The sequence below is a fragment of the Microtus pennsylvanicus genome, chromosome X (assembly GCF_037038515.1).
Source record: "Microtus pennsylvanicus isolate mMicPen1 chromosome X, mMicPen1.hap1, whole genome shotgun sequence".
Classification (NCBI taxonomy): Eukaryota; Metazoa; Chordata; class Mammalia; order Rodentia; family Cricetidae; genus Microtus; species Microtus pennsylvanicus.
Window position 1 is genome coordinate 127,298,673 of NC_134601.1, and position 56,181 is coordinate 127,354,853.

The 56,181-nt window shown below is 42.7% G+C and overlaps 3 protein-coding genes across 7 annotated transcripts; 1 reads left to right on the plus strand and 2 right to left on the minus strand.

The window, feature by feature from the left end:
• Positions 1 to 277: 277 nt before the first annotated feature.
• Smc1a (structural maintenance of chromosomes 1A) lies at positions 278 to 42,179 on the minus strand. Of its 5 annotated transcripts, XM_075958674.1 has the most exons (26): positions 41,976 to 42,163; positions 34,503 to 34,587; positions 34,009 to 34,197; positions 33,791 to 33,903; positions 30,975 to 31,178; positions 30,648 to 30,886; positions 29,092 to 29,350; positions 28,860 to 29,000; positions 27,430 to 27,512; positions 27,074 to 27,281; positions 23,556 to 23,741; positions 23,229 to 23,408; positions 22,983 to 23,129; positions 22,754 to 22,891; positions 21,891 to 22,007; positions 21,690 to 21,796; positions 17,535 to 17,676; positions 12,707 to 12,852; positions 12,462 to 12,615; positions 11,509 to 11,619; positions 3,679 to 3,835; positions 3,124 to 3,278; positions 2,853 to 3,004; positions 1,219 to 1,288; positions 883 to 993; positions 278 to 540 (listed from the first exon to the last, which is right to left on the minus strand). In XM_075958674.1, the coding sequence occupies exons 1-26, from the start codon at positions 41,982 to 41,984 to the stop codon at positions 457 to 459; spliced, it is 3,687 nt and encodes a 1,228-aa protein (XP_075814789.1). In that variant the 5' UTR covers positions 41,985 to 42,163; the 3' UTR covers positions 278 to 456. The 5 variants fall into 5 exon arrangements, with proteins under 5 accessions (XP_075814789.1, XP_075814788.1, XP_075814792.1 ...); XM_075958673.1 differs by lacking the exon at positions 34,503 to 34,587 and having other exon boundaries at positions 41,976 to 42,178; XM_075958677.1 differs by lacking the exon at positions 883 to 993 and having other exon boundaries at positions 41,976 to 42,168.
• A 554-nt stretch (positions 42,180 to 42,733) lies between these two features.
• On the plus strand, positions 42,734 to 53,284 carry Ribc1 (RIB43A domain with coiled-coils 1). Its single transcript, XM_075958679.1, has 7 exons — positions 42,734 to 42,823; positions 48,386 to 48,502; positions 50,102 to 50,183; positions 50,366 to 50,707; positions 52,010 to 52,128; positions 52,529 to 52,923; positions 53,037 to 53,284. The coding sequence occupies exons 2-7, from the start codon at positions 48,386 to 48,388 to the stop codon at positions 53,116 to 53,118; spliced, it is 1,137 nt and encodes a 378-aa protein (XP_075814794.1). The 5' UTR covers positions 42,734 to 42,823; the 3' UTR covers positions 53,119 to 53,284.
• Positions 53,285 to 53,425: 141 nt separating this feature from the next.
• On the minus strand, positions 53,426 to 55,930 carry Hsd17b10 (hydroxysteroid 17-beta dehydrogenase 10). The gene is made up of 6 exons (XM_075958110.1): positions 55,848 to 55,930; positions 55,331 to 55,495; positions 54,334 to 54,498; positions 54,079 to 54,207; positions 53,892 to 54,000; positions 53,426 to 53,726 (listed from the first exon to the last, which is right to left on the minus strand). Exons 1-6 carry the CDS (start codon positions 55,872 to 55,874, stop codon positions 53,536 to 53,538), a joined length of 786 nt encoding a protein of 261 aa, XP_075814225.1. The 5' UTR covers positions 55,875 to 55,930; the 3' UTR covers positions 53,426 to 53,535.
• Between the last annotated feature and the right edge of the window lie 251 nt (positions 55,931 to 56,181).

Genomic DNA, 56,181 nt, shown 5'->3' on the forward strand with positions numbered 1-56,181 from the left:
CTCCTCTCAAGGAACTTGTGATATTTAACTAACCAGAGTAACTGGTTACCTTACCATTTCCTTACCATTAAGAGATGTTCACTGATTCGATTCAGTATTTTAAACACAGACCCAGACAAATAGAGGGTGTTCATTCTGTGTCAAATGAACAGGCACACGAAACAGTGAACGAGGGCAGTTCAGTGGCTGCCCAGGACTCCTATGAGCTCCCAGGTACTTTTGTCCACTTGGTGTGCTGCCACCTGTACTCCCTTGAAATAAAATTCAGTTATGCTCCTTTAAGTCTGGTATCCAATATTTATTTTGCAAACAAATCACATGCACACATAATGACACATGTCCACATACATAAGGGAGCATGGTGCCCAGAGAATTCATGATAATGCGTGATGAGAGAGATCCAGGAAATACACAGAAGGCCAGTTCTGAGATCCAGACAAGAGGGTAGAATTCCTGCTACTGTTCGTTGGGGTTGGGGTTGGCATCTGGGTACTTAGTGAGGTCGAAGGTCAGAACTTTGCTGATCACACAGTCCCCTTGCTGAAAGAGAAAAAAAATATCAAGAGAGAATTAAGAAAGGTATACAGCCTGGAACCAGGGGCGGAAACTGCCTCCCTATGTATCTGCTCAAAGGCCAGGCAATGGTTCTTTCTGGGTATGGAGAAAGGATTCACTCCTGTGTGCCTTCTTTCTTTGCCTACCTCTAAACTTTCCTCTGTCTTTACTGCCTGGCTAAAAATTCAGGGCAGGGCTCCAAGAAGCCTACATGGCTGCTCAGGACCTGATTACCTCCACTCCTCCACCCTCCCACTGCTGCTCTCTCTTCCTGCCTTGGAGAGTTGGGCAGGAAAAGGGCTGGCTCCTGAGCCCAGCCCACACTACCTCAGGATAGACTCCAATGAGGCTCTCAGCCTTGGTGTAGAATTCCTCCTTGAGAGAGATGACAATGGCCTGGAAGTTGCAAGTTGACTGCTCCTTGATGTAATTTGCCACCTGTGGGAGGGGTATTCAGCAGGGCTTAAGACCTAACACTCCCATTTTCCAGTCAAAGTAAGGGAGACTAAGAAAAGGCTATTGATTATCAAAACAAGGATGACCCAGTCTTCCAGGCACATAGAATAGATGAATAGCTAGAGCACAGTCAGGAATTGATCTCTGAATGAAACCCAGTCCCAATTTGGGAGCTTCCTGCCCAGACCTCACCTTCCTTGCACTCACCTTGCCAATGTTGGTATTATCCAAGGCAGCATCAATTTCATCCAGGACAAAGAAGGGGGCTGGCTTGTAGCTGAGAGGGAATGAATAGGTGAGCTAATACTACAGAAAGAGGGTAGCAACAAGAGTAGGCCAGTCCCATAGCCGGAATAGGGCAACTGCATTCAGAGACCAAATAACCCAACTCTGAAAATTACAGTGGCCTAGGCCCCCGAATTCCCTCCTCGATATCTGGTTCTGTGTGCTGTTGTCCCCCTAGGACCATGAAAAACGGCCTTTTCCAGGAACTTCCAGGTTGGCTGGGAAGACAACTGTCTCCAATGAGCAAGCTACCTGTGGGTCTCCTATATCCCAACATATCACACTCTGCCATGCCTCCTTACCTCCATACATGCAACAGCAGGTTCAGCCTAGAATATTTGCTGGGTTCCTTAGCAAACCTTTCTTTTAAAAAATTATTTTATGTGTATAAGTACTTTTCTTGAATGTATATGTGTGTACCATGTGTAAACCTAATGTCTACAAAAATCACAAGAGGGCACTGGATTCCCTGAAACTAAAGTTATGGATGGTTCTGAGTCAACAAGTGGGTGTTGGAAACCAAACCTAGCTCCCCCACAAGAGCACAAGTGCTCTTCCTAACCACTAAGCCACCTCTCCTGCCCCCAAATGTCGCGGCCACCCTCGTCCCGCAAGGATGATGTGACCACCGGAGCTCTTCTCACTGCAATTTATTCCAGGACTTTATTCATAGCAATCTATCTCCTTCTCCTTCTCTTTCTCTTCCCCTCTCTCCCTGGGCAAACCTCTCCCAGCCCTTAAGTAGGCATGGGCTGCCAACCCCGAACTGCCAGGTGGGCACTGCCCATAGGCTCATGCATATGCAGGCAGCTGATAATCATTGCGTGATCATAGCATAGGTCAGGCCTTAGCCATCTCAGGAGTTGATTATACATCTCCATCAGGTGTGATACCACGCAGCTCACTACACCCAAAGACTACTCATTTTTTTCACCTACCCTTAAAAACCTTCCTTGGCCCACACACACTACAAGTTAGGTGTCCCTCCTCTGTGTACACATGCCACCTACACTACTGTCTGCTTATGTGTCTGGCTTCCTCTAGTCTCTGAGCTCCTTAAGCCATAGATCACATCAGACTCACCTGTCCCCAAGCTCCCGATAGAGTCTGGTACAGAGTAGCATTCAAGAAATGCTCACAAAGTGATGCTGCATACTCAAACGCTAAGTTCTAGGGGGTCATGTTTAAGCACTACTGGCCTGGGATGGGGAAGTATCAAGGTATGCCAGACGTCAAAGATGGCTTCCCAGAGGAAGGGGAGGAGAATGAAGAGGTATGTCAAGCCAGATATGTACAGAAAGTGCATATTAGCTAGCAACCATGTGAGGAAAAGCCTAGAAGTGGAACTAAATACATGCAGGAACCAGGAGGCTAGGTTGAGTGGATAAGGATAGATGGGGAGGACAGGTCCAAAAAAACTAAGTGCTATAGTAAACAGACAGGGAATCCCAAAAACACCTTCACCTATGTAGACCTCTGTATATCCTTTGACCCCAGAGTCTCTGGTTGCCTCAGCTCCGCCTCTTCACCAACTGCCCTATGGGGCAGAGTCTTACCTGTGGATAGCAAAAAGCAAGGCCAGAGCTGCAACTGTCTTCTCCCCGCCTGACAAATTGTCCATAGGCCGGAAGCGTTTGCCAGGAGCTACACAATTGTAGTTGATGCCATCCAAATAGGGCTCTTCAGGATTCTCAGGGCCCAGGAATGCCTAGGGGATGACAAAGGGGATGAGGACCTGGTATGTGTACATGAGCATGGTGATGGGAAGAGGGAAGACCAACTGAAAAAGAATGGTAGGAGCTGGTTGCATAAGGGGCTCCAGTCTACCTGGGCACTGCTGTTTCGGGACAGAGCCTTATAGATCTCATCAATGTTGGTAGCCACAGATTCAAAGCAAGCATTGAATCGGTCAAAGCGCTCCTTCTTAATCTGTTCAAAAGCCTGCTTGGCCTTCTTTGCTCGCTTTCTTGCTGCCTCAAACTCTGCCAGAAAAAAGAAGATCAAATGATGATCGCTCAGGGCCCTGGATTCTGCCAGGGTTGAGAACCACACCGTGCCAAGAATCACCTGTAAATGAAAATTCTAGGGACAACCTAGAGAGAAAAATGCCTGAAGAAAGCCCCACAGGGATCAGTATCCAGTGAGTTGGCCACCGCATTATAGTCCTAGAGCCACACAAGCATGGATTCCTCCATGAGCTATACCAGCTATCTTAGCACCATCATTTGCTCCCCAGAAAGCGAGTAGATAATCCCCACTGTTCAGGGTACCCAGCAATTTTGAATATCAAAGTATGTGAAAACAGAGGCTGGTGTGTTATCACAGCACACCGTTATCAGACCTTCAGTCCTCTGCTCCCATCTAAAGCCCAGCAGGTCTTACCATCTGAGGTCTCCTGGAACTTGTCTCGGACACTCTCCAGCTTTTCCATGGCCTTCATGTTGGGGGCAGCAATCCGCTGAAGCACACTCTGCTGTTCATTCAGCTTTTGCTGCAGTGTGTTCATCTCTTGCTTGATTTCCTCCTCCGCCTGTGCATCCTGTAACCCCACAGCCAGCAAAAAGTAAGGAGCACCCGACCCAAGTCCAGACCACTTGAGAGATGACCAGAGCTTGGGGACCTGCTCCTATGTAGAAGGCAAGCTCTTCTCCAGCTCGGCGTCTTTCACAAAATCCAGCTTGAAGTAACTGTTCTGTCACTGGAAATTCTAAGTGAATGTGGCTTTCTCACCTTAGTTCTTCCTCCAGATCTTGCCAACCTATTTGTCTCTGGAGGAACAGCTGCTAGGGGCCCTCTGTGGCTTAGCCCGAGCCATGAGTCAGCACCATCCCAGGGTGACCTGAAACTCCTCACAGACTGCTCTGGCCTCCACTTACAGCTCCACGACAACTAATGCAACTCATGCTTTCCTCTTAAATCATTGTATCTGAGCAAATTCCACTCCATTTTGGTTGGGGACCCCTTACAGCTACTGTAAATGCATGTTTGAATTTGTGCCTCACTGCCACTTTTAGTTAATAACTACTTTAACTGAATAGCCACCAAGAGCTGTTCCTGTATTCACAGAATTCAAGGCGCTAACAGAGAACACAGCTAAGTAAATAATCAGAATGGTGCAGGATTAATGTAAAGACAGTGACAAGCAGTGTTGAATCAGCACACAAGAAGAGAACCCGATTCAGACTCTGCGGTCAGGGAAAGCATCTGGGCGTGTGTCTAAGTTAAAGCCTACAGGATGAACGGTAGATGAAAGAGCAGACATGGTTTTGTATACAGCTGAGAACATCACAGTCAAAAGAGAGAGAGGAGGTGCCTCATTGGTTAGTCACTGAATTAAAAGCAATTCAGGAATAATCAACTTTAGAAGTCACCCCCTTTAAAGAACCAATATGGCACTATTAACAACTTGTGTGCAGACATAATCACGCTTGTGCACTAACAGAAGCATGCTGGGGAGGCACAAAGAAAGAGAAGCTAGATAGACAAGCAAAGGACAGATTATAAAAGGCTGTACAAAACATACATTTTTATCTCAAAGGAGACCAATGTGATTTAGAGAGCAAGAAGGACATGAATTTATTTACATTTTAGAAAACTCTTTTGAAAACAGAGAAGAGCTCTGGTATACTTGAAGGCTAGAAGACAGCATTAACTCTCCTAGAACTAAAGTTGCAGATAGCTGTGAGCCATCACATGGGTGTGAGGAACTGAACTTGGATCTACTGCAAGTATGGTAAATGCTCTTAACTTTTAAGCTATGTCTCTAGCTCCAAAACTTATATTCTAGTAAGCTATTAAACCTAAAAAACCAAAAATCTAAATGAAGTTAATTTCTAAATGCACATGATTCATCACATACAGTGAGGCTGACACCGTAATTAACCACGGAGACAAGCCCAGGACCAGTGGACTCAACAATAAGTTTAATTAAACTTATTATTATTTGGGGGGGGGAGGACAGGGTCTCATTATATAGTCCTGGCTGTCCTGGAACTCACTGTGTAGACTACACTGTCCTCAAACTCACAGAGATACACCAGCCTCTGCCTCCCAAGAGCTGGGATTAAAGGCGTGAGTCACCATACCTGGCAAACTTTAAAGGAAAATCTAATGTCAATACTTGTTAAACTGTTCCATGAACTAGAAAGGGAAGGAACATTAGCAATTTCATCCTTTGAAGCCAACCAGCACTACCATAATGCCAAAATCAGGTAAAGATGATGACAAAAGAAAACTATAGCTCCAATGTCCCCAGTGAACACAGACACAGAAATTTTCAGGAAAATACTTACAAACTGAATTCAAGAACACATCAATATCATACATCGTGACTGAGTAGGTTTCATCCCAAGGATGCAAGGCTAGTTCAACATATACAATCATGAACTCACAATAACTATGGCTACCTGTACAGAGGCACATGAGACAGTCCTCGACAATAATCAGTGATAGTGGTTGCTCATGGGGCCATGACCCTTACTGCTTACTGAGCTTCTGAAAGAGGTGAAATCATTTTCTCCAGCTATGTACCCAGTGCTGAGACTACCAAGCTCCAGCAAGTAGCTCCAATCTGTTCATTTGAACAGCCCCAGTTACTCACTAAGTCACAAAACAAGTAGACATGAACACAAGAAAAAGACTTATAAAGCTGAAGTGGGGTATGTGTGGTAAGTATGAATTATATACATGTGTGAAATTGTCAAATAATATTTAATTATTTTAAATGTTAAAATGAAAAACTGAAATACTAATAATTAAAACACACAATAAATGTAACAATGTAATCTTTTTAGATTTACTTTTAAGGTATTTTATTAATTCTTTGAGAATTTCATGCATGCATACAATGTATTTTGATCATATTGACCCCATTCTTCCCCTTACTCCTTCTAGATCAATGGTTCTCAACTTAAGACTATCAGAAACACAGATATTTACACTACAGTTCATAATAGTAGCGAAATTACAGTTAGGAAATAGCAATGAAAATAATTTTATGGTTGGGCGACACCATAACGACAAACTAGCTGGGTCGAAGTATTAGGAAGGTTGAGAACCACTATCCTAGATCCACTCCACTCCTTCAGCCCTCAACTTCCTGTCATTTTTCATAAATTTATTCAAAATTTTTCTTACAATATATTTTGTTCATATTCTTTCCCCTCCCCAACTTCTTCTTACCTAGCCAACTTCATGTTCTTTCTCTCTCCAAAATAAATAAGCAAATCTTTTAAAAAAAAGAAACATCAGCAAATCCCACTGAGTCCAGTATGTTCTGTCCATATACTAATGAGTGTGAGACCATCCACTGGAACATGGTCCACCTTTCAAATTTATGTTTCCTTAAAGAAAACTAACTTTCTCCCTCAGAATTTACCAACCACTAACAGGTAGGTCTTTAGCTAGATGTGGGGACTCCTGCGCCTTTTATACTGGAATGTATTTTTTGCTTTTTAATTATGTGTATGAACTTGTGTATGGGTTTGTACACATGAATGCTGGTACCCAGTGGAGGAAAGAGCTGTCAGATCCACTGAAGCTGGCATTACAGGTGTCCCATTGAGCTGCCTGAAATGGGTGCTAGGACTTAAACTCGGGCCCTCCGCAAGAGTGATGCAGGCTCATAGCCGCTGTGCCATCTCTCTAGCTGACCATGCTAGAATGCTGACTGCCTTGCTCTTATACAGAAGAACCACAGCTGCTGGGTATGTCTGTGAACATGTGAGTGCAGGTACCCAAGGAAGCCAATAGTGTCAGATCCCCTCCAGCTGAAATTATGGGCTTCTGAGCCACTCGACATAGGTACTGGAAACCAAACTTTGGTCCTCTGCAAGAACAGTAAGAATTCTTAATTGCTAAGCCATCCTTCTAGTCATGCATATAAATAATCTTAAGGACAAATACATGATTATTTCTATATAGATACAGAAAAGACATTTAACACAGTTCAATATGCCTTTAAGATAAAAGTCTTAAAGAAATTAGAAAAAAAATGGAACATACCGTAAAACAATAAATGTTGTATGTGACAAACCTATGGCCAACATTATAAAACAGAGACAAACTGAAAATATTTCTTCTAAATTTTGGAATGAGATAAAGAACTCAACTGTACACTCTTATTCAATACAGTGCTCAAAGTCTTGCTAGAACAATAAGGTGAGAGGAAGCCATAAAAAAAGCATAAAAATAGGAAACAAGTGAAAATACTCATATTCACAGACATGATTTTGTTCTTGACCATATACATTCTACCAGAAAACTCTTACATTAAATAAACACTTTTAGTAAAATTGTAACATACAAAATCAATATACAAAAGTTAATAGCTCTCATATATATCAACAACAAACTTCCCGAGAGAGAAATTAGGAAAAACAACCCATACATAATAGCTTCCCCAAAAATAAAGTACCTAGGGATAAGGATGTAATGAAAACTTTAAGGCACGTAAAAAAACAAAAGAAGATACCAAATGACAGAGAGACCTTCCATCCTCCTGGACTAGCAGAATTTATGCTGTAAAAATGGCTTTTATTACCAAAAGTAATACACATATTCAATGCAATTCCCATTAAAATTCCAACAACATTCTTCACAGAACTAGAAAAAAAAATCTAAAAATTAATGCAAAAACACAAAAGACCACATACAGTCAAAGCAATCCCAAGTGGAAAGAACATTGTTGAGGGTATTATAATATCTGACTTAAAACTGTATCACACCCCTAGCTAGGAGCTATTGGCAGTTGATAGCTGCTAGGAGAGGAAGAGCCAGTTTTCTCCTAGCAGCCTGATCATACTGTAGCAAAAGGCCACAGCTCCAAGAATACTGAGGTAGCACTGACTTTATTTTATGGGTTTATAAAAAAGGAGGAGGAAGAAGAAGATGACATCAAGTTGGCTGAGTAGGAAAGGATGGCTGGATCTGAAAAGACTGAGAAGAGAGGGTGAATATGATCAAAATACACGGCATGGAATTTTCAAACAAGGAAAAAAAATGATCACAGAGTGATGAAAACAACTTAGTGATGGCACAAAAACAAGCAAGTAGACCAAAAGAGTAAGACAAGAGACCCAGAAACAAACTCACAGCTATAGCCACCTATATTCTGACAAAAGCATCAAGAATATATCTTTTACCCTAAACAAAAAAAACAAATCAAAATGGATGAAAGACTTACTTTCAAACCTCCAACTCTGAAAGTGTTACAAGAATACACTTGAAGTTACAGGTATAAATAAGAACTTTCTGAATAGGACTGAAACAGCACCGAAAATAGTCCCAAGAACCAATAAATGGGACATGAAATTAAAAAAACAGATTCTGCTTAACAAGAGAAAGCATCAGAACACACAGCCTATACACTGGGAGAAAACCTTTGCCAGTTAAGCCTCAGACAGGGGACAGATATCTAGAATATATAAAGAATTACAAAGAGTAAAACACCCAAGCCACAAAACTGCCAATCATAAAAGGGTTAATGTAATAAGCAGACAGTTCTCAAAAGAAGAAACACAAATGACCAATAAATATTTCAAAAGGCCCAGCAAGACGGCTCAGTGAATAGGGTACTTGTCACCAAGCCTGAGTTCAAACTCCAAAATACACAAGGTAAAAGGAGAGAACTGACCTTAGGAGGTTGTCCTTTGACCACCATGTGTGTCATGTGCCATGTAAGTATATATCTATATTACATGTTCATTACTGTTAGTCAGCAGGAATGCAAATTAAAACTACTTTGAGATTCCATCTCACCCTTAGTCAAAATGATTATGATCAAGAAAGCAATAAATGTTGGTGAGGCTATGAGAAAAGAACAAATTTTACTCAGTGCTACCAGGAGTATAAATATTGCCATTAAAGAAATCAATATGGTCCCTCAAAAAATTAAAGATAGCTGGGCATGGTGGGGTACACTTTTAATTCCAGGACTTGGACAGCAGAGGATCTCTGTGAGTTCGAGACCAGCCTGGTCTACAAGAGCTAGTTCTAGGACAGGCTCCAAAGCTACAGAGAAACCCTGTTTTGAAAAACCAAAACAACAACAACAAAAAGGTAACAGAAAGGAAGCGTGGGGGAAGGTAACAACATGTGACATGAGAGTGGAAAGAAGGCTACTGAGGGGGAGAGAGCAGAAATGGGGAGAAAGAATGGGAAAACAAAAACAAACTTTGTAGAAAAATGCCATAATGGTTAAAAAAAAAAAGCCCTACACTGAAAAGTTACAGCCATGTTGAACAAAAATTTATGGAAAGAAAGAAAATAGAATCCCATTTGAAGATCTCTACATACTGCTGAGGAATAATCTGTACAATAGGCTCTTAAGCGAAAATTAAAAGTATATAAGAGTTTACTATTATCTAAGAGAAGCTCAGACTATGAATGCAATGGCATGCAAACATATCTGCATTTTAAAACCACAACAAAGAGGCAATAAAAAACCAATTAAAAAGTGACCTAGTGATGAAGAGAAGGGAACAAAAATAGAAGCCAGAATTTTCTTCACGTACCCAGTTTTATTCTTTTCATTTTAGAACCGTGTGATCCTGCATAGTTATGTTAGGTAAAAAAATTATTGGGGTACAAGATGTTCAGAAGATGATAAAGCACCACTCTAATGATTAGTTGCTAATTAATGACAAAGACAAAAGTGTATGCTCAGCAATGAGTAACCTGGCAACGGACACTTTTAACTATGGGACTAAACTCAGCATCACTAGTTAGTATTGGACAAATCCTGATAGGATGTACCTCATGGTGAAATACAATATAAAACACAATACCTCTGCATCCTAACTGCAAGGATTACGGTGTAAGCCCTCACATGTAGCCCTAGAGCTGAACTATCTTACCATCTGTATTTTCTTCACAAGGCTCAGGAAAAAAAGAAAATAAGTGTGCATGTGGAGTGAAAGTCAAGGAGAGAAGCAAAATGAGAAACCAAGTATGATAAATTGGATCAGTGAGTTGGCTCAGATTGACAACCTAAGTTTGATCCCTGGAACTTACATGGGGGCAGGAGAGAATGGACTCCATAAAGCTGTGCTTTGACTTCACACTCGTGATGTGATATTCACACAGACATTATATACATACAAAGGCACAATTTTTTAAAAAGGGGGCTAGGAAACAAGATATTTCAGTGAGAATTAGAGACACAGACTTAAGGACAATGATGTTAAACTGAAAATTTCAATCTTAATTAGAAGTACCAATGTGAATCCTGCAATAATTTTATTTTTTCTTCAAATCTACTTAAGAGTTATAGAAACACTAAGCTGTCAGCTGTCTTGAGCACTCCAGTGTCCAGACGGTAGTTACTAAATAGTAGCATTTCCCACTGAATAAAAGAGTCAAGAACTTCTCAGGGAAATAGCTCATTCCTGGTCTGGGGTAAGATGTATAGAGGTTGAGCCTAGACATATCAGGAACTAAGGAAGATGAACAAAGACTACAAAGGGTTAATGCCAAGATGATGCAGAAGCCAACCTAAACGCATTCCCACTGGCTGCAGACAGAGCACCAAGCATAAGCACAACAGACTAAACAAACCATATGTACTTACACTCACACTCACAATGATAGAAGACAGCTGGGTGGACAAGTGCTGAGAATGCAAGGAGGCGATTCCTAACTATGTGGCCTGCACTGGAGAGATGATGCAGCAACAATAAGCAAGCAAATAATACAGAATGCTCACCGTCTTTAGAAGGCTAAATTGATAGAACTTGGTAAATTAGTCAATCATGCAGAGTAAGTGCATGTCAAGAATGAAGCTCAGATTTTTGTTTCTGAGCATGTGAGAGTTACTGAAGGGGAAGTCTGGGAAGAAAGCTGGAGTTTGAGGTAAGCTGTGGGACTAAGTGTAGAGATGCCAGCAGAGGTGAAGACAGTGAAGGAGATAATCACAATGCTAAGGGAGAGCAGTACCTGAAGCAGAGCCCCAAGGAGCACCTAAGGTCTACCTGTTTGCTGCAGTTTTCTTCTAGTTCTGTGTGCACCTGGTCTTAGCTAGTACATACATACACACATATACACATACATGCATACAAGTAGGGATACGGGCAACTGAGGGTGCAAGAGACTCCCAACTCAGTCATCCTTAACCAGATCTTTCCTTTTTAGCCACAGATTTCATTGGCCCCAGATAGGTAAACATTTCTTGGGACAGCTGAGAAAATGCCAATGCCTCTCAGTCAGAGCTCTTACCTTCAGATCCTCACACAGGTCACCGTAGTCAATTTCGATGAGGGCCTCTCGAGCATAGATGCTGGACGTTCTCTGGGAACCACTCACTGACTCCTCTCCCTGAGAGCTACCCTGCAATGTTGAGACGGAAGGAGAGGCAGATGAAGCAGACTGACCATCTGCATCCCTTTCGAGAATAGGGGTTCCTTTGAAGCTTTCAATATCTTTGAGAAAGCACCTTGCTAGATGACAGAGGCAGGGGCCAACAGGAAGGTCCAAATTGAAAACTGGGCTCTATAGCTCAGCAAGTTTCTTCATTTCTAATGTGAGGACAATGGCCAGCTAACAGAGCTATAGTTATGATTAGGAATGATTGTCATGGCCTATCAGTGTCTGCAATACCAGTGTTCAAAACTTCTACTGAATTAAACTGAAAGGCTATCTGGGAAGAGCTCCTCACAACCATCTTTCGCTTCCAATTGATAAAATGCCACAGTTCCTCTGATTTTTTTTCCCTACACCTAAACTTCCTTACCTCTGCATTGCTGATGTCCCCTCTCCAACCCTCTTCTGGCCAACCTCCCTCACTGCAGCTAAGCTAAGTCTCCTCAGGTTCTCCAGTTTCCTGAATCTTCCTCTGCTCTTGACTTATGTTCCTTAGTTCTCACTCCAACCAATGTTCAGTATTTGATAAAGCTATGAGCTTAAGACCTTAAGATTACTCAATCACTTCATTATCTTTCTGACCAATCACTAGCTTGAAGCTCTCCTCTCAAGTCAATGTTCCTCTCATAACAAAGCCTGACTTCACTACCTCCACCTTAAGACATCTCTTTTGCACCCATCTTTACTTACATCCCTGCCAACTCTTTGCCTGTGCTTCTATCTGATGCCTACCCTTCGCAGCCATTTTTCCTTTTCTATCACTGGTAAGCTGCTCACAGATCACTCCCACCACCCACCATAATACTCACTTCTTCCTGACTAATATCATCCATGGTGCCCTTTGACAGTGGCAATTTGATGTCCTGCATCTTACAGGCCTGTAGCAAGTTGTGGCGGTCACTGCGTTTCTGTTCAAGCTTGGTCTCAATGGCTGTCACCTCCTTCTGTAAATGAGTCATTTCCCTAAAAAGGTCCAAGTAGCGATGTTAAGATCCAAATCTGAAGGCTGCCTGCTTTACCTACTTTCACCCCGCCCAGGCTGCAATCCACTCACTTATTGGCTCCCCCAAGTTTCTTGCGAATCTCTTCCATCTCATGGTTCTTGTCATTCACTTCTGATTTTTTGGCCAGGTGCTGATTCTTAAGGTCCTGTAGCTGAGCCATGGTCTCATCTATTATCTTCATGTGTCTTTGCTCCTCCTGGTCTCGTCAGGGGAATAAGGCAAGAAGTGAAGATTCACCTTGAACTTTTTCCTTTTGTGTCGCCCTTCCCAATAGGCAGTTTCTTGGAATTGTGTGTCAATGATCTCTGCTTTCACACAACCCCTCAGACTTCTTTTATCCTTTCCTACATCATCTGGTGGCCTTGCCCAACTACAATTATGTAAATTGTCTACTATAGAGAGTTCAAACTATGGAAAAATAAAGGGGAAAGAATGGAGGATTCACTCATAATCCCGCCAGCCAGAAAGAAACAGCTAACATTCTAGCATATTGCCTCCCTTTACAAACAACTTTAGGGTTGAAATTACATTTTATCTTTGTATCATAATCAATGATTTTCTTCTTCTTTTTTGTTTTGGTTTTGAGACAGGGTTTCTCTGTGTATCCCTGGCTGTCCTGGAACTCACTCTGTAGGTCAGGCTGGCCTTATATGCTACAAGTTTATATCAAGTGTCTTCCACAATCTATTTTTTTAAAGATTTGCTTTATTTTTAATTATGTTTATGTGTGTTGAGCATGTACATGTGAGTTCAGGTGTTCAAGGAGGCCAAAGTAACTGAATGTCTTGTAGCTTAAGTTACAGACATTGGGGGGGGGGGTCATGTAACCTGGGTGCTGATAACCAAACTCAGGTCCTATAAAAGAGCAGTATGCACTTTTTTAAGGTCTTTCCAGAAAGGGTTTCTCTGTGTACCCTTTGCTGTCCTAGAACTCACTTTGTAGATCAGGCTGGTCTCAAACTCAGAGATCCATTTGTCTTTGCCTGCTGAGGGCTATGAATAAAGGCATGTGCCACCACACCAGGCCAGTATTCACTCTTAACTGCCAAACCATCTCTCAAGCCCTTCTACCTTATTTTTTAAGACAAAGTCTCTCACCGAACCTGGCACTCATTCTGCTAAATTAGCTATCTAGCAAATCCAGGGATCCTCTTGTCTCTGCCTCCCCAACACCGGGATTACAGAAGTGGAGCACCATACTCAGGTTTTTATGTAAGTGCTGGGGAGCTCAACTCATGCATGTGGAGCCAGCTTTTTATCAAATGGATCATCTCCCCAGTCCTCAACATTTGTAGATTTAAATTTATACAAGCAATATAGTGTATTTTCTGAATAGATACTAACCTGGGATTACCACTAGAAAGCAGAAGAGGACTGGGGTTGAGAGTAATCAATAAAACAAGAATTACAGTCTTACGTAAAATGTTCTGATTTAAAATGTTTAAAATTTTTTTTCCTTGTCTGTATGATTGTATGTATCACATGTGTACCCTCAGAGGTCACAAGAGAGTATCAGACCTCCCTAGAGCTGAAGCTAGACAGTTGTAAGACACCTGATGTAGGTGCGAACACAGAACCTAGGTCAAGTGGGAGAGTAGTACTCATTCGTAACTGCTGGGCCATCTCTCCAACCTACATTTTAATTTTTTTCAAAGAAAATTCTTTTTCTTTCTTTCTTTTCTTCTCCCCTTTAATCTTTATAAGAATCATATAAAGGGAAACATGTTGGGCTGGTAACATGGCTCAGTTGGTCGAGTGTTTGCCTCATAGGCACAAAGCCAAGGATTTGATCCCTAGCACTGCACAAAACGGAGTGATGCTACATGCCTATAATCCCAACATGTGAAGGATATGTATTGAGTTTGAGGTCAGTATAGGACATGAGACCTTGTCACAAAAAAAGAAAAAGAAAATACAACTAGAATTTAATCCTCAAATAACTTCTAAAAATAAACACACAGAACACTAAAGCAAATTATGGCAACACAATAACTAATCAATTTTGTGGATGAGAGCTCTTTGACAGTCTTCTACATACAGATTTTTATATTCATGGATTCAATGGGATATCAGCATTTGGCAAAAAGCTGTACTATGCTATGTGTGCAGGTGCATACCTTTAGTCTCAGCACTCAGGAAGCAAAGACAATTGGATATCTGTGAGTTTGAGGCCAGCATGGTCTACATAGAGTTCCAACCATCCAGGGATACATAGTGAGACTGGGTTTTTTTTGTTTGTTTTTTTAAAATGTATTGAATGTTTAGATATTTTTGTCATTCCTAGATCATAAAGTATAGCAACTACTTAGACTGCATTAGATATAATACAGAGATGATTTAAAGCATTCAAGAGGATGTGTATATTTTACAGACAAACAATGCAGCTGGCATTCTAGTGCTGGGGGTGGGGTAGAGGTTCCTAGTAACAATCTCCTGTGAGTATCAAGCGAAGGCTGTACTATTCTAACATCTTTCTGCTAACCAACAATTATTCAAAATGAAGTAAAAAGTCACATATCTTGGAGCATCTAAATGCAAATTTAGTCCTGTCCATTATTTTACTACCTAATCTGCAAGTGTATGTAAGATTGCAGTAACACTATTCTAGATCGCCAAGGGTTAATGAAGAAGATACACAAGCAACAAATACAGGCAGATACAGAAGTCAAGTGGTAGTTCAAACCAAGAAAACCAAATCACCTCAGGAAGAAATGCTATAAGGAACAAGGGTTTCGCAATAATTTAAAGAGAAAGAATATAAGGAAAGTCATCACAAAAACCACAGTGATACAGGCATGCCAAACAGCACGATTGCGACAGACACTAGCATAGTCATACCATGAGATGGCTGTGTGTCAGTAAAACATCATCTGTTGCACTCAGTTTATGTGGCTAATCTGAATTTAGGGTCAGAACACTTGGAGCTATGCCTCTAATGGTACTTGCCAGCCTGTTCTTTCACTGCTGCTTCCTGCTCGTCACCTTCTTTGTGGGCTCCCGGAAATCCTTAAACCCCCACCAGCATGTTCCAGGCTAAATCTGAGAAAGCTGTTGAGGGCATTTATTATAAATCTCAAGAGGAAGCGAGCAGATGATGAAATGCTGTTCACCTGCAGCCACTAGAAACAAGTGGCTGTGGGCAACAGAAATACAGAACAACTCAGGTCCATTAGACCTCAAAAGCAAGGCTAAGTGGAATCAGTAGAACTGCTAAGGAAAATGCATAAAAGCTTCTGTTGACAAAGTAGAAGACTTAAAAAAAATGAATATTAAGAGATTAATTTGGTTGCCAGCCAGGCATTTAACCTAGACTAATCCAATTTCTTGTTTTTATCAAATACAGGATGTCTGAAATAATGAAAATATCTTATGGCTCACTCAGCTGGTTGGTGAGGCCATATACTGATCAAAAATACAAAAACAATCAGGTTTTTAGGACAGTGTTCTAACAGATTAAAGACTGAAACGATTACTGACCTTCTCTAAGTCATTTTCCTCTAACATTTATTAAAAGTACAAGTTATCCTTTTCAAAATACAAATTTTATTCATTTTGCTAGTATTTAATTTGTAAGTTTGTCTTGGCTTTTGGTTAGGCATTACAAACACATACTTTTTTGAGATAGGGTCTCTCTACGTGGCCCTGATGGTCCTGGAACTTACTAGTTAGACCAGGCTGGCCTTGAACTCAGAGTCCTCCCACTTCTGCCTAGGGTTAAAGGCGTGTGCCACTACACAAACACTCATTTTTATATTTAAATAATAACAGGATTTAAGCAGCTCTGGCTATCTTGAAAAACACTTTAGCTTTAAATGAGATCTGTATGTTACTAAAGTTTAAAGACCACTAAATTATGTAAGTACATAATGCCACATAATTTTCTAAATTCCTACTTTTCAAGGGGCACTGGGTAGTCTCCAACTTGGAACTATGAATAATGTTTATAATAAACATCAATGTGTTTGCACAAAGCTTTCTCAGCACTCTGGATTACCTCCTCGGGTATTACTGAGAGGCCATAAACACATTGTGAAACTTTTTGATAGATGGCAAAATGTTATATAAGAATACTGGTCTCGGGCTGGAGAGATGGCTCAGAGGTTAAGAGCACTGACTGCTCTTCCAGAGGTCCTGAGTTCTTTGAAGAAAAAAAAAAAAAGAATACTGGTCTCCTGCGCCATATGAGGTACTGAGAAGTGTTTTTGGTTTGTTTTTAATTTTTGGACAGTGTGAGGCTAGAGAGATGACTCAGTAGTTAAGAGAATGTACTGCTCTTCAGTTCTCAGCACCGACATCAGACAACTCAAAACACTACCTGTAATTCCAACTCCAAGGGGATCCAACATCTCTGACCTCTGGGGGAACCAACACACACATGTGCACATAACCACATAGAGGCATATACATGCAATGTAAAATAAAAACTTTTAGATAATGCAGAGCAGGAGAGAGGTGGCTAAGCAGTTAAGAGGGCATACTGCTGTTAGAGAAGACCCAAGTTTAATTCCCAGCACCCACAATAGGCAGCTCACAACTGCTTGTAATTCCAGTTCTAGGGTACCCAAGGCCTCTAGCCTCCATGAGCACCTCATATACATATATCCAACACGGACAAAAAAACCCCACAAACCTTTAAATGACAGAATATAAAGTATACCCAATGCTGCTTTAATTTGTATTTCTTTGATTCCCGGAAAAAAAATACATTATTCTTGTGAGCTACTATCCTTTGGAATGTTTGTTTCACATACTCATTTCTCCCCATTAAGGTCTTGGTGTTCGTCATTAAATGAACAATGTATAAATTATAGGTATATACTTGTGTGCATCATATCTACTCCAATTTTCGCCTTGTCTTTTTTCTTTCTCCTTCCTCACCTTCTTAAGCTTCTCTATCTCATTCTCATCCTTTTTCACCGTCTGCTCCCACATGTGTACTTTATCCTGGTCTTCCTTGAGCTGGTTCTTCTCAAAATCCAACTGGATGCCCAAGCGAGTCTTCTGATTCTCAAATTCCAAGCTAGAGAAAGAAAAAGGAACTAAACTCAGCACTCAGGGCCTCTCAGTTACTACCAAAGTCTCAGTTGCCATGGCTCCATCCACTCACAAGTACACCAAATTGTGTCCAGAAGCTGGAACTCTATTATAAGACAGAGAAATCTAAGCCAAAGTCCATCTATCCCCCTTTAAACACAGGAGAATCCACCGCCTTCCCAATTTACTAGAAGACATGAAAAAGAAAAAAAAACAAGGTTCATCTAAAACCATCAGTTATGAGTTTGATTTGTCAAGCTTCTATGTACTTTATGTAGATTATCTCTATTTCTCTACTCAACAACTCCCATAACTAGGAATTAATGCCCTTACTTTTACATAGAAAACAGGCTAAAGGGAGGGGAAAAAACTGTGCCTAAGGCCGCAAAGCTAACAGCTAAGCAAATATTACAAATGGACTGGGATCCAAGTCTAACATCAGAACCTATGGTCTTTCCTCTACATCATTATTATAATCCTTCCACCTGGACGGAGTGCAATCTCAGTTATATTCTCTATATTTCTCATCTGTAGATTTTCTTATTGAGTTAATTATGTATAAAGGAACCACTCAGTATACTTTAGCTACCATCATCAATGTGAGGAATATTGGCTATAATCAGCTCATTTTTACCCAACAGTTCCTATTCTTTCTAGCATCCTAAGCTCTGCTGCAAGATTTTAGAAGCTCCTAAGGGGCAGAGCTTTGGTAGTATAAGACAAAGAAAACACGGAATTCCTGCTATTTTGCTAGTGTTCTTTCCCTTACCTCTTCAGAAACTCAAAGTACATTAATAGCATATAGACACTAGCAGTCAAGCAGGGCTAGCTTTCAACTGCCCCACCAATCTTCAATATAGTGTGATAGATGCTGCCAGATGTCATGCTAGCAACTAAACCTATTAGTCACTATAATCCAAATGGAATGTAATTAACTCTACAGTTTCGAGGTATGTAATTTTTAGGCCAATCTCCTAAGTATAACTTATAAAGCCCTTGGTGATCTGGCCCCTACTGACCTTTTCACCTCCCCTGCCTTCCTCCTGATCCGGTTTTTATGTTCCAGGCATTCAAAGCTACTTAGTATTCAGAACAAGGCAAGGCATGCAGGCATGCTCTGTCACATCTCTAGACACGTTGTTCTCACTGGCTGAAACTCCTTTTTGTCCCTGCTTGGCTGGCTAAATCCTACTCACTTCTCAGATCTCTAATTCATCACTCCTTGTTCTTTTATAATGGCTTTCCTCATAGCTCAGGGCAGGGTCTAAGTTTCTGTAACATTCCTTTTTGAATTTCAGATGAGCTGCATTGGTCAAATGTCACAGCTGATAACAGCTCTGTCACTACTCTCTATACAAGACCCTTTCCTCATCTCCTTTATTCAACCTTTGATTTCTACTCCCATTATGTCCCCTTACTGTGACTACATATCTCAAAGTGAGCTAGGGAGACAGCTCAGTGGTTAAAAGCAATGTGCTCTTTCAGAAGACCTGAGTTTGGTTCCCAGAACCCAAACCAAGAGACCCACAACCACTGGTAATGTCAATTCCAGGGAATCTGACACCATCTTCTGGCTTTTGTGGGCATTAGCACCCACATAGTATATTCTCATGGCAATGGCATATTCTCATTTTCTCTCTCTCTGGCACTAATACACACATGGTATTCTCTCTCTCTCTCTCTCTCTCTCTCTCTCTCTCTCTCTCTCTCTCTCTCTCTCACACACACACACACACACACACACACACACACAAATAAAAACAAGTCTTTAAAATGCACATCTTTACAAAACGTCACTATTTTAAATGCACATTATCTATCTCATTCATTTTTCCAATCTATAACAGTTTTGTAAGTTATCCATGTTACTGCCTATTGATCTATTCTTTTTTATTTGGTTTTTCGAGACAGGGTTTCTCTGTAGCTTTGGAGCCTGTCCTGGAACTAGCTCTGTAGACCAGGCTGGTCTCAAACTCACAGAGATCCGCCTGCCTCTGCCTCCCGAGTGCTGGGATTAAAGGCATGCGCCACCATCGCCCGGCTAGATCTATTCTTGTTTGAATTGCTCCACAGTACTTCAGAGTCTATGTTTACCACATTTAATTTAAACTTTCACCCCAATGGTGGCCATCTATATTGCCATCAACAACTCAATAATACAGATTATGCCTAAATGAACAGTCCTTAAAGGTGTCTCTTTTGATCCTGTAACAAGATTCTCTGGGACATACACCCACAGAGCTAGTAAGTGTATATGTGTACCTCCATATACTAAAGAAGACATCTTATTTTCAGCAAATACAACTACTATGTTATTTTAACTGGCATTTCTCTGATGTAGAAACCAAACAATTCCTACAGTTTGCAGAGATTCAAACTCTTCTTTCTTTGACCATTTTTTTAAACTAGGTTTCTTGTTTGCCTTCTTAAAAATCTCCTCTTTATTTACCAACCATACTGTCCTGAAATTTATCATCTATTTTTTTCCTCAAGAACTCTGTAAGTTCCCTGAGGGAAAAATACAGCACCAGATTCAATTTTATATCTTTTGAACCTAGCTTGCCATAGGAAAGCAAAGGATATTTACCATAGAAACAGTGGTACTAAGAGTTGAACTCCAGGGCCTCACACCTGCTATTCTAAAGGCAAGTGCTCTACCACTGAATAACACTTTCAGCACTCTTTCTTTTTTACTGTATTTGGAGGCAGGGTTTTATTAAATTCAAGGCTGACCTTGAATTTGGAATCCTGAGTAGCTGGGATTGCAGGCATATGCCTGTAGAATCTGCCTCTAGATGAACTCTTAAGTGAGACCCAGGGTCTAGGACGTGATCTCCTTCCATGGTGACTATATCATGCTCATCTGCCTCATCTCCATCTCCCTTACATCTTTCAATATCTAGCACAAGAAAGCCCAGTACAAAGCAGATATTCAAAAAGACTTATTAAAGTGAGGTATAATGATGCATGCCTATGATCCCAATACTGGGGAGGTTGAGGCAGGAGGATTGCTGAGTTTTTTGCTGGGCTACATAGTAAGTACCAGACAAATCAGGGTTCCAAGCAAGACTCTATCTGAAAAAAAATAAAAGCAAAAAGATTTATTGACGCCTTTAATCCCAGCACTCGGGAGGCAGAGGCAGGCGGATCTCTGTGAGTTCGAGGCCAGCCTGGTCTACAAGAGCTAGTTCCAGGACAGGAACCAAAAAGCTACGGAGAAACCCTGTCTCGAAAAATCAAAAAAAAAAAAAGATTTATTGAATGAATGATTAAGTGCACATATGCCATGAATAAACTAAAATGAGCAGGCCTGTGCTGCAAGGGGAAACCGAACCTTAAAAACAAAACAAAACAAAGTTAAATACAGTATAATATAATATATAATAAAAAGAGAGAAGCTTGCTTCTTTTCTGGTTATTCTTCCAGACTAGAACTTCTTTTCATTCCTAACCTCCAACACACAAGAATAATGGCAAAACAAAAGGTAGTGTTTAGCCTGGTAGTGGTGGCGCACGCCTTTGATATCAGCACTTGGGAGGCAGAGACAGGCGGATCTCTGGGAGTTTGAGGCCAGCCTGGTCTATAGAGTGAGTTCCAGGATAGGCTCCAAAGCTACAGAGAAACCCAGTCTTGAAAGCGCCCCCCCCAAAAAGGTAGTGTTCATTCTTCTTTGTAGGTGCTATTTATGCTTAATAATTTACAAACATTATTTCATCTAATCCTCCCCACAATGCCAAAAGATAGGCATAACTGCCTCATTTTATAAAAACTATTGTTCAAGGTAATGATTTGAATCCAGGTAAACCAGATTTAAAGCTGGCACTTTCAACCACTGTCCTGTCATAATATCTATCTGATTTTTGCTGTTCTTTCAGGCCTCCCTACAATAAGTTTGTATGGTCCTAAGAATTGGCCACTGTCCTAAGACACACATAACTCTCAAGGATGTCAGGCTGTAGGCAGGCATCCTAATATCTTATAACAATATTTTTCACTTACCGTTTCTTGGCAATTTCATTCTGTCGCTTCACTTTTTCTTCCTCAAATTCTCTGATGTTACGCACACCAATCTCCCGACAAAACTCTTCAAACACCTCATCTTCCACCTGAGGGAAGAGTCAGGGAGGGCAGTGACATTATTGATTATAGTCCTACTTCCAAACCTGATAAACATGCTGCTGTGGCCCACTGTCTACCAACCTGGTTCATCTTCTCCTTTAAGTCTTTCATTTCCCTTTCTCGGCTCTGAATGATTCTCTTGATATCATTAATGCGAGGCCCGAAGTTGGCTAGCTCACTCTCCAGCTTGGACTTTTCCTACAGACAATAGGTTGGAAGACAAGAGACTAGAATCTATGGAGGAAAAGAACTTCCTTGCCAGTACCAGTCCCATGGTCAGCAAACACTGAGAAAACTTGACTTAGCACCAATATCCCAGTCAAGTTCCAAAACCTTTATTTCATATGGCTGGGCGCACCGTAAACATCATTAGTTATAGGTCCACAATCCCTTATTGATAAGCCCTGAGTCAAAGATATTTTAGAATTTAGACTGTTTTTCACAAGAAGGTGAATCTAAGCATTATGTAACACTTCTAATTTGGGTAAACTGGGAAAAGGTAGAATTACCAACCACACTTACATATCTAGAACCCCAACCTAAAGACACTGAAATTCTTATAACTCATTCTCAATTGGTTTTTAGTAGTTCCAATACTTATTGAATGAAATGCATTAATAACAGCACCTAACATTTACTGAGTGCCTAATGTTCTAAGAATTTTACAGATATTAACTCGCTCCATCTTTGCAATAATCATACAAAACAGACAGTAATTTCCATTTGGTAGATGAAGATAGGAAAACTGACAAAAAGAAGTAAGTTGCTTAATGGAATAAATACAGCTGACAGATGATCTGGAGCCCCAATCCCCACCACATCCCAGTGTCTGATTCTCTGTTATGCTATCCTGAACAGAACAGAAGGAAAGTGGATAGATAGTTCTTCACCCTCAGTGCAACCTAGGATGGCCTTGGAGAACAGGGCTGAAGGCCAGGCCCTACCTGTAGATTCAGGGCAAGATGCCTTGTTTTGGTCTGTTCTAGGTCACTCTGTGAGTACTTCAGCCTCATTTGTAGTCCATGGGCCTGAGACTGCACCTGACGCAGTTCTGCCTCTTTCCGTTTCGCCTTCATCTGCTCCTAAAGAGGACAAGAAAAAGAGCCATGTGATAAGTGGCCAACCTGAGCTTAGCAACCCTACTCCTAAGGATCAGCGTTACTTGTCGCTTACTTTCAGCTCCTCTGTCAAGCGTTCTTTTTTTTCTTTCAGCTTGTCTACTGCTTTCTCATCCCAGCGCCGTGCCTTTGCCTTGAGATCACTGGCTCCACCAGAGATAACTCCTGACTTCTGGAAAAGGGTTCCATCCAGGGCCACTGTCTATAAACAACAGGGAGAGAAGAGGTAGAGGAGATGGTGAAAACAGCAATTTCCAGTACTGCGCCTGCTCAACTCCAACCTGGGAAAAAGGGGTCATACCTTGTGGCGTTGGTGACCTCCAAAGGCAATGCGTCGGGCATCCTCCACATTGTCACAAACAAGGGCATTGCCACAAGCATACTGCAAAGCTTTTTTGATGTGAGGTGGTTCATAACGAATCACATCAATCACTAGCTTGGCCCCCTTCAGCTCCCGGAGTTTCTCATCTGTAGGTTTCACCTGTGTGAAGAATCTTATGAAGCAATAGAATACATAAAACCAAGGTGAAGGGACCCAACACTGCCTTGACTCTCTCTCTCTCTCTCTCTCTCTCTCTCTCTCTCTCTCTCTCACACACACACACACACACACACACACAAGCCTTACTTCCAGGTAGTCAAGAGGCAAGAAGGTCTCAGGCTCTCCACGTTGTTCCTTGATATATTGAATACAATCCCGACCAGTCTTCTCTGAGTCTACAATAATAGCATCCATGTTCTTTCCTAAAACCTTAGTCACAGCAATCTGGTATTTCTTTTGTGTAGGCTGGCAGAGGTCAATGAGGCGGCCATACTGAGTAAAAGAAGAAGGGGAAAATGAAGCATAAGGCTTGAGAATCCCAATTACTAGTTCACAAAGAATGGCAAGATAAAAATCTGTATAAAGAACAATGACTGCATGTATACTGCTTATTTGTGAAGTCAGTCCTCTATTTTGCACCTGTATAATACCATGAAAATGGGAATGGATTGAGGGGAGGCACTTGTTAAGACTTGTATGGCTATAAGCTATTTAGACCAGCACAGCAGGCAATGCTAACGTCCCTTCCAAAAACAGAAATTTGGTTAAAGGAGGATTAAAGACTGAATAAGCATGTTACATGATGGAAGACACAATTAACAACCCAAAAGCAACTCAGAGAAAGAAATCACATTGTCTCTAGGATCAATTACATCAGAGGCTTAAGAGATGAAGCTACAGGTTTTCTAGGCCTGCTTTTGGAACCAGACAAGATTGACTGAAATGCCACTAGCCTTTACAGCCTCACCCTAGAAGACATTATTTAATATGATACTAGCTAATTTTTCTGTTGTTGAAACATGGTCTCATTATTTATCTGGGACTAACCTGAATGTCCCTATGTAGCCCAGGTTGAAGCCAAACTCATGACCCTCCTATCTCTGCCTCCCAACTGCTGATATTAAAGATATGCAACATGGCACCTAGCTTTACACTGGTTACTTATTAACTGATAACTGCATGAGATTGTAACAATATGCCAGTATATCTTTAAAAGTTTTTAATAATTCCTTTTCATTTTTAATGTGCATTGGTGTTTTGCCTGTATGTATGCCTATGTGAGGGTGTCAGATCCCCTAGAACTGGAGTTACTAACAGTTGTGAGCTGCCATGTGGGCACTGAAAATTGAATCAGGGTCCTCTGGAAGAACAGTCAGTGATCTTAACTGCAGAGCCATCTCTCCAGCCCTGCCAGTATATCTTTTGACTTACGGTTGTTTTGATGTAAAAGATTTGTGTTAAAAGACCAAGGGAGGACTATAACATTATGAAATATACATTTAGCCATAGACTGAGGTTCCTGATACAGTTCCAAAAACTAAAATCATAATGAGTTGACGGATCACTGATTACTCCTAGGTAACTTTCCCATGAGAGCTAGTCATTACAGAAACCAAAGCAGGCTTAGATGACTGGGCCTTCTAGTCCCCTGTCCCACACCTAATAGGAAAAGATGATTAAAAGTTGGGTTGATCGTCAACAGCCAAGGATTTAATTTATTGTGTCTATGAACCAAACTCCCCATAAAAACTCAAAAGCACTGGGAAGTGGTGGCACACGCCTTTAATCCCGGCAGAGGCAGGCAGATCTCTGTGAGTTCAAGGCCAGTCTGGTCTATAAGTTCTAGTTCCAGGACAAGCTCCAAAGCTACAGAGAAACCCTGTCTTGAAAAACAAAACAAAACAAAACAAACCAAAAAAGAAACTCATAAGCTCAGGACTGGAGAAATGCATCAGCTATTAGAGTGCTTGCTGCTCTTGCAGAGAACCTGAGCTCAGTTCCTAGTATTCATGTCAGATGGCTCACAACTACCTGTAACTCCAGCTCCAAAGGATCTTATGGCCTCCTTGGGCACCCTCACTCACAAGTATATACCCACAAATGCAAACAAAGACACAGACACCTCCACACACCAATAGACTAGCTGTGTGTCCTATAATCCAGTTCTGACGCATATCTTGAGGCAGCATCAGAGAGATATCACATGTTAAGACTCAGTCCCATAAGATGACCTTTCACTTCGGATTACAATTATAAGCCTAGACTGTGACCTATGGTTTTGACCATCCAACTGAAAATTAAGTTTCTATGTACTACTCCATTGGTTAATTTGCTAGAGTTTCTTGTGGTTTTCAAGGAAACACAATTACTCTTTGTCTGTGCATGTAGTGTACATACATACATGAAGACAAAACAATCATACACAGAAATCTTTTTTTTTTTTAAAAGGCAAAACCCAACACAAGACCCTGTCTCAAACAAGTTGGATCCATTCTTGCTGTGGCACATATACTCACAAATACACACACACACATTAACTTTTTTATTTTTATTATTTGCAATTATGTGTGTGTGTTTGTATGTATGTGCATATGCCCTCAAAGGCCAGAAGCACCAGATCCCCTGGAGCTGTAGTTATAAGCAGTTGTGAGCCAGCTGATATGTTAGGTCCTCTGAAAGGGCAGCAACTGCTCTTAATCATTAATCATCAAAATTTTTTTAGATTTATTTATTATGTATACAACATTCTGTCTCCATGTATGCCCACACGCCAGAGGAGGGAGCCAGATCTCATTACAGATGGTTGTGAGCCACCATGTGGTTGCTGGGAATTGAACTCAGGACCTATAGAAGAGCAGCCAGTGCTCTTAACCACTGAGCCATCTCTCCAGCCCCAATCATCAAAATTTTTAAAACTGAAAAAGTCAGGATAAATTGAGCATGAACAGCAGGTCTCTCACAAACTTTGCTTCTTTTCTTTTTTTAATTTATTTTTTATTTTATATGTATGTGTTTTATCTACACATATGTGTGTTTGTGTGACTAGTGGCCACATAGTCCAGAAGAGGGTGTTGAATTCTCTGGGACTGAAGTCACAGAGATTGTGAATTACCACGTGGGTGCTGGAAACCAAGCTCAGGTCCATGGAAAAGCAGACAATGGTCTTAACTCTGAACCACCTCTCCAGCCCAAGCTATGTTTGTTTGGATAGGATATTTTAGCTGACTTTCCATTTTCCCAGATATAAAAGTAGGACTAGCTATCCTGTCTTCATAGTGTTCAACAGCAATCTTCTTCCCACTGGCACTACCCCCAGAAGGAAGGCGGAGCCTCATGAGGTAGACACTTTAGTTTCCTTTTTGGGCAAGTGGAAGGCCTTTCTCAGCTTTATAGAAGAAGTAAACACCTGCTAAAGAAGAAGTCTCAGACAGACAACTGCAGAAATAAGAGATTCTTAACTGTTGAGCTGTCCAAAAACCGTGCCAAAAGCTCCAAGATTGTCACTTTTGTGAGTTGTCACATGCCACTGGAGTGGGCTTTTTGGTGACATGGGTGCTTTTTTTTTTTTGAGTCATTCCTGCTCTTTTAAGTTACCCTTCACTCATACTCCTGTTAGTAACCCCAGTAAAAAGTCATTAATTAGTTCACCATGTTAGACTTTAGAGCAACCATTACTTAGTTGTGTCGTGGGTTTCCTTTCTGAGGTGAGTAGATATGTGTGTATCGTGTCTCCCCAAGGAAAGTCTATCATATAACACAGGGTGACTGAGAAGGTTGACAGGAAGTCTGAATACATGCTCAGAAAGAGGACTCTCCAGTCTTACCACAGAACCAGGGTAGAGACGCTTGATGCTTTCCATTATTTCTGCTTTTCGCTGCTGGCGACTGCTCTCCTGACGGTCAATGCGCGCATCCCCCAATTGCTCCATCACCTGGTTCAGCTCCTTATTGATCTCATCAATACGACGCTTGGCCATCTCCACTTCCTCTGTCAATTCTCCTTCTAGCTTCTTCTGTTCCTCTAGGGACTGCCTGCAAAGAAAGAAAGTACAAGAGTTAGCCTGTCTGGTGAGATACTATTTGTAACCGAAGGACTCTGGTAGACCTGCTTGAAGAGGAGCAAGATAAGCAGAAAGGAGATGCGGAAGGAGAAGAGGAGAAGTATTGCACAGTCACATACTTGCTAGTGGTAATGTATTCCTCTAGCTTCTCGATCCGTTTCTGATTCTCTTCAATTTCCCGGAGTTTTTGCTTGATCTTGGCCTGGGCAATAAATACACTCCATTACTAAAGGGTGAGTCAGTTAACCCAAGCCCATGTGGTATTGGCTTACACCCTTATTGACCTCACGCATCCAAAATTCCAATAGCCCAACACAATCTGTCACTAATGCAGGAGGCCTCCCAAAACAGCAGAGGGGTTAAAGACATTAAAAGAAAATCCACAGAATCAATCTGGGTTCATAGGAGCTGACAGAATCTGAACCAACAACTAGGAAGCCTGCATGGGACTGACCTAGACCCTCTGCATATATGTTATGGTTGTATAGCTTGGTGTTCTTGTGGGACTCATAGTGGGAGCAGGGGCTGTCTCTGACTCTGACCAACTTTTGGGACCCTATTCCTCATTCTGGGCTGCCTTGCCCAGCCTTAATACATGGAGATGTATATAGTCTTATTGCAACTTGATATGCCATGCTTTGTTGACATCCATGGGAGGCCTGCTGCTTTCTGAATAGAAACAGAGAAGGAGTGTATTGGGAGGGAGGGCAGAGGGAAGGTAAGGGAGGAATGGGAGGAGAAGAGGGAAGAACTGTGGTCAGGATATAAAATAAATAAATTTATAACTTTAAAAAAAAGCAGAAACATATATAAAGTCCAGTCCACTAATAGATAAGGCTTCCAAGGGTTCCAAAACCTCTCAAAGGTATTGTATCCAGTCCAGGTTTCCTCACCAATCTAACACGCAAAGTAAAGCTTCATAGACCTCTCTGACCCTGCTGTCTCATCTGTAAGATGTAGGTAATTTCCACTTCACAGAGTACACAGTAAGTACTTAATACAGGGTGTGCATTAATATTAATGCCTACGATGTTCTCTTAAATATCTAAAATAAATGTTAGCTGAACGCCTAGATCATTATAGGCTCTTGGGATAACATAAGAACTTTCTATCATTATTACTAATATTAGAGTGGCAGTAAGCAAAGTATATTTGGTAATAGTGTGAGCTTTAGAGCCAGCCTGCCCAGGTTCATATCCTAAGCCTGTAGCTAAGTAATTATGGGATTACTATTATTATTAAGCAAATTACTCTACCACTGTGACGCAGTTTCCTCGTTTGGAAGGTGAGGATAATAATAGCAACTATCCCCTAAAGGCAATCATAAATGAAGACTATACATAAAGCATAGTGCTTAACACACAGTAGCGGCCTGACAGATAAAAACTTCTGTTGTTATTGAAACTATCATTATTTCTTTATTTAGGGATTATCACCCTTGATCTTTTTGCTTGTTGTTGATGCTGGGAACTGAATTCAGGGTAAATATGCTAAGCACACACTGCTGCAGAGTTATACCCCCATGCCTCATTCTTTAATTTTTGCCTACCTCTGTCTCTACTTTCTTCCGCTCTTCCAGATCTAGACGGTCCTGGTCAGCTTTCTGATCTCTATTAAACTTCTCCAGCTCCTGAGCCAAAGTGGCTGCTCTCTTGCTGGCTTCTTCTTTCAGTCGGTGGTATTTCTTTACCTGTGTTATGAACAGGAAAAAGAGGACAGCTTACTCAGTCAGCATATGTTAAGTTACTGAGCTTTTCACCTGCAACCCTTTCAAGACTTACCTGATTCTCCTCTAGGGTCAAGTCTCTGCCCTGACTCTGACTCTCTTCCTCCATCCGTTCTTCAAACTCCTGTCGGGCCTTCTCCACGGACAACATCTCTTTCTCCAGTTCATCCATGTCACCCTTACGTTTCTTGTAATGCTTCTGAGCATTTTGCAGAGACTTCTTGGCTGCCTCAAGCTTCTTGATTTTGTGGGAGGTATTCTCTTTGGCTTTGATGTACTGAGGACGTTTCTGATTCAACTCCGAGTCCTTTTCCCTTTTGCCAAAGGAAAAAAAGACAATCAGCCCTGCAGAAGGTAGGCTCCCAGGCTTTTCATACCAAAAGAGGGGCCTCGGTATTCCCTGCCAACCTCGTGGAAACACTGTAAAGAAAAAGGGCTTAATGCCTTAGAGATCCTCAAAAACCAACAGCTCAGAGGTGGTGGCACATGCCTTTAATCCCAGGACTCAGGAGGCAGAGGCAGGCAGATTTCTGAGTTTGAGGCCAGCATGGTCTAGAGAAAAAGTTTCAGGAAAACCAGACCTGTAACACAGAGAAACCCTGTCTGAAAAAAAAAAAAAACAACCAAACAAACAACCAAACAACAACAAAAGAGAAAACCAGAAGGATGCAGTTTGAGTACTTCTTGGAACCTACCATCATCCTGGCATTCTTGTCACGCCAAAAGACAAAATTACCACCCCTGCTTCAACCCTTGCAACTTTGGGGTTCTTCATGACAACAGATTTCACTGAATCCTGATAAATGTCAAATACTGTCCCATAAGGTCGAAGCAAACCCTAAGACAGGTCTCTCATTAAAAACTTCACAAAAAATCTACGTTTACCGAATTGCCTTCATCTGATCGAATCACTTCTCATCCGATTCCTTAAACTCCTAGATACAGTGCTTGTCTCAAAGGTCGGCCCTCTTGTTCATCCCACTTCCCACTGCTTCCTCTTATATGCTAACTTGTCAACACAGAGGCCGCTTCTTTTATTCTTTCTTAATTACTTGTATCAGACACACAAGCAAGCACACACATTCGTTAGTATATGTGAGCACATGTGTACCCACATGCAGAGATCAGAGAACAACTTGTAGAACTCAGTTCTCTCCTCCACCATATGGATCCCAGTGATTTAACCCAGGTCACTAGGCTTGGCCTCAAGCACCTTTACCCAATGAGCTATGTCAAAGCTGAGCTACCTTACTGTCCCAAGCCTGAATTCTTTTTTTTTTTTTTTTTTTTTTTTTTTTTGGTTTTTCGAGACAGGGTTTCTCTGTGGCTTTGGAGCCTGTCCTGGAACTAGCTCTTGTAGACCAGGCTGGTCTCGAACTCACAGAGATCCACCTGCCTCTGCCTCCCGAGTGCTGGGATTAAAGGCGTGCGCCACCACCGCCCGGCTGAATTCTTAATACTCTATTGTATTAACGAAAGCCAAGAAATAGGCCTGGGTCAACGGGAAAAAAAACAAATTAGTAGAAATACTAGACTCTGAGCTCAAAGGATCCCAAGAGATAGCACAATTGCTAGTTTCCCACAGGTTCCAGGCCTGGGCACGCCTCTTACTTGATCTCCTTCTCAATCTGTTGCTGCTCCCGCATCATTTTGCCCAGTTCTTTCTTCTTCTCCTTCAGCTCATCCTCTACCTTGTCCATCCGCTTCTTGTCCTTCTCAATCTCCTTGTTCTTAGAGGCCAGTTCCTTGTTGAGCTTCTCGATCTCCACTTCATTATGGTACAGCTTAAAGAGCTGCAACTGTACCTGGGCTCGTACCACCTCATCCTTCAGGCGCTGGTAGCGGTCCGCCTATGCAAAGAGGAATGGGGGCAGGGGATCAGTAAGACACTGCCTTTATCTTGGTCCCTTAGATCTAAGAGGCAGCCAGGCCACCAACCTCTTCCTTCTCTTGTTTGGCTTCCTTGCGTTCAGCTGCAATATTTTTCTTGCGATGGTAATTAAACTGCGTGTCCTCTTCAGCCTTCACCATTTCTTTCTTTCGCTTGTCATACTCCTGTGCTAGCTCCCCAGAGCGACTTATTTCTTCAAATAAAGCTGTCCTCTCCTTAGGGTTCTTCATGGCAATAGACTCCACTGCACCCTAACAAAGGTCAAAGCACACTGCCCCATTTAGACCTCTGCTGGCTCAATCTACCCTGCCCACTTCAGAAGTTTATCAACCCTCTTCTCCCCAACTAGTGCCACATTTCAAGGCTTTTTTAAGGATGGGAGACAGAATAAGTACTGAGGATTAAAGGTCAGTATGTACTCCATCAATGAGGTATATTCCCTGTCCTTTGTTTACTTTTCTTATTGTGAGACAGGGTCTCACTAAGCTGTCTAGGCTGGGTTTGAACTTCTTCTGTAGTCCAGGCAAACCTTGAACTTAAAATCCTCTTGCTTTAGGTGGTGGTATGGGCCTGTGCCACCAGATCAGCCATATTGGGATTTAATGCCACATTCTCTGCCTCTGAACATAAAGAGACAAACACAAAGGTAACACAGTGGTATATTATATGAAATGACTAAAGCAGCCCAGAAAATTCAAGCTTGAGAGGCAAAAAAACCTTAAGTAGGGAACTCTATTTGGGAAGACCTTACATAGGTGACATCTATGCTGACGTTGGAATATATGGGAAAACTAACCAAAAAGAGAGGAAAGCAGGCTGGGGAACATAACATAGTCCCAAGTAGTGCTGATACCACTGGTCTAGGAACTATAATTTAAGAACAACCATTCTAAGACAAGAAGAAAGGAATCACTGAACTGCTTTACAGAAAGACAGAGAAGAAAGACTTCTTTCCTTATCCAGCTGAGGGGAAACTGAAAGAGGTCAGAATGGAATATGGAAGCCCACTAAAGAATGTGCTATGACAAAAGAACTTGGAGATAAAGCAGGCCTAGGTGGGACAGGAAAGGTAAAAAAAAAAAAAACAGCAAATAGTCAATAATGACTTAAAAACACCAAAAGGGGGCTGACTAGGTGGCTCAACAGTTAAGAGCACTAGTGGTTCTTCCTTCCAGAGGATCCAGGTTTAATTTCCAGCACCCACATGGAGGCTCACAACTATCTGTAACTCTAGTTCCAGAGAATCCAACACACTCTTCCATGCACAGTGGACATATATAAGTGCAAGCAAAACACTCATACACATAAAACAAAAATATTTTTAAATGCCCACAGTCTGGGCATGGTGGCACATGCCTTTAATCCTGGACTTAGGAGGCCAGCCAGGGCTACACAGTGAGACCCTATCTTTAAAAAGAAAAAAGAAAAAGAAAGCCCATAGAGGAGAACTAACTACAGTCACATTACTAAAGTAATACATTTCTAGTTGCCTTCTAAATACTTTTCCATATACCCAGAGATAAGTTCAAGTTTTACATCTCATCAAAGAAGCTTCTTCTTATTTTCTAACTAAGACAATCAGAGAGATCAATAACTGGTCAAAATGCAGAAAATAAATGATCAGAGTGCCCAGCCCCAAATGTATCATCTATAAGAGAGCCCCTACATCTATGGTTCAGGGAACATTTCAGGAGAGGAGGCAGAAAGATTACAGGAGCCTGAGGGCCAGGATGACTGCTGTATAATAGTTTCTTCCTGACAGGACAAAGATGGTGTTCCCAAGAACTCTCAACAATATGGCTGTCAGCACAAGACCTGTAAAGACTACTACATCAATGGACACACCAATATGGATGGGGGTTTACTTTCAAAGGTGAACCAATTTCCACACTGCCTACCCCATCCCCATAGGAACAAGATCTCAGCCTTAAAACATACAAATAAGAGCAAATACTAATAAAACAAATATAGGGGCTAGAAAAATGGCCTAGTGGTAAAGAGTACTTGTTCTTGCAGAGGACTCTTATTTAGTTCCCACCACAACCCACAGGGTGGCTCACAAACATCTGTAACTCCATTTATAGGGGGTCTGATGCTGCCTTCTGGCCTGTGGGCATCAGGCACACCACACATGTGCACATACAAACAAAACATTCAAACATATAAAATAAAAATCTTTTTAAAAAATCTTATAGACGCTGGGCAGTGGTGGCACACGCCTTTAATCCCAGCACTCAGGAGGCAGAGGCAGGCGGATCTCTGTGAGTTCAAGGCCATTCTGGTCTACAAGAGCTAGTTCCAGGACAGGCTCCAAAGCCAGAGAAACCCTGTCTCGAAAATCCAAAAACAAACAACAACAACAAAAAAAAAAATCTATAGATAGATAGACAGACAGACAGACACAGAAGAGGTCATAAATTCCAGAGGAGGTGGTTAGAGAGATACAAGAGTTGGAGAGAGGGAACGTGGAAAGGATGCAATACAGCAATAAAATCTTCAAATAAAAATTTTTAAGGAAGCCGGGCGGTGGTGGCGCATACCTTTAATCCCAGCACTCGGGAGACAGAGGCAGGCTGCTCTCTGTGAGTTCGAGGCCAGCCTGGTCTACAAGAGCTAGTTCCAGGACAGGCACCAAAAACTACAGAGAAACCCTGTCTCGAAAATCCAAAAAAAAAAAAATTTTTTTTAAGGATAAAAAATAAAAGTAATTTGCTGAGCACAGTGGTGCACACCTTTAATCCTATTATTCAGAAAGCAGAAGCAGGCAGATATTTTTGAGTTCAAGGCCTGCTTGGTCTACATAGTGAGTTCCAGGACAGCCAGGATTATACAATGAGAACCTGTATTAAAAAAAATAGCCCACCTGGAAGACAAGGAAGTTACGAGCTTTGATGAGAATACCCAACTTCTCTAACTCTTCACTGTATTCATGTAGCTGGACAACTTTGTTGTTGATCTTGTACTCAGAAGAGCCCCCTACAAGACAATGAATGAGTTAGCAAGGGTCAGGTAGTCCTCCCATCCTAGCAAATGAGTCTATCTGCTTCCTTGGACTCGAGTCTTTTGATCAGCCTTACCCACCTACAATGACACGGGCAAAAGTGCGGTCCTCAGCACCCTCCTCAGAGTAGACCATGCTTACAAAGGCTCGGTTAGCAGCTGGCTTGCCCACAGGAGCTCCATGTATCAGGTCCCGCAGAGTCTTTACCCGCAAGTTGCTGGTTTTCTCACCAAGCACAAAGCTGATAGCATCCATGAGATTTGACTTACCTAAGAGAGAAGAGGATGAAGCAGAAGAGGGAACATTAGGAAGATGAAAAGGAGAAAAGCAATAAAGGACATTGAGAATAGAAATTGTTCTTTTCTATTCTATTTTCTAATATCAGACTAATGGAAAAGAGAAAATAAACTGTTGTCAGAAAACTGGGTCAATGACTTAGGAAAAATAGTTCCTTTGCAGTTAAATAAATTACTTGTAGGAGCCAGACACTAAAACCCCATATAAAGAAACAGGTATTCATAGAATGGATTGTTCTACAACCTTTACTATGATAACATAGAGGTATTATTTTTACCTTGTAAACCCAGTAGCTTGACCTCAACCATGCAAAAATAAAAGCAGGCTGGACTGAGGGGGCAAGACAGAAGAGTTCTAGAGATCTGTTGCACAAAAAAAGTGTGACTGTTAAAATGTAACACTGTTAAACTGTACATTAAAAGTGGTTAAATTGGCTGGTTGGTATTGTTACCTGCCTTTAAATCCCAGCACTTGGGAGGCAGAAGTAGATAGATCAAGGTGAGTTCAAGGCCAGCCGGGTCTACAAAGTGAGTTCCAGGGCAGCCAGGGCTGTTACACAGAGAACAAAAACTGTCTCCAAACAAACAAATAAACAAACAAAGAAAGGCTAATTTGGTAAATTTTTAAAAGTGCATGTTCCAGTTATAATACATTATAAAGCACCAACATTGGTTATGAAATGAAATATGTGGCCACATTCAACCTAATAAGTTATTATAATCACACTCAAATCTCTAGGAAATATAGCAAATAAAGGAACCTGGTAAACAATACAAGAAAAGCTTAAGATAAAAATAAATTGTGTAGCTAGGTGCAATGGTACATTCTTTAAACTCCATAACTTGGGAAGAAGAGGCAGGTAGATCTCTGTTGAATTCCAGGCCAGCCTTGTCTACATAGCAAATTCTAAGCCAGTCAGATCAACATAGTAAGACTTTGTCTCAAGCAATACCATCAACAAATCAAAACAACCCCCCAAAGACTAGAGAGACTAAAAGGAAAACAGGTATAGTAGCATGCTTCTAACCCTAGCCCACCTTCAGGGGACTAAAGCAGGAAAATTAAGGATTAAGAGTTCAAGGTTGGCTCAGTGCTCTTCCAGAGTACCCAGGTTTGGCTCTCAGCACCCACAAGACAGCTCACAATCATCTGAAACTCTAGGTTTCAGGGGATAAAACATCCTCTTCTGGCCTCTACTAGCACCAAGCACACGCGGTACACAGACGGACACACAAGCAAAACACACATAAGAGTTGAAGGTCAAAGCCTTTAACCCCAGCACTCAAGAGGCAGAGGAAGGCAGATCCCTGAGTTCAAGGCCAGTCTGGTCTACAAAGCAAGTTCTAGGACAGTTAGAGAAGCCTTATCTTGAAAAAAGCAAGAATTCAAGATCTCCCTTAGCTTTATGAGTTAAAACAAAACAAGATTGTGGCTATTACAAATAATGCTGCTATGAACATAGTTGAACAAATGCTTTTGTAGTATGATTGGGCATCTCTTGGGTATATTCCCAAGAGTGGTATTGCTGGATCTTGAGGTAGGTTGACTCCCAATTTTCTGAGAAACTGCCACACTGATTTCCAAAGTGGTTGCACAAGTTTGCGTTCCCACCAGCAATGGATGAGTGTTCCCGTTGTTCCATATCCTCTCCAGCATAGGTTGTCATTGGTGTTTTTGATTTTAGCCATTCTGACAGGTGTAAGATGGAAACAACCTAGATGCCCCTCAATGGAAGAATGGATGAAGAAAGTGTGGCACATCTACACATTAGAGTACTACTCAGCAGTAAAAAAACAATGGCATCTTGAATTTTGCATGCAAATGGATGGAAATAGAAAACACTATCCTGAGTGAGATAACCCAGACCCAAAAATACAAATATGAACCTTCATCCAGAGACAGATGGAGATAGAGACAGAGACCTACATCGGAACACTGGACTGAGCTCCCAAGGTCCAGTTGAAGAGCAGAAGGAGGAAGAATGAGCAAGGAAGTCAGGACCACGAGGGGTTGGTCCACCCACTGAGACAGACAGTGTGCCTGATCTAATGGGAGCTCACCAAATCCAGCTGGACTGGAACTGAACGAGCATGGGGACTGGGACTGAACGAGCATGGGATCAAACTGGACCCTCTGAATGTGGCTGACAATTGGGGCAGACTGAGTAGACAATGATAATGGCACTGGGATTTGTCTCTACTACATGTACTGACTTTTTGGGATCCTAGTCTATTTGGATGCATACCTTCCTAGGCCTGGATGGAGGGGGAAGGGCCTTGGACTTCCCACAGGGCAGGCTACCCTGCCCTTTCTTAGGACTGGAGGGGGAGGGGAGGGAGAGTGGGTGAGCGGGAGGGAAATGGGAGGAGGGGAGGAAGTGGAAATTTTGAATGGTATTATTTATAAAGCAATACAAAAAAGAATGACACTACAAAAAGAAAAAAACAAATCTTTAAAAAAAACAAATTAAAAAAAAAAACAGGACTATAGGATGTTCCACAACACAAAGGGCCTGCTCTTTTAAAAAAAAACTCGCTATCTGTACCAGGAGTGGAGGTAGGACTTTACTAGCACACACAAGACCCTGGGTTCCATCCCCATTACTAAATAAAGGCAAAATAAAACATGGATGTTACTATAGGTTAATCTTTTATTTCATTATAGGAAAAAATTTCTACACAGTCCAAGTTGGCTTTACAGTCACAAGCTTCTTGCCTCAGCCTCCCACATACTAGGATTACAAGTGTGTAAAATCCCACCCAACTTGAGAGCATGAACTATGATGGACTCATTCAAAAAAAGAAACATGAACATTTTAGGAAGGAATTAGGGAAGCTTGCATATATATTAGATAAACTGAGCAACTATAGAAGCTTGAAGCTTAAAGAAAAACTGGATAAACGATGACACACAAAAAATTTCTTTTGTTGTAATAATGAAATAGTGATAAGACAGGATAATAATTTTATATGATGCTGAAGCAATTAAAGGGGAAATGCTAAGTCTTTATTTTCAAATGTTTAAGTGGGCACATGAGAAAGAGAGAGACAGACAGACAGACAGACAGAGACAGAAAGAGACAGAGACAGGCTCTGTATATTGACCATACTGGCCTGGAACTCAGAGATCCACCTGCCTCTGCCTCCAGAGAGCTGGGATTAAAGTTGTGCACCACCACACCCTGCTACCACATATATGTTAACAAAACTTGGGAAGAAGCAAAGGAATAAGAAAACCCATGAACAGGCCATTGAGATGGCTCCACAGATTAAGGCACTAGCCACCAAGCCTGCTAACCTGAATTTGATCCCCAGGACGCACATAGAGGGAAGAGAGAACTGACTCCTGCAAAGCTGTCCTCTGATCCCTACACAAGTACCAAGCTTGCCACACAAACATAAGGACCTGAGTTTGGACTCTTTACCATCCACTTAAAAAGTTGACTTTGTTGGTGTATGCCCATCACCTAGCATTGAAAGTGGAGACAAAGTACTGAGCCTGCTGGCCAGGCAATACAGCCCAGTTGATGAGGTCCAGGCCAATAAGAGACCCTGTCTCAAAAAAATAAGCTGGAGTTGCCAGGTGGTGGTGGTGGTGCACACCATTAATCCCAGCACTCAGGAGACAGAGGCAGGTGGATTTCTGAGTTTGAGGCCAGCCTGGTCTACAGAGCAAGGCTCAGGACAGTCAGGACTGTTACACAGAGAAACCCTATCTTGAAATAAATAAATAAATAAATAAATAGTTATTGTGCGGGGAAAGACACTAACATCAACCATACAAACACACACACACAATATAAATGTCATTTTAAAAAATAATTAAATAAAAACATTAAAGAGGAGCCGGGTGGTGGTGGCGCATGCACGCCTTTAATCCCAGCACTCGGGAGGCAGAGGCAGGTGGAGTGTGAGGCCAGCCTGGTCTATGGATTGGCTCCTTAGCTACTGAGAAACCCTGTCTTAAAAAAAGAAAAAAAGAAAAGAAAAAAGAAAGAAAGCATTAAAGAGTGAAACTTGATATAATTCTGAGTCTGCTCAGATATGTACACTGAATCATACATTTGGAAAACTTTTTGTACTTTTTGAAATCACTCAGTCCAGTCTCTTGATTAAACAAGGCAAAAAGAAAGAAATGTACCAAAACAAACAAACTTGAGTAGCAAAACCAGTACAAAGTTTTTGATTTTTTTTTTGGTACAGGGTTCTACTATGCAGCCCAGGTTGACCTGGAACTCATAGCAATCTTTTTGCCTTAACTGCACAAGTGCTGAGATTATGGGTGTGTGCCATCACACCTATCAAGTATCAGGTTCTCGAACTTTTAAAATTTGTTACCAAAATTATATCATTAGTATACTATTTTTAACATACTTGGCTTCTTTTAAATATCCAATTTGTGTGCAAGCATGAGGTCAGAGGTTGATGTGGATGTCTCTTTTTTAAATAACTATTCATCTTATTTTTTGAAAAAGGATCTCTCTTGGCCTGGAAGCTCACCAACTGAGCTATATTAGCTGGCCAGCAAGTCCCAGGTATCCTGCAGTCTCCTCCTCCCCAGTGCTGGGTTATGGGTATACAGCACCACACCCAGCTTGCTTCCTAAGTGAGTGCTGAGAGTCCAAACTCATGCTCGTGTGGCAAATACTTGACAGACTGAGAGCCATCTCCGCAGCCTTCTCTTTTGTCTGACAGCACCCTGGACTCTTTTTAATACTTACTAAAATACCAATGCATAATCAGCTATTTTCTTAAAAATACTACATAACATGATTCATACAACTTTGTGATTCATGTTCACATTAATTACCCAATTTAGCTTATCCAAAAATCTTAGGAAATAGGCATTTCCTCTACTTTAAAAAGGAAGAAACCTCGTCATTCCTCAAGTTAAACGTGCCAGTTCTTTACTTCAGCTGACAGGGTGACAAAGCAGTCTACCTACATCCAGCTTCAAGATCCTTGCTCATTGTCTTTCATTCTGTTACTTGTTTGCTAAAGATCTTCAAAAATCAGCTTTGCGAGCCTGAGGTTGTGACCCAGCTGAAGTGTGTGCTTATCTAGCAGTTCAAATCCAAACACGGTATTAAACCAGGAGGAAGTGCACGCCTTTAATTCCAGCACTCTGGATGAACTAGAGTTTGACACCAGTATGGAAGATGAGATCCTATCTCAACAAATGAACAACAAACACCAAGATCAATTTGGTGTTCAATAAAGAACAGATCTGCCAGGTGGTAGTGGAGCATGCCTTTAATCCCAGCACTCTGGAGACAGAAGCAGGTGGATATCACTGAGTTTGAGGCCAACCTGGTCTACAGATCCAGGGCAGCCAGTGCTATAAAGAGAAATCCTGCCTTGGCTAAATGAATAAATAATAAATAGACGAATGAATGAATGACAGATGTATTGCTCTACAATCTAGACTGTCTCGCCATTGCAGCAGAAGTAGCACATAACATAAACTGGAATTTGGTCTTTCAAACACCAATTTCCAATCTTTGAGCTTCTTTGAGTTTCAAGGATTAAAATCTCACAACTACTCACAATTCTTCAATGCTGCAAACATTTTTCTAATGTGCAGTGTGAACACTAACAAAACATCTCAAGAAATAGCTTCTTGAGGACACTCATACTCTAATAGTGAAGATACAAAACAGGTACTATAAATTTGTGACAGAAAATAAAGTCTGAGCCAGGAGGTGGTGGCGCACGCCTTTAATCCCAGGACTTGGGAGGCAGAGGCAGGTGGATCTCTGTGAGTTCACGGCCAGCCTGGACTATAGAGTGAGTTCCAGGACAGGTTCGAAAGCTATAAGGACGGATGGATGGGCAGATGGAAGGAAGGACTCTGTGCCAGAGAGAGAAAGAGAGAGAGAGAGAGAGAGAGAGAGAGAGAGAGAGAGAGAGAGAGAGAGAGAGAGCGCGAGCGAGCAATTTACAAAGTGGGAACCAAGATCAAGGAGTGCTTTATAGAGCCAAGCTTTGAAAGATATGGAGAGACAGAAGGCAGGTGTGGTATAACACATTCAGCATTTGGGAGGGGGAGGCATGACTAAGAGTTTGAAGCCTAAGATACTGTCTCAAAAAAAACAAAAGAATAGAGAGGGTAAGAACTCAGGTCAAGGGCTTTTTCAAAATAGCTGGGTTATAATTCTAATAATGCTGAGAGGACTGGATTTTAACAAGTGGCACGATATCAAAACCCTAAGAAACTTAGTCGCATTAACCCTCTAGGCCAGTGGTTCTTTTTTCTTCCCAGAGACAGGATTTCTCTGTGTAACAACTCTAACTGTCCTGGAACTAGCTCTGTAGACCAGGCTGGCCTCGAACTCAAAAAGCTTCACCTACCTCTGCCTCCCGAGTGCTGGGGTTAAAGGCCTGCAACCACCATCTGGTGCCAGTGGCTCTTAAATCTTGTTGGAGAAGGAAGTAACCTGTCATCATCACCCCATCCCAGGACCCTGGCACTGTCAGGAGACATTTTTGATGGTCACTTCTGGGAAGTGGACGTGCTGTCATTTAGAGGGCAGAAGCCAGGAATACAGCTAAACACAGGACCAACCCCACTGCAAAGTGTGCTGCTCAAGTGCCAGGGTTGGGAAACGTTGCTCTAAGCAGAGAACAAAACACAGGCAAGAGTCCAGGGAAAATATTTGCTATAAGCTACTTTAAGGCAAGACTGGCCTGCCAGGCTAGAAAAAGAGTAAACTAGAGCATCTCTGGAGTGGAGGAACACAGCCAAGATTCCCAAATGACATTTCTAGGGATAGGTAGGAGGAGTTCACATGCTATAAATCATTAAGACACGATATGTTAAGATATCAATTAATTTATTTTATATAATTATATATGATTAATATTACTAAGATATTAAGATGATTATCAAGATATTAAGATAGTAGACTTAAGTATGAAAAAATAGGCTTACTTACTACCAAATCAATATATCGACTACCAAAGTCAATTTAAACTATCAGCTTAACCCCTTTTCTACAGAGCATTTATAACAGCCTAAATACACTTTGTACTTTATCTTCTATAGTAAGTTTGCTGCGATCACGGACTTGGCTTATTTTCTGCATAAACTTAACCGATAAACCCCGAAACATTCAACAAATGTGGCAAGCCAACAAGTTCAGGTTCATTACGGCTTCCTGATATGAAAGGAACAAATCGAGGCAACAATGTCTTAAGTGCGTAGGGTGCGAAGGTCGGAATTGCACTCTGTTGAGCAGAGGGCCGCAGCTGAAAAGAAGGAAAAAGGAACTGGAGTGTTCTAGTGAGACGCGCGGGTGTGGAGGAGGCTGGCTAAAACAGAGAGTATACTACTAGAGATCCGACGCACTGCAGAGATAACGGTCCCAAAGTTTCCCAGAGGTGTCAAATTTAAGACAGGGAAGGTGGAACAATACAGACCGGAAAGGAGCCACCGGCCAAACACTGGCAGCAAGTTCCAGGAACGCCTCTTTTGGCGGGAGGGGTTTGGGCGGGGCAACGCACAGCTCGGCCCATACCATTCCGGACCGAGGGGTCTGCACAAAACTCGGCCAACTGACATCTGGGAAGAGACTCAAGTTAAGTGCATGGCAGAAGGGGGAGCGAGTTCGAGATGAATAATACCAAGAGGAGTAAAGGACATTTGAGGGTTCACAACGTCTCAGGTTGCATGGGATAGGTTCTACTACTATGGAGACAGACAGGGGGACCTGACCGGGACACCCACAGGGCCGCAGCCGGATTTATCTCACCAGAGCCATTGGGTCCAATGATGGCGGTGAACCTCTGAAATGGTCCGATAATCTGTCGACCCTTGTACGATTTAAAGTTCTCGATCTCAATCAGTTTCAGGAAACCCATGGCAGCGGCGCTACCGTAGGAGAGGCCGCCCCTCGCTCCCGGGAACCGAGGTTAGCCCGCGCGGGAAATACCGCGGTGCAAGCCGGGTGTACGGTAAACCTCGCGATAATAAGTTGAAGCTAATCAGATTTCCGGCTTCCGGTGCCAGGGAGCAGTCACTTCCTCCTGTAAGAGCGTCTTTTGTTGATTGGCTCGTGCGCGTGCCGGGAGTTTGGACCCCGCCCCCTTTGTAGTTGCTTCGCAACCGTCTAAGCAACCGCGGACTAGGGAAGCGTTAGTGCCCAGACGGATCGCTGTGGGGGAGAAGTGAAGGCAGGCGGGGCATGAGCCCACGCTTATTGAGACAGGTCGGAAGTTACAGCATGGTTATGCCCTCCCGGCTCCCCAGGGCGAGTAGGAGGCGGGCGCTCTGCTGTTTTGGAGTCTAGCCGGTCTGGGGGCTCCAGCAAAGGGCTCAGTCTGGAGTTAGAAGGAGGCACCTTCGGAGGGGCGGGCGGTTTGGACAAAGAGGACGGATCTTAGGGAGGACTTAGGTGAGGTTAGAGTGTGAAGGAGGATGAGGGGACTCCTAGACAACGGAGATAGAAGTTGGGGAAAGTAGTGTCTGAGATCCTGCCTCTATCGCCCGCCCCTCTCTTAATTCTTCAAGCAGATTCAAAGACTGCCGTCGTAAATCCTAGAGCCAACTTGGACCCAATCCACTTAGGAGCTTCAAAGTTGGAATTGTGTACTGAGAAAGGTATCTTGTGTGAACACCAGGGGTCCGAATCCTTAAGCCAGTGCTCCAGCTTTGTCCTCCCCCCTCCTTTTCTCCCCAATCCCATTCCCACTGCATCTTATGTTTCTGCCTTTGTCTGACTCCCTCATTGGCGTCCCTGTTTCCCTCCTCTTCTTTATACCCATTTCTCATTTTCAATCTCTTTTCTTCATCCTTTCAACCACCTTCTATCACCTTATATCTGCTCATTACTAAGTCATGCTCTTAGCAACCCAGGTGTCTACTGAGTCATCCCTTTAGCAGCCTTATAGTATGGCAACAGTTTGAATTTATAGACTGGGGTTAACGCCATTTTCAGAAGGTCATTTCCACAGCTATTACAGTAACTTTTTTTTTTCTTTTTTCTTTTCTCTTTTCTCTCTCTCTCTCTCTTTTTTTTTTTTTTTTTTTTTGGTTTTTTGAGACAGATTTCTCTGTTGCTTTGGAGCCTGTCCTGGAATTGGTTTTGCCAGACAGGGTTTCTCTGTGTAGCTCTGGATGCCCTGGAACTCACTCTGTAGACCAGGCTGGCCTTGAACTCAGAGATCCATCTGCCTCTGCCTCCTGAGTGCAGGAATCAAACAAAGGCATGTGCCACCACTACCCAGCTCTGTAACTATTTTAAGATTCATTTTTATTTGTGTGTGTGTATGTTTATATATGTGTATGCCACAGACACAGGGCATCAGATTTCTTGGAACCAGAGTTACAGGTGTTTGTGAACCACCTGATGGGTACTGAGAGATCTCTGATACTCTGGAAAACTGGAAAGTGTTCTTAACCAGCAAGCCATCTCTCCAGTCCTATTTCTGTAGCTGTTTTTAAATAATGTCTAACAGCTGGGAAGAATCCTAAAGAGTCTAGGAAAGTGAGAAAATTCGGTTGATAGAATCTGATATGAAAGCTGAAAATGAAGCTCTGTTGGAAAAACAGTCACAATCAACAAGAGGGAATAAAATAACCAAAGGCCGTAATTGCATATAATTTAAAAGATTTTACTATTTAATTTTCAAAGATGAGATGGAGCTTAGGAGAAAATTAAACTGTATCCCTATTTCTAAATATTTACAAAGTGCAGTTTCAAATGGATTAAAAAATAAAGGAAAAACTTTAGAATTGTAGAGGAATGTTAGGAGAATATCTATGAATTTCGACTAGGGAAATAATTTTGTTTTAGGTGGGGGTTGATTGGTTGGTTTTAATATATTTTAGTTCTTTTTGTTGAGGAGGTAGGGTCTTTCCACATTGCCCTGGCTGTCCTGAAACTTACTATGAAGACCAGACTGGCCTCAAACACATAGAGATTCACCTGCCTCTGCCTCCCAAATACTGGGATTAAAGGCGTGCGCCACCATACCTGGTCTTTTAAAAATCCTGCTCTTCCGGAGGTCCTGAGTTCAATTCCCAGCAACCACATGATGGCTCACAACCATCTGTAATGAGGTCTGGTGCCCTCTTCTGGCTAGTTGTATACATAATAAATAAATATTTAAAAAAAAATAAAAAAAATAACCAATAAATATGTATAGTTTGATTTTTTTTTCGAGACAGAGTTTCTCTGTAGCTTTGGAGCCTGTCCTGGAATTCACCCTGTAGATCAGGCTGGCCTCAAACTCACAGAGATCCACCTGCCTGTCTCCCGAGTGCTGGAATTAAAGGCACGTGCCTCCACCACCCAATGTATAATTTTGTTTTGTATACCTACAGAAAATAAAATTTTTAAATGCAAAAAAAAAAATCCCTAAAATGAACACAAGATGAATGGACACTTCACAAATCAATAAGCAAACGGTCAAACACATGTGAAACCTCATTAATAATAAAGATAATTGCTATTAAAGTCAATAATTCTAAACTGATGAGATGGCTTATCAGGGTAAAGCATTTGCAACCAGGCTTGACCTGAGTTTGAGCTCTGGGTCCCACATGATGGGAGGGGAAAGTCAGTTCCTGCAAGTTGTCCTCAGACCTCCACAAGTGCACTGTGGTATAACTGCACAGACACATCAACATACAAACACACCATTACTGTTTTGTAGCCATAACTGTTCATGGACTTTTGTTCTGTGAGTGTGTGTGGAAGTCAGAGGACAACATAGAGGCGTGAGTTCTCTTCCACCATGTGGATCCAAGAGGTACAACGCATAAGGCCTGGTAACAAGCACCTTTACCCACTGGTCCATCTCACTGGCCCCTTTGTGTTTTAATATTGTATTTTATTTAACCCAATGTATCTCACTTGACTACTGAACAGTTACACAGGGCTGGTGGCTTTAGATAAAGTCTATCTTCCACTAAATATTGGTTGAGACACTACATTAGTTTCGTATTACTGCTACAACAAATCATCCTAAACTTAATAAACTAATAAAAACTTATTTTCATACAGTTCTGGAAAGCAGAAGTTCAGATTGGGTCTCAGTGGACTAAAATCAAGATGGTAATTGGGTTTATTTCCTTCTGGAGAAACTAAACTGGCTTCTCTGTGGGTCCCAGGGATCTGAACACAGGTCCTCATGCTTGCATAGCAAGTGCTTTACCCACTGAGTCCTCTCCCCAGCCCTGGATGCATTCTTTAACCCAGACTTTACTACTTTTCCCTTGTCTTTCTAGGTGTGAGACTACCCTTTAATGAGACATTTATCCAGCCCACCCTCTCCTTAAAATAGCCTTGCTCAAATCAATAGCCATGTCTTTTTGGTTAACCTCAGTGGTCTCTACATTGGCCTTCTAGCTTCTTCAGTATTGTTTTCTGTTGCCCACTCATCACACAGACATGCAGCTTTTCTGAAATAAAATTTCCCCTTTATTTTATTACTTACCTAGTCAGATATGTAGTCCATGTTCCTTCATATGACACATAAGTGGTGGAGGTGGGGAGTTGCAAACATAAATCTATTATTTCTCCTCATACCAGGGTCTCTTGGAGACAATCTAAAGACAAGCTTTATTGCATTTATTTTATTTAGTGAGGGGAGGGGAGCGTGGGTACGCACATGTGGAGGGCAGAGGGCAGCTTGTAGGAGTCGGTTCTCTTTCTAACATGTAGGTTTCAGGCATCAAACTCAGGTCAGCAGGCTTGTTGACAAGTATTACCCCCTGAACCATCTCACCGGCCCTTAAGACATTTTCTTGAGACTAGTTCTTATTCTGTATTTGAAGAGGACCTTGAACTTCCGATCCTCCTGTCTCCATCTCCCCAAAGTGCTGAGATTATAGGCATGCACTACTCAATCCAGGTTTTTGTGGTACTGTGGATTGTAGCCAGGGCTTCACGTATGCTAGACAAGCACATTACCAAGTAACCCACACTCCCAGGCCCATTACTACAGGCTTTTAAGAGCCAGTCCCAACACACCTTTTCAATTTGTCTCACCCCACTGTCTCCCATGGTTACAGTGCTCCAGGCAATCTGGCCTCTCTTCAAGTACTCCAACTCTTCCTATTTCTATAACTTCCAATAACCATTTTGTAACTGTGAAATAGTTGACACAACAAGAAAAATATATATAGCCCATATGTAAGTTTGGAAGTCTGACAAAATAGCAATCAATGAACCAATTCCCTAACTTAAAGTAGGTGTAATTATAATCTTAGTACTTGAAAGTCTGGTGAAGTATTACAACTTCAAGCCAGCCTGGGTGACAGAGAAATCCTGGTATAAAACAATCCCCTCAACATAGTGAAATTACTGGTCCCATTGAAATGTCTCTTTTCAAACTACTCCCTATACTGTGAAATCTACTATTGTTCTGTCTGTAATATTTATTGTGTGTGTGTGTGTGTGTGTGTGTGTGTGTGTGTGTGTGTGTGTGAGAGAGAGAGAGAGAGAGAGAGAGAGAGAGAGAGAGAGAGAGAGAGAACATATTGGGGTTTTTTGTTTGTTTTTTGAAACAGGGTTTCTCTGTAGCTTTGGAGCCTGTCCTGGAACTCGCTCTATAGACCAGGCTGGCCTCGAACTCAGAGATCTACCTGTCTCTGCCTTCCGAGTGCTGGGATTAAAGGTCTGTGCCACCACTGCCTGGCCAATGAATAACTTTTTTTTAAGTTTTTCTGTTTATATTTTGAGACAGAGTCTGGCTATGTAACCCAGACTGATGTCAAACTCATGATCTTCCTGCCCTGGCCTTTTGAGCGCTAACAAAGGGAGTTGAACCTTATCTTTTTTTTATCAATTAAATTAATTCACTTATTTTACATTATCTTTTAGATACCTGTTTTAGAGCTGCTTACAAAGATTTTATTAGTTCCTTGGGGATTTTGTACAATGTGTTTTGATCATACTTACCCCTCCCCCAACTCTTCCCAGATCTAGCTCCCTTTCCCTGCCCCCACCCAACTTTATGTGCTTTTTTTTTCACCCATCATGTCGGGTTTGTGCTGACAATATATATATTATTGGATTGTGACCTTCTACTGGAGCATGGTCAATTTAGGAGTAGGGTGCAGATTGTGGTGGCACACACTTCTTTTGGTTTTTAGATACAAGGTATCTTAGTGTAACCACCCTGGATGTCCCGGAACTCAATTTGTAAACTAGGCTAGCCTCAAACTCACTAAGATCAGTCTCAGTGGCACACACCTGGATTCCCAGAAATCATGAGGTGGAGGCAGGCAGATCTGAATTCAAGGCCAGCCTGGTCTACTAAGAACAGGACAGCCAGGGCTACACAGAGAAACCCTGTCTTGAAAAACAAAAATAAAGCCGGGTAGTAGTGGCACACACCTTTAATCCCAGCACTTGGGAGGCAGAGGCAGGTGGATCTCTGTGAGTTTGAGGCCTACCTGGTCTACAAAGCAAGTTCCAGGACAGCCAGGGCTGTTACACAGAAAAACCCTGTCTCAAAAATAAATAAGTAAAATACCGTAAAAAGAGTGGGCTCTACACTCTTAAAGAAAACTGACTCTCCTCTCCCAGCAGCTATCAGTTGCCAACAGCTCCTTCACTGGGGTGCCCACTTCCTTTCTGTATGCTGGGATTTGGTCTAGCTTAAGCTTGCACAGGGTTTGTGCATGCTGTCAAAATCTCCGTGGGTTCACACGTGCAGCTGCCCCTGCTATGTCCAGAGGACACTTTCCCTGGTACTTTCCCTGTATCCATCTACCACCTCTGACTCTTAGTCTTTCCACCCCTTTTTCTGCAATGGTTACTGAGCCTTGGGAGGAGGGGATACAATACAGATGTCCCCTCTAGGGGACATTCTGCTGTCTCTTATCCTCTGCACTTGGGCCTGCTTACAAAGGCTTTAAGCTAAGGATTGCAATGAGCTGACTCGCTTTCAGAAAGATCCCCTTGGTGGCCATGGCAGAGAGGAGAACTTTAGAGTAACAGACCATCAAGGTTTCTGGGACTATTGTCTGACATTAGAGCAAAGCTTGACTTAGTGTGGTGACAGCAGAGACTGAGGGCACGGATAGGAAACATCAGAAAGTAAACTCAGGGTCATAACTGGTGAGATGTGGCAAGGGAGAAAGAACTAGAGGTACGGTACGGTGAAGGACAGTGCCAGCATTGATGCTTCATTCCACCTCTTGTTACTCCAGATGTATAAGTTAGACCTCGCACCAGATCCCAAGGAGATAGCAGCCATTGAGGCTAGAAAAAATCGAGAAAAGGAGCGACAATGCCGATTCTTCAATGTGCAGAACCGAATCATGGGGGTGAGTGGGTAATGGAAACCACTTTACAAGACTGGGGCTACTTCCCTCTTACACCTAGAAAGGAATGTAGCAGTGCATTATAGCCCCTCTGGATTCAAGAAGGCCGTAGGAGTGGAAAGGAAGGAGCTGGGGAGCCAACTTCATATGCCTGGACAGGCTTAGGAAGAGTCAGAATTGTGCAGGAACAAACGATAGGGTGACAGCTGGCTCCTCTTTGGTCAACTCTTGGACTGTAACTGGTTCTTGAGAAACAACACGGAGCCACAACAGTGTGTAAAGAATATTTAAGGGATTTTTGCAAGGCTAAATATGACAATTATATTCGTTATTTTTCCTGTTATGACAAAATGCCTGACAATACAAGGAAGGAGGGTTTTGGCTCAATTTGAGTATATAATCCATTATGGGGGGAAGAAGCAGGAAGGGGCTGGCCACTTTGCGCCCACAGTTATGAAGCAGAATTCAGTTCACTTTCTCCTTTCTATTCAATACAGGACCCTAATTCATGGTATGGTACTGCCCACAGTTAAGGCAGGTTTCCCCACTTAAAATGATCCAATCTAGAAACTTCCTTATAGACATGTCCAAAGGTTTCTCTCCTAAGTGATTCTAGATGCTAGTATTATTTATTTGGGAGGGGCATGTGGTATATACATGCTACAGTGTGAATGTGCAGGTCCAAAGATAACTTGTAAGAGTTGGCCCTCTCCTTCCATGATGTGGCTCTCTGGTATCAGACTCTCTCAGGCCTGAACTTTATCCACTGAAGCATCTTACCAGACCATGTTGATAATATTAACCTTCACAGCTGTTTATTCTTCACTCAACTGTATGCCCTTTTGTACCATTTTGAAATGTTTTAAGTAACTTACAATGAAAGAAAAAGTATTGATTAATAAAAAAGACACCACACTTGTGTTCAAAGCTAGGTCTGCTATTATGTATGTGGCTTTATGATATGTAATCTATCCTGTCCTCCTCTGTAAAATGAGACCAAATAAAGCATCGAGATGTCAACTTTGAAAAATCAGAGTATACTACCTGACCATAAGCAAACTGAAGTTTGAGTGGTCTGATCTTCTGGTTGCAAGAATTTCCTTGGGATCCACCCTATACCAAGTACTATGTTGGACAGTGGAGAAATATAATGATAGCTAAGGCCTAACTTCTACCCTGAAACAGCTCACAGCCTAGTGGAGGAGATAATAGAGCATCTGATGTCATTACATTTTGGACAATGGGTCCTAGGTTATGGGATAGAACCTTCCTGAACAAGTCTTGAATGGTAAACTGAAGTTGGGGTAAAGGAAGGAAAGGCTTTCCAAATGGAGGAAACAGCAAAGGCTGTGGGTTCAAACCACTAGACTTAAATACTAACAGTTCCTGAGACTAATGTGAGGGGGCAGGGAAAGAGGGCAAAAAAGATAAAGGCAAAAGCAGCAACTAGACCACAATGGTGTTTACAAGCTTTGTTCTGGGGTTAGAACTTTATCCAGTAGGTCCTAAAGAGAAGGGGGTAATTTCTAAACAGCATGTTAGAGCATTCAATGTACCATGCAGAGACCCTACTCTAATTTAGCCCCTTTCTTTGAGATCCAGGTGGATGTGGAAGCCCTGAACAGCCAGGTGGAGGAACGAAAGATTCGTGAAGCAGTGGAGCGAAGCAATGATATGGCTTATGGTAAACTAAGGCTGGGGCAAAACAATGGTATAAAAGAGAGAGAGTGGGCTGGAGCTGGGCGACTCCTCCTCTGAATAGAGCCTGGGGCTCTGGGAGTGTTAAGACAAGTCAGATGAGGAACAGAGACTGGTTGACTGGGCTCTGTTCTGGGTTGTCTTCATGTCCCTGTCAATCACTCCTAGATACCAAGCATGCACACTATGATCTGGTAGCACAGATGCTTGAGAAGGAAGAGGCAGAACGGGCATGTCGGTTATCCAAGAGAATGCAGGATTTTCGGGAGCAAAGACAGCAACTCAAGAATGGACATGAATTTGACTTCTGTGATCCCAACCAACTCTATGAGATTCCAGCCTCTTACTATGAGAGAGAACCATACTTTGGCCCAGCCAGCATGCAGTACTTCCTTGGAGAGGACCTGGAGAGGGAGTCACGCCTGAAAATGCAGCAGGAGCAGTTCAGATACAACCTGGACAAACAGCTGCAGGAGCAACAGGCAGCCAGAGACGAGGAGGCGCGTGCAGGTCAGTAGGCTAGCAGGGAGCTCACCTGATCTGGGGATAGCACTGTGTAAGGAGGTAGTTACCCATCCAGCCGAGGCAGAAAGGCTAGCCTCTACAAACCCTAACCTCCTTGACTTCCTTCAGCAACTGACACTGTAGCCATTATTCATGACTTCTTGGCACTGACCTGGGGGAAGCATTTTATGGTTCTATTTACTTTCAGCTTTGGGCTCTCCATAACTGAGTTTGTCTTTCTTTTATTTAATGAGACAGGCTCTTGCTATGTATATACAGCCTAGGGTGGGCTTGAACTCATTAATCCTCATTCCTCAGCCCCATGAATACTGGGGTTCCAGTCATGCACCACCTTGACAGCTCAGTTTCTGTCTTTAAAATAGGGAATATAATTTCCATCACATAGAATAGCAACTACCACTATGATACAGTCTGTGACCACACCCTTCTTTTACACTAGAGAAAACCTTTCCCGGGTAAGGCCATGTCTTTCTACTCAAATTTCAACCTTCAATCACCAAGGTCTGATGGGGCCTAAGAACAGTGAGACCCGTGTGTGGCTGGAGTTGGGAAAAATTTAGTAGCTTTGTTGATGCTGTGGCCGTGGCTGACATACCATTTTCCTCTTGATCTCTGAACTTCAACAATTTGTTATTGTTTTGGCCCTGGGGATAGAATCCAGGACATCATATATGCTAAGTACATACTCCTACCACTGAGCTATTTTCTCAGCACCCAAAACCTTTAATATACTTATATGCATCTCTGCCATTCACCTTACCAGGTTGTTGTAGTCTGATTATCTATTTGATCTCTCTCTCTCACACCAGAGAGGGAGGATTTTTTTCTTGGCGTGGGGAGTGTTGAGACAGGGTCTCATGAAACACACTGGCTTTGAACTTGCTATATAGCCAAGGATGACCTTGAAGTTCTGATCTTCCTGCCTCTATCTCCCAAGTGCTGGAATTATAGGCATACACCACCACACTGGACTAGGCAGGCAGTTCTCTGAGACAGGAGCTAATTCTGTGGTATCCTTAAAACCTAACAAATAACCTGTAGACTGAGGCTTAGAGAGATGAAATTACTTAAGGCCACATAGCAAATATGACAGAACTACAATGTTCCCCAAGTTGCTGTGCTTTGGCTATCCGTGACCCCAAAGAGTAACTCCTTCCATATCACTAACTTTGACACTGACATCTGTATACACAAATATAAAGTATGCCAAACAAATAGGTAATGAGTGAACCTGGACTGGGGACTAGAAGAGGCAAGTGCAATGCCCTGGCCTATTTCCCTGTGTAGCTTTGCTTAGTGATCAGCTGCGCCTAGCCGTGGACACAAGAGCTGCTGAACTGGCCAGGCTGGAGGAGTCCTGCAAAGCAGCCATGAGGACTGCTATGGCCAATGCCAACAAAGCCCAGGTATGTCCTGACTATCCAGTACACTAAGCCCACCCCAATTCCTGAACAAAGTCCTGGGGGAACCTTACCCACAACTTTCTCCTCACACCCAATTTCAAACCAGTGCAAGTGTTCTCATCTACCCAAGAACTCCCCACTTCCACCTAAGAGCCTATTAAAGCATAAGTCGCCTCTCCCCCTACCTCCACATACAGGGTAACTTAAGATCCCTGATCTCAGACTAAATGCAGAGAAATGCCCTGGCCATTCTCTCCCCCTCCATCATACCCTTAGGGTCATTAAAAATCCACGCTATGTCTCTCCCTTCTCTGAGATTAGTACAGCTGTATTTTTCCCACCCCTTCAAGTAAGTTTCTTAAGACTGGGCCCTTACACTGCTTATATTTGGGGGACCCACCAGGCAGCTAAGCAGGCCCTGCTGCAGCGCCGTGAACAGCAGCAGCAACAGGAGGCCAACCTCACGGAGATCAAGAAACAAATCACCAGTGATCTGCTGACTGAGAATCCTCAGGCTGCCCAGCGCCCCCACGCTCCTCACAGGGTCCTGCCCTATTGCTGGAAGGGCATGACTCCAGAGCAGCGAGCAGCCATCAGGAAAACCCAAGAAATACAACGACAAGAGAAAAAGGAACAGCGCCAAGCAGAAAAGTCCGTGGAAGCTGAGTGGGGACGCCAAACCATCAACTTGGCTGAAGCAGCACTGGAGCTAGAGGAACAGGAGAAGGAACTGTGTGCAGAATTCCGGAGGGGGCTGGGCTCCTTCAACCAGGAGTTAGCTAGGGAGCAACAAACCCAGTGAGTTCTAGGGTGTATCAATGGGGAGGAAGGCTGAGGGTAGGTGGGAAGGGATGACAAGGAAGGACCAGGGACAGGGAAAGCACATCACCTGTGTCCTTGAATTTTCACAGGCAAAATTATCTGAATTCGATCATCTACACCAACCAACCTACTGCCCAGTATTTTCTGCAGTTCAACACCAGCAGCCGCTGAACACAGGATGGTGACCTCCTTTCTCACCTATCAATCTCACAGGTGGCTAGGAGTCAAAAAGAAAATGCTACATACCCCTATCTCCAATCTCTTCTCAGTAGGAGGGCACTGAGCCCAAACCTCCACTTTCTACCTATCCTAAGTAATAAAGTTGCTCCATACAGTGAAGCATGTGTTGTAACAGAATACAAGTGTAAAATACCACCTTTCCCACTCCACGCTGGGGCTCTTAGCTACCCAGCCTCAGAGCCTGCACTCTTTCTTTCCCCATGTTAGTTTCCCAGTATACAAGAAAGCTCACACCCTGTAAATTTGAGAATTTATTAGGCACAGAGGGTGACTGAAGCAGAGTTACGAAATGGCTGTTAGGTTTCCTTCACGCTGAAAAGAAGCTGGTGTTTTTCTTGTCTTCACCCTTTAAGGCTGCATTCGAATGGCCCCATCCAATCGGATGACCTCTCCATTCAAGAATGGGTTCTCGATTATGGTTTGTACCATCTGAGCGTATTCATCAGGGTCACCCAGTCGATTGGGAAAGGGCACCTGACTGGCCAAGAAGTTGCGCACTTTCTCTGGAAGGGTGGTGAGCAGCGGGGTGGCAAACAAACCTAGACAAGAGACCAGAATCCAAAGTCCATTCTTGTTTTCAGAGTTACTTGTTTCTTCCTCACGTTAGTGCTAAGTTGCTGATATTTAGGTAGTGGGTACCTTCCCTCATCTGCCTATAGATCCCACCCAATTTTAGGTATGGCAAAAAAGAAAGAAAGGTCTACCTGGAGCAATAGTCATCACACGGATGCCTATGGGAGCCAGATCCCGAGCAATGGGCAGTGTCATGCCTACTATGCCCCCTTTGGATGCAGAGTATGCAGCTTGTCCAACCTGGAAAAAGAGTGGAGATTGTAAGTGGGAGAGCCCCCACAAGTCATTCAGATAAGAACTTTGCCCCTGTCCACATACCTGGCCTTCAAAGGCAGCCACACTGGCAGTATTAATGATAACTCCACGTTGGCCTCCCTGATCTGGTTCATTCTGGCCCATCTCCCCAGCAACTAGGCGGATCACATTGAAAGTGCCTAAGAGATTCACCTGGAGGGTGGGGAGAACCATGATGTAGGATCTAAGGCACAGGCTGCCTTCTGTTTGCTTAAAAAGCTGAATGCCCACAACCAGACATTTCTTATTCCTACCCCTGGAGATCTGCCAAGGCCTTACATTGAGAACCCGCTGGAAGTCCTCCAAGGTATGGACCTGGTTCTTCTTTTGGTTGTATGTCTTAATGGCCACTGCAATACCTGCACAGTTGACAGCCACATCTATGCGACCAAACTTTTCTTTCGCTAGAGTCAAAGCTGCTTGTACGTCCTTCTCAGAGGTCACCTTGAAAGGGTGAAGTGACGGAAAGGAATTTATTTCTTGACATACACACACCACTAAACCTAGAGCGGAGGGCAAGCCCAGTCCTTGGATGGGAATAGAATTGTGAGAGCAAGAGGAAGGCCAAGAGAGAGTTGTGGTGGAACTAAGCGGAACATGGTAGGTACTACAGAAAAGAATTGCAAAACAGTTTTTAAATCTGTACTCTCTTTGGATTCGTATGCCCCTGGTAATTCTCAGCTACTATGGATTAGGGCACTATACAACCTTGTTTTTGCCTTTTCTCTTTTGCAGTATTGATAAACTGAGGAGTCTCCCACATGTTAGGCAAGAACTCAACCACTGAGGTATATTCCAATACAACCCTGTTGAGAATTACAGGAACATGAACCAGCTTTTTTAAAAATCCATTTCTGCTGAGTTCAAGTTTTTCAACTCTGTACATACAAACTCACTGGGCAAGATAGGCATTTCCAACTATTCACATCTCCTCCAGGAAATTCTGCCGTGTCCAGTCCTCATCCCCATCATGCTGAGCCCTGGGTTCTTATTGCAGATGTTCTCATGTTCTCAAGGACTCGGGTCAAAAGATAAAGGGAGCTGAATGAATTCACCACCCTTAGATTTATTTGTATGTTTGTGCCAGGGCACATGTGTGGAGGTCAGAGTCGGTTCTTTCCTTATACCATGTGGGTCCTGGGGATCAAACTCAAGTTGTTACGGATAGCAGCAGGTGCTTTTACTGGCTAAGCCATCTGATGGACCCTAGACATCACTCTTATGGGAGAACCCCTCTCAAGTTTCCCTTGCACACTCTGGGAGAGTCGTAACTCACGTTGGCTGGGGCAAACACGCAGCTCTCTCCCAACTTCTTGGCTTGGGCCTCACCCCCCGAGTTAGGTAGGTCCAGAAGCACAGCTGTGGCCCCTTGTCCCACCAGTCTTTTGGCCGTAGCCAGGCCAAGGCCCGAGGCTCCTCCAGTTATTACAGCGACCAGGCCCTATGAAGAGAGGTACACGGTGAACTGCTACTGTCCAAAGCACCCCCCACTTGCCAGTTCCACAAATCCGCGAAGACGCGGGGACAGTCAGTGACCCCAATGTGCTTCCTCTCCCCTCCGCTGGGACCAAGGGGAGGGGGAGGTGGGGGGCGTGTCTCATCCCAGGCGTGAGTCTCTGTTAATCCCTCACACACTGCAGTTAAACGCTGATGTTCACCTACTGAGCCCAACTGCCACAAAACCAGGCCCGGATAAGCAGGACCCTTTACTCCCGATCTCTCCTCTCTAGCTCCTGCCAGCGCAGTCCTAACCTGCGTGAAAAACAAAACGTTAGAGGCACAGGGCAATCTACCTTCACGCTCCGACACGCCGCAGCCATCTTGCACCGGTCTCGCCACCGGAGGAGGGCTTTTAGGCTCTTTTGCACATGCGCTCGCTGATTGGCCCGCACAGAGCCGCCTACTGGGGCGGGGAGCTGCCGCCCCGCACAGTGGGGGGTAGGGAGGTGGGGGGGGGGAGCATGGCCTGCAGCTCCCGGACCCCGGAAAGGGGAAAGTCGTGGCCGGGTTTCGTTTGTAGAAAGAATCTGGTGGCACCTGCATAGTATCACAGCGCTGCTTTACCCTGCTCTCTAGCTGACTATTTGACATGCAGCCAGCTCCACCAGAGCAAGACAGGACGAAGAC

Excerpts from the sequence above, each read along its gene's own strand:
- Smc1a (XM_075958673.1), bottom strand. The coding sequence starts at position 42,084 with ATGGGTTTCCTGAAACTGATTGAGATCGAGAACTTTAAATCGTACAAG. Across the intron at positions 29,351-30,647 it reads CAGATTGAGAAGGAGATCAA|GGAAAAGGACTCGGAGTTGA; the intron begins GTAAGAGGCGTG and ends CTTTGGCAAAAG. Across the intron at positions 3,005-3,123 it reads CCCGAAACAGCAGTGCCCAG|GCATTCCTGGGCCCTGAGAA; the intron begins GTAGACTGGAGC and ends GTCATCCCCTAG.
- Ribc1 (XM_075958679.1), top strand. The coding sequence starts at position 48,386 with ATGTATAAGTTAGACCTCGCACCAGATCCCAAGGAGATAGCAGCCATT. Across the intron at positions 50,184-50,365 it reads AAGCAATGATATGGCTTATG|ATACCAAGCATGCACACTAT; the intron begins GTAAACTAAGGC and ends AATCACTCCTAG. Across the intron at positions 52,129-52,528 it reads CCAATGCCAACAAAGCCCAG|GCAGCTAAGCAGGCCCTGCT; the intron begins GTATGTCCTGAC and ends GGGACCCACCAG.
- Hsd17b10 (XM_075958110.1), bottom strand. The coding sequence starts at position 55,874 with ATGGCTGCGGCGTGTCGGAGCGTGAAG. Across the intron at positions 54,499-55,330 it reads GCGTGTTTGCCCCAGCCAAC|GTGACCTCTGAGAAGGACGT; the intron begins GTGAGTTACGAC and ends CACCCTTTCAAG. Across the intron at positions 53,727-53,891 it reads TGTGATGACTATTGCTCCAG|GTTTGTTTGCCACCCCGCTG; the intron begins GTAGACCTTTCT and ends TCTCTTGTCTAG.